The sequence below is a fragment of the Danio aesculapii genome, chromosome 5, assembly GCF_903798145.1.
Source record: "Danio aesculapii chromosome 5, fDanAes4.1, whole genome shotgun sequence".
Taxonomy (NCBI): Eukaryota; Metazoa; Chordata; class Actinopteri; order Cypriniformes; family Danionidae; genus Danio; species Danio aesculapii.
This window is the reverse complement of record NC_079439.1, coordinates 58556575-58628663: the sequence shown is the minus strand read 5'-3', so window position 1 is coordinate 58628663 and position 72089 is coordinate 58556575. Positions and strand designations below refer to the sequence as shown.

At 34.9% G+C, this 72089-nt stretch overlaps 3 protein-coding genes across 3 annotated transcripts in view; all 3 read left to right on the top strand.

Moving 5' to 3' along the window:
- vps37d (VPS37D subunit of ESCRT-I) overlaps positions 1 to 10527 on the top strand; it is a 74666-nt gene extending 64139 nt beyond the window's left edge. Inside the window, exon 4 of the mRNA XM_056458547.1 lies at positions 6602 to 10527. Coding sequence (XP_056314522.1) covers positions 6602 to 7069 — 468 coding nt within the window. The 3' untranslated portion in view covers positions 7070 to 10527. The remainder of the gene's footprint in view (positions 1 to 6601) is intronic.
- A 29378-nt stretch (positions 10528 to 39905) lies between these two features.
- Positions 39906 to 52243, top strand: prkrip1 (PRKR interacting protein 1). Its single transcript, XM_056457050.1, has 6 exons — positions 39906 to 40077; positions 40200 to 40278; positions 45877 to 45977; positions 49846 to 49931; positions 50021 to 50085; positions 51898 to 52243. Exons 1-6 carry the CDS (start codon positions 39952 to 39954, stop codon positions 51987 to 51989), a joined length of 549 nt encoding a protein of 182 aa, XP_056313025.1. The 5' UTR covers positions 39906 to 39951; the 3' UTR covers positions 51990 to 52243.
- A 4193-nt stretch (positions 52244 to 56436) lies between these two features.
- upk3b (uroplakin 3b) lies at positions 56437 to 70631 on the top strand. The gene is made up of 6 exons (XM_056458545.1): positions 56437 to 56722; positions 59908 to 60051; positions 62051 to 62285; positions 65142 to 65224; positions 65314 to 65443; positions 67596 to 70631. The coding sequence occupies exons 1-6, from the start codon at positions 56659 to 56661 to the stop codon at positions 67768 to 67770; spliced, it is 831 nt and encodes a 276-aa protein (XP_056314520.1). The 5' UTR covers positions 56437 to 56658; the 3' UTR covers positions 67771 to 70631.
- The last annotated feature ends 1458 nt before the right edge of the window (positions 70632 to 72089 follow it).

The window sequence follows — 72089 nt, the reverse complement described above, 5'->3', positions numbered from 1 at the left end:
AGCATTTACTTGAATTAGAATACTATTGAAACAATGTAAAAACTCATTTCAATCAGTTTAATGCATCTTTATCTATATCTGTATATCTAAATATAGATAAGCAACTCTGTCCAACTGCTTGTTAACGCAAATTTCTAATCAGCCAATCACATGGAAGCAACTCAATGCATTTAGGCATGTAGAAATGGTCAAGACGATCTGCTGCAGTTCAAACAGAGCATCAGAATGGGCAAGAAAGGTGATTTAACTGACTTTGAACGTGGCATGGTTGTTGGTGCCAGACAAGCTTGGCTGAGTATTTCAGAAACTGCTGATCTACTGGGATTTTCATGTATCTCAGGATTTCACCATCTCTAGGGTTTACAGAGAATGGTCAGAAAAAGAGAAAATATCCAGTGAGTGGCAGTTCTGTGAGTGCAAATGCCTTGTTGAGGTTAGAGGAGAATGGCCACACTGTTTTGAGCTGATAGAAAAGCAACAGTAACTCAAATGACCACTCGTTACAACCAAGGTATGCACAAGAGCATCTCTGAATGCACAACATGACGAACCTTGTGTCGGATGGGCTACAGCAGCAAAAGACCACATTAGGTGGCACTCTTGTCAGCTAGGAACACAAAACTGAGGCTACAATTCACACAGGCTCACCAAAATTGCACAATAGAAGATTGGAAAAACGTTGCCTGGTCTGAGTCTCGATTTCTGCTGCGACATTTCGATGGTAGGGTCAGAATTTGGCATCAACGGCATGAAAGCATGGATGCATCCTGCTTTGTATTAAAGGTTCAGGCTGGTGGTGGTGGTGTAATGGTGTGGGGATTTTTTCTTGGCACACTTTGGGCCTTTTAGTACCAATTGAGCAGTGTGTCATATGGGTGTTTATTCATATATCATGTGTTCCATAAAAAAACCCATAAAATAAAAATAAAAATTTAGTCATTTTAATGTATTTAATTAATTAAAAAAACAAAATAAATAAATAAATAAATTCCACATAAAACAATGCTAAAATGTTGAATTGTTGAGTCATTGCTCATTGTATATGACCCATTTGGCTGGATCCATTGAAAAGCTCTGACTCAGAAGAACACGGTGCACACAGACTGGACGTCACTCTTCATTACATGATCTGTTATCATCACAGACTCTCCAACAAAGGCTCCAAACAGTTAAACATCAGGGAAAGAAACACTCCTTGATGTGTTCTTCTTATTGTCTGAGCCGTTCGTCTGCGTCTGTCTGAGCTATACGTGCGGTTCTTCGTCCTCAGGCTGTAAACAAGCCCCACACAGACCCGATCAATAGACCCTCCGTGACTTTGTCGCTCTGCCCCCCTGCATGTCATCTGATGGATGATCTCAGTCCTCGTAAGTGAGTTTCAGTAGATCCAGCCTTCAGCAACACATCAGCCCCACACGTGCGTTTCTACAGCAATGGCATATTCTATTAGTCTGGAAAAGGGCTGACGGCAAGCGCTCATAGACTGCTCTATATGAAACTATAAAACTTTAATGATGCCTCGATTTGAGGAATTATAAAAAGCTAATAAACAGCGGGAGACCACATGAAGAACAGTTTGAAGACTCTGCTTTATCCATTAAGAAAAACGGGCCTTAAAATAATTTCTGGATTTATTTATCCACTTCTTGTGGATATTTGTAACTTGTGTTCATGCAATAGTAGTTTTTCTATTTGATTACACTGGGAAATGCTTTAGATTTAAACAAAACCCCAACAAACAGTGAATGTCATGGACATTTAGTGACTTTATTGTTTATTTATTTAGTCAATGACTATAAAATACACAAGATGTTTCACTCGTATAGTTTTGAATGAGAAATTTTTTTTCCTTATCAATGACCGATTAAGCATGGACATTTAAAGGAGAAGTTGTTTTTCACTTTGCGCTGTGATCTACGACTTAACACATTACATAATCAAGTGTGCAGTTTACTTTACTTCATGCAGTCGCTCTATTGACATTGCATGTTGGGCGATGCATAAAACCCTGTTATCTCGATTATATCCACAGGTGCTGCCATTAATCTGCAGGTCAGATAATCAAAAAAATAGGCTGCATGATATTTAAATGTGGATGGGTCACTCGTGGATAAGATCAATCATTGGTAACGCAAACTTTAACTACTTTCTCTAAAATATTAAAGGTGCAGTATTTAACTTTGACACCCAGTGGTTGAACTATTGCATTCCTGGATCAAAACACACGCAAGCACGAATGCAAATCATACGATGGGAACTACTTGAATGGCCATAATCATGTAAACAAAGAGGTTGCCTGTCATTTGCTGTTAGAAATACATTGGGGGAAAAACAGCGTAATTACATGCGGTACTATTTAAAGCAGTGTTTCACAACCATGTTCCTGAAGGCACACCAACAGTACACTTATTTAACCTTTTCCTATTCAAACACGCCCGAATCAACTCATCAGGACATTAGAAGAGACCCCAAACCCAAAAATTAATGGTTCAGATAAGGGAGACATCCTAAATATGTACTGTTGGTGTGCCTCCAGGAACAGGGTTGGGAAACACTGATTTAGAGGATAATAATGAGAAACACATAAGTTATTGATTTTTATGGTCATTACACAGTTTGGCTGACCAGATGACAAGTGATAGAAATAGCCAAAAAGGAGTTTGGTGTCGTGATCTCGTTCCCTTCGAGTGCGCATCCGCATTAGCTTTGGACAACCTAAAAAAATGGGTTTTGTTTGACTCAAAACACAATTTTAAGAAGCAGTTGTTGTTAAATTTCATTCCTGACTCCAAATATGAAATTTAATTGTAAACTGTTTTAATGTTTCCCCATTTAAAAGAAAAAAGAAGCTTGCACTTGCATGCCCGAAAGGCAATTCAAAGTCGGCCACCGAGTGAAATGACTAGCCTTAAGGGGACTTTGCCTGCCCTACACTGATGTGTGATGTGGTGGAAGGGTCGTGTCCTGAAAAGACTTTTATTGTTGTGTGTTGAAGGACATTTCAGGGGGTGGGTTTGTGCAGACGAGACGTATCAATTATTCAGTCCCCCCATACTGAGACAGACTGAGTGCAGACACCTGCCCCCTCACCAGAGACCCCCAAACACTTCAGCTCATCATACATTATTACTGCACGCAGCTTGTTTGTTCATTTGTTCAGCTTTACAGTGTAAAACGACCATATGACTTTTGCATTAACTGTGATTTCCCTATGAGAAAAACTTTATGAGCTTCATCTGTTAAAATCATATGGTAAACACACATGGGACGTTGCTGAAACAAGGTTTTGGATCATTCTTATGTGGGTTTTTTCAACACTTTTAAAAATGCTGGGTTACAGACAATTTCTTTATGATGTCTCAACACAAATCGATTAAGTTAACTATTGTTTTTGAAAATTTAAAGGTGCTGTATGTAGGTTTTTGACTCTTCCAAAGCATAAAAATACCATATTATGTTTACAGATATTTAAGAAACATGCCAAGTGAGCATTCTTGTTTATCTGAAAAACAATGCTCAATCAGATATTCGGCTTTGAAAATGTACATTACGTGCTGGAACGTCTGTCTTTGTTTTGGTCATTTAACCTGCCCAATGCCAGTTTAGCCATTTATATCTCAGCACCCTGGGTTGCCTTGCTGGAAAACGGCGTATTTCATTCATTCAGTCAAGAAGGCTCTAAAAGTGTGCGTCTGCGACCGAAATATGACCTCCAGTGGACAGTAGCAAAATCCAAAATGAGATGCTGATTCAGAGTTCCACATGAGGTTACTAATTAGCAAATTATATAAATATTACGAACATAAACATTAGGTGAGCAGGTTACATTGTAACCCTGTGTCCTAACAACATGAGATTTGCAGTGATAAACAATTGGGCTGTTTGCATTAGACAAAACATGACAGCAATTTAAGTACTGCCATTCAGAAGCACAGAATAGTGCACTCACTGCACTCCAACAAAATAATAAGGTTTATAATCAAATTAATACATATTAAACCTCCATGCTGAAACATGCTGAATCACTGATATGTGTTGGTTTGCAATGAGTTACAGCTCTAAAGTTCAGTTTCAAATGGTTTATTTTATTTTCAAGATCTGAGGTGAACTATCTGCTTATGCTTTCAGTGGTATGGCAATAAATATCATGTAAAACAGCATTCAAACTCACATTATTAGCATTTAACACTGTATAAAGCACATGAGGTGTACCTGAGGTGATCATTGTCAGTTTTCTGTTATTCAGCTGCAAAAAGCCGTTTCTAAAATATAAATTGAGGTGTTGGTTAAAAAAAAATCCTTTTAATATGGAAAATATTCCTTCTACAAGCTGCAGTTGCTTTTATTTAAAACACGGTTTAAATCAGCCTTTAGGTTCGACAGTCAGGCACACTGCTGTTGGTGTCGTCAATCTGGCAACCTGCTCTTGCGTGTGTTTGAACCGTGAGTGCAATACCTAGTTCAACCACTGGGTGTCAAACTTACATACCACACCTTTAAGTGGATTAAACAGAAAACAATTAAGTTGTCCCCTTGAAACCATGTTTCACGTGCGTTCCAAGTGATCATTTTTTTGCCAGAGGAAAAAAAACATTTAACCTGACCTAAAGTTAGCAGGTCAGCATTGATGTTTTTGTGCATTTTTAGTCCTTTTTAGGCATTTATGCTGACCAAACAGGGAGATCAGCTATAGTAGATCAGGGTGGATTTTCCTGAAGTAATTTATGAGCATATATAATTTGATAGATAAATAAATAGATAAAACTGGAAAATAAATTTGTCTCAAATATATTCATACCTAAAACACAAACATATTTTGAAGTCTACAAAAATAAAAGCATGAAGGTTGTAAAATTTTAATCTCAAAGTAAACATTTTTACATATAATCATTTGAAGTAGTATTGTACACTTAGTAGTGTAAAATAAACGTGTCATAATATTATAATATTTATGGTTATTTTACATATATATTTTTAATTATGTTTTTTATTTAGCGTTCAAACTCTTTGTAATTATAATAATAATAATAATAATAATAATTATTATTATTATTATTATTATTATGTGTTATTAATATCGCCACTTGTAGTTCATAAAAATCTTGCAATATTATCTAATATTAATTTTGCTTTTCACAACAATTGTAATTTGCAACTGTATTTTATACTTATTTTGTCATTTAGACTTTAAACAGCCAGTTATAATAATAATAACAATAATATTAACCATGCATTATTATTATTAAATGGCTAAATGTTAGCATTGTATATTGAAGAGTAAAATGAGATTATTATAATATTAATAAACACAACATTTTATAGTATAATCGTAAATTGCAAACAGTACATTTTCTGTTTTAGTTATTCCTCAGTTGTAATAATAATAGAGGTTTGTTGTGCAGTCTTATATGAAGAATCTAAGGATCTGAGAATCCTTGTGTGTGTTGTTTCAAGAAAGCAACCATTCATTTGTTGTTTTATTTTCATTCGTTTATATTAGATTATAATTTGTCATTTTTATGTTTTTATTTTATTATTAATTATTGCTTTATTACTATTATTATTTAATTTCCCATGTTGTTATAATCTTATGACTGTGTGGATCAAGCGACACTTGTTTTCAAGCATAAGAGATATAAGAATGTCTGGACAATGACACCTGCAGTTTCTCCACAATGGACATCCAATGTTCTACAGCCTCCAGTGCCTAGGCTACAGCTCCGCACAGGAAGTTTGGCCAGAGGAGAAATGGTCATGCCCAACAGAGCCTGGTTTCTCTCATTTTTTTTCCTTCACTTTTGTCAGTCGGTGAAGTTTATTCCTCACCACTGTCGCCACTGGCTTGTTTGGTTTGGGACTTGTGGAGCTGCACATCAATAGATTTGCTCTTCAGTGTTTTGGACTTTCAGGAGTGAGAATTAAACTACACTGAACTGAACTAAACTGAACTTCAACTCTGAAAACTGGACTAGCCCAGTTTCAGTTTACTAGAACCTTCTATGTTAAGTTATTTTGACACAACACTGTAAAAGCGCTATAGAAATAAGCATGAATTGAATTGAATTGTTGTGAAGCAGTCATTTTCCATTGCTGTTGCTTGTGGTATAATAACACTTGTTAACAAGTTTGGGTATTGGGCACCTCTGCTGGTTTGTTTTCTGGATCGTCAGAGAAACAGACATTTTCTGACAGCATCTGGCATCCAGGGCTAGATCTTATTTATCTGGTGTGGAGAGTATGTTCTAACATATATACAGTATATATATTTAAAATAAAAACAATCAAAAATTGAACAAAATTAATATAGAAATATATGAAAATACATTTTGAACCCTAAGCTAGGTTACCTTAAATCAGTATTAAAAAAACACTCAAAATAAATGACTCTGCATGAATGAGATCAAAACCCCCAAAGGGTCACAATAGGTGTAGAAATAACTGTGTTTTTGTGAATTTTTTTTAGGCATGAAGGTTTTGACATTTGTCTTGGAACGCGATGAGTCACAGCGAGGATGTTTTGCATCTGCGTCACGCCTGTTATGAATCCGCCTGGTACTTCCCCTCCTCTAATACCTGTTTATTTGTCATTTGACCTTCACAGGAGCTGCTGGAGAGATTCATGGAGGGCCACGTGCCCCTGGAGGAGTTCCTGGATTGTTTTCAAAGCCACAGGAAGACATACCACGTCCGGCGCGCTCAAGCCGAGAAGCTCCAGGAGCTCAGCAGACCCGGCAGGAAAGCCAAAAAACAGGAGGAGGAGCAGCACAAGAGGGAGGACCAGCTCAAGGAGTCCCATTCCAACGGCATCAGCGGTCCGCCTCGAGTCTTCCAGCTTCGCTACGGCCTGACCCCGGCCATCCTGCTGCCTCTGTCATCTTCCTCCGCCTCAATTCTGGACTCTCGCTCAGGCCAGCCACAAGGGTCAGGCCCCAGCGCTCCACACTCCTGCCCAGGGCAGCCTGTCGGCCTCAGAGTAATAGGACAGTTACCTGGCTGGCCTGTCAGGCCGGTGCGCCTGCAGCAGCTGTACAGGCCTAGTCCCCATCAGCCTGAACCGCCGTGTCGATAACGCTCAGCGTGAAAAACCCAAGACCGCACGAAGCCTTCATCAAGTCCATATAAAATAATGATGCTGCCATGAAATCAAATATCCATGTTAGGGATGCACGATATTATTGCCACATTCGAGGAATCGACTAATAATTGATTGAGATGTAAACATCGGTTTTAGCCCGATATCGAAAATTATACTGATTTGCCTCGCTCACAAGATGATGAGTCGCCATTTTCTGGCTAGCTGTAAGATCAAGTCAACAGTCTGCTGATTCTTTGATTGAATAGTTGATTGACAATATAAAGACATTAGGCACATTTCCATTATGAATTTGTGCAGAAGTTTGGCAGTATTTTCGACATGTCGACATTTCCACTAACCGACTAAAACTTAATAAAATCGAAAATTATAGCAACAGATAAACAGATTACAACACAGTCAACGCATTGGTCATTTCATTTTTAATAGAAGGAGATCTGTCAGCCACCAATGCGCTTTTGCCATTTCTTGTCAAAGCCCTTTTCAGGGATCCCATGGGTCATGGATTTTCGGGAATTTCTATTTTAGACACGGAATGTCAGGGAATTGATATATTTTTTGCCCCAATTAGTTGAATATCATGGATTTTTGTGGCTGTAGCCAGCCTGGTGAAAGGGGTGGTTCTTTTTTTTCTAAAAAACTGGACCTTTTTGCAATTATATCCCTTATTTTCTATTTAATGGGGTATATGCACACAGACTTTTAATTTCAGTCAGCCAGCCCCAGGGATTCCGGTGAATTGTCATCCCATACAAAATCACCCCGTTTAAGATCTGATTTCTTTAAAAAACAGCAATCTTCACTGTCTGGCTGAGATGTGATATAAAGTGGGTATCAGACCAAACAAGAAGCACTGTATTAAATTATTTTATTTAATGCAGTTATTTTTCCACACCATGTCTTTAAAATATGAATATTAATTTTCCCCCAGTATTTTCAATGGAATTTCTGCGCTAACCTGCTGCTAATGAAGGTGCCTGCGTTCAAATGGTCTTTAGTCTCTTTTTACACTTTAACAACCAAATGGATGCTTAAGTCAGTTTAACTGGTTCTCCCCGTGTTCGCGTGGGTTTCCCCCAGGTTCCCCAGTTTCCTCCCACCGTCCAAAAACATACACCATAGCCAATCGACTAAATCAAATTATCACCCAAGACAACTACACTTCTCACACGGCGACAGCAGGGGAGTTCTCGATTCGCCTGTGATTTCTGCCATTTGTCTGCGATTTCCCAAAACTTGTCGCCGAGTCAAAATCGAGGCTGAAATCATGCAGTCTGAACTCGGCATTGAGTGGCAAAAGTCAGGGAAATTGGCTTTAATGTGGGAACCCTGCCTTTTCCTTCATGTCTGCTTCCAGGTCTTTGTAAATTGTGGCATGACTCTGTTGATTGACTTTAATATATATGGGAAAGCATGGCCTCGTAAGTAGTGACCATATTATGCACGCCATGTGACCTGTAAATCTGAATTGCAGATTCCATGTTTCCATTGCATTCCAGACCTGTTTCCATTGCAGTTTTGTGAAATATTTCTTTTCCCTTTTCTGAATTAGCTCTAAAACCACCTCTTGCAAACATAAAAATGTGAGCAATGCAAGCTTTTCTCTTTTTTCTTTGCGGTATTTGATCATTTTTGTTATTTAAGGTTGCAAATTTATTATTGCGATATTGTATTTATTCAATGACTGCAGTTTTATACTAATAACAAATGAAAGTGAAATACAAAAATATTCAATTAATTCTGTTTGTTGTGACTCGCAATCTCAAAAGCAAATATAGGCCTGCGCAGGTAGGCCTATATTTTTGGTCATAGCCAAAAATACATTGTATGAGTTAAAATTGTTGATTTACCTTTTTAGCCAAAAATCATTCGAATATTAATTGGGGATCATGCTGCATAAAGATATTTTGTAAACTACTTACTGTATGTATACAAAACAAATGTATAAAAACTCAATTTTGGTGCATTTCTTTGCTGTTTGTTAAAACTACTCATTTAAAGAGTTCCTATTATACATTTAAAAAGGTTATATTTTGGTTTTGAGGGTCTCCAACAACAGTCTGATATGCATGCAAGGTCAAAAAACACTTTCATTGTCTTATAATATGCATTTATTTATACCTTATTATCCCAGCGACTTCCATATGATTTGTTCAGCGATTCATTTGTTCCCAAACCCTTCCTTTGCGCGATGCTAATCTGGCCATAGCAATGTCAAACAGCAGAGGATCGTGAGCTCACAAACGCATTTAAATCTGTAAACAAAGCATCACGTGTCATAAACAAGTAACAAAACACAATTAAATACATATTTTGCAAGCTAGAGAAAACAAGGAGGCAACCATTTTAATTGCACTCACTTACACTTGTGAACTGGAGGAAGAAACTTATCCATGAACTGTGTACTGATAAAGTTCCTGTCAAGCTCTGACAAAGTCCCATACATCAATAGTCTTTTCTGATCCTTCCTTTAACAAACGGCAGACGAATCCCACATTGCAGGGTAAATTATTGCATTAATCACCAGAACGTTCACTCATTGATTACTCATCTTCAATCATGATTAGTCCCACACACACCCACACTCTGCTAGAATTTGAAGGGAAAGGCGCGTTCACGTTTTACCGGATCCAGCACTTCATATTTGGTATTGTTTCGTGTTGATGCGATACGAACAGGCAAAAGATCAGGACAAACGGTGAATCATTCAAACGACTCGGAGTCGTCTATTTCATTAAAGAATCACTAGTATCAAGTTTTAATCATGGTGCACTTTCAGATTCAACCCTCAGCTGGATGTTTTCATTTTTCATTCACCTTGCATGCATATCAGCCTGTTGTTGGAGACCCCAAAACCAAAATATGACCTTTTATAATGCATAATAGGGGCTCTTTAATTGAATGTAAAGCATATTTGTTCAGCTTTTAGTCAATGTATAAATCTCAAATTCAAAACAATTGACACTTATGAATGGTTTTTGGAGTCCAGGGTCACAAAATTAGCATTTTACTAATAGGGAATAAAACCGCGAACAGCAGACAATAGTGGATTAACTAAAGGAATATCAGTGAAAATTCATTTTAAAAAGTATCGGCTTATTGGATCTCAGCAGAAATTGAAATATCGTGCATCTCTGATTCATGTATCCAAAAAGGGAGGAGAGTGGAAAGCCATAAAGTATTCGTTGATGTCGCTTGTCGTTGTTGCTCGTACGTTTCTCTTGGTTTGGTTTGTGTAGTTTGTGTGGGGTTTGTTCAGTCGAGCTGCTGTTTGTTTGTTTGTATGAGGGAAGTGGCCTGTTTCATGAGACGCTGCTTTTTTGACTGGAAGGTCTTTTTTGGGGGGGCCAGTGATGGATTTGTGATATGGCACCTTTTTTGTAATGTTGATGGGTGTTCAATAAAGTCTAATCATGATGTTTATTTTAAACCTATATTCGGGTGGTTTTGTATTTTATTTTTCGTTTTTCATTTCTTGCTTTCATGTTACACTTGATTTTAGTGACCATACTACATAAATATCAGCTCTTTGTTTGTGTTATTGTCAACTTTTAATGTAAAATAATGATTAAAGGATCAGGGTGGGGCCAAGGTGGAGCACTCACCATTAGTTGGAAAAATTCTAAATTAAACCAAAACAAACGATTACAGTTGGCCTCAGATTGGCAATGACAATTTGGCAAATGCAACCAGCAGAACCTGGGAATTAAACAAATAAATAATAAATAATGATTACAATGGAACATTTACAGAGGTTGGACAATGAAAAGGTTATCTACAGTTTACTCATTTTGAGTGTAACTCTATTTTAGAAATATATTGTTAAAATTAACAAAAGTTAAGCAATGATTGCATTTTAATTTGGTGGAATTAATAACAAAATCTGTCAAGATTATATTAAGCAATGTCGTTTTTTTAAGCTTCAAATTTAAAAGAATGAAATGGGAAATTAAGATGAGGGTGATTATTATTTTTTTCATTAAAGGTGCAGCATGTAAGTTGACACCCAAAGGTTGAACTAGGTATTGCACTCCTGGTTCAAAACACACGCAAGGGCAGGTTGCCAGATTGACAACACCAACAGGAGTGTGCCCGACTCTCGAACCTAAAGGCTGATTTAAGTTGTGTTTTAAGCAACGGTATGTGAGAGAAGGAATTTTTCCATATTAAAAGGAATTTTTGTTCTAACCAACACCTGAAATTTTCTGTTAGAAACAGCTTCTATTTCTTGCAGCTGAACAACAGAATATTGACAATGATCACCTCAGGGACACCTCATGTGCTTTATTCAGTGTTAAATGCTAATAATGTGAGTTTGAATGCTATTTTACATGACATTTATAGACATACTACTAAAGGCAGCAGCAAAAAGTTCACCTCAAATCTTGAAAATAAAATAAACCGTTTGAAATTGAACTTTAGAACTGTGAAATAATGCAAGTCAACACATATCAGTGATTTAGCATGTGCATTTAATAATGTTAAAGAGCTTTAATATGTATTAATTAAATTAGAAACCTTATCATTTTGTTGGAGTGCAGTAAGTGCACTATTCTGTGCTTCTGAATGGCTGTATTTAAATTTCTGTTGTGTTTCATCCGTTGCAAACATCCCAATTGCTTATCACTGCAAATCCTGTCATGTAGCATGTTGTTAGGACTCGGGCTGACAATGTAACCTGCTCACCTAATGTATACGTTCGTAATTTTTATATAATTTGCTAATTAATAACCTCATGTGGAACTCTGAATCTGCGTCTCATTTTGGAGGCTGTTACTGTCCACCTGAGATCACATTTCGGTCACGGATGCAAAATTTGAGAGCCTTCACGTCTGAATGAATGAAATATGCCGTTTTCCACCAAGGCAACCTGGGATGCTGAAATATAATTGGCTAAATTGACATTGTGCAGGTTAAAGGGACCAAAACAAAGTCAGACGTTCCTTCACGTAGCGCACATTTTCAAAGCCGAATATCTGATTGAGCATTGTTTGTCAGGTGAACAAGAACGTTCACTTAGCATGTTTCTTAAATATTTGCATATAATATATATATAAAAATATCACGATATTCATTCACCATATTGACCGTTCCACTTTTCCCCATTCAAAACTATACAAGTGACACGTCTTGTGTATTCTACAGTCTTCGATATTAGTTAGTTAGTAAATAAACCAAACTAAAACATACAAAAAAGAGAATGGATGGGATGCCAATATCAATAGAACCTCGGCGACCAGGTTAACCGAAGGCTACTTAATTTCAGTTTCAGGACACAAATGTCACAACGCAGTCTCGAGAACACAAAAGAGGGGTCCAGAGGAACAGAAAGAAAAAGGTCTCAAGCCAAAATAAGAGAGGTTGGAAATGCCACATGTTCGGTGACATCTCCAGCAAAAAAGATGAAAGATTAATTATTATTTTGTCTCGTTACATGTTTGCTAGCATTGCGGGTCACAGAAATTCAGAATTTTATATGGGTGTGATATTAGTTTATTGAAAACTATACCCATTTACCCTGAATTCATGTGGTATCCATTTTTAATATGATATTACTTTTAGTATTGAATTAAAAAGTTTAATGAAAACCATTGGGTACATTATATGTAGTACACTAATGCTGCTGAACACTCACCAGCCACTTTATTAGGTACACCTTACTAGTACCACATTGGACTCCCTTTTGCCTTCAGAACTGCCTTAATCCTTCGTGGCATAGATTCAACAAGGTACTGGAAATAATCCTCAGAGATTTTACTCCATATTGACATGATAGCATCACGCAGTTGCTGCAGATTTGTTGCCTGCACATCTATGATGCGAATCTCACGTTCCATCACATCCCAAAGCTGCTCTATTGGATTGAGTTCTGGTGACTGTGGAGGCCATTTGAGTACAGTGCACACATTGTCATATTCAAGAAACCAGTCTAAGATGAAGCACTTCATGACAGAAAGTGAGTACACTGTGGTCATAAAGGGGTAAACGTGGTCAGCAATAATACTCAGGTAGGCTGTGGTGTTGACACAATGTTCAATTGGTACTAATGAGCCCAAAGTGTGCCAAGAAAATATCCCCCACACCATTACACCACCAGCAGCAGCCATAATTGTTGATACAAGGCAGGATGGCTTCATGCTTTCATGTTATTGACACCAAATTCTGACCCTACGATCTGAAAATCGCAGCAGAAATCAAGACTCACCAGACCAGGCAACGTTTGGTTGTGCATGAAAATCCCAGTAGATCAGCAGTTTCTGAAATACTCAGACCAGCCTGTCTGGCACCTATAACCATGCCCCGTTCAAAGTCACGTGGATCGACTTTTTTCCCCATTCTGATGCCCAGTTTAAACTGCAGCAGATCGTCTTGACCATGTCTACATGCCTAAATGCATTGAGATGCTGCCCTGTTATTGGCTGATTAGAAATTTGTGTTAACAAGCATTGGACTGGTGTACCTAATAAAGTGGCCGCTGAGTGTTTATCACCTAAAAACTAACAATACTGCTATTAAACTAACATCTAAAAAACTTTATTTAATTTCATGGGACCTTTAATGGAAAACAATACATTTCGCAGAGCCCTTTGAAGTTAAATAACATGTTCTCATGTGATTCATGATGTTGTTATTGTTATTATTATTAAGCCTTGGCATATTAAGGATTTTTTCTTCCACACGATAATATACTGTACACGACAAAAGAAAAGCAATGCGAGTTAGATGAACTCGTGATGTATGTTTGTCTGTGCAAGACTCAATTTACAATGGAGCGGTTCAGATGGTTTATTTATTATTTACACAGCTGCTGCTCGAGTCTTTGAAAGCCCGAACTTCGCCAAACACTTTGTTGTTTTAAGTTTTTTTCATCCATTGCAGTCGAGTTTATAGTCAGAAAATATGGACAGGCTGATTTTCCTCCAGGGTTCCGCTTTTGTTTTTAAGCTACAGTTGTGTATTGTTACAAATAAAACCGAGATTTACACAGAATGCATTGCAGTAAGTGTGCTCATAAACCAGCGGTGAAGAAAATCATTTCTAAGAGCGAAGGATTTGCTTTATTTAGGGAAATCCTTTTTTGGAATACCCCATGTGGACTTCAAACGCTGCTTATTTGTTTGCTTTTTATTTCCAGGGCGGAAAGTTCTGCATTAGTTTTCAGTGGTTGTGTTGTGTTTTGAACAACTATGGGGGAAAAGATGTTACATTATGAACTAGATGCGACTTTACTATTTATCACCATTCAGGGATCAGAAAGAGGTACGGGGTAGAAATAACACCATGTGTTTTTTTTCTTAAAATTAAGTAACCTTCGCATGTTCCTGACATGCTGGAATTCCCCAAAAGTTGCAATTCCCAAGACTTAGACTTTCTTTATTTTTAAGTGGAAATATGTCTTTGGCTTCACCACATAATTACATTCCTGCATCACATATTGTATGTCACTTATAAAACAAGAAACACAAATACATTCAACCTTATCACATATCTCATATAAAAAGAAACATGTAACACATTTAACATCAACACATAAATCCCCTTTATAAACCAACTCAATCTTATTGCAAATATATACATTTTTGAGAACTGACAAGTATGTACCCTGGACTACGTCTTCTTGCAGCTTTTGTATTTACAAATCCACTAGACTTTTGACAATCTCAAATACGTTACTGTGGCACGCTTTTTTAAAATGTGCCATTTCTCAGATATCCACTAGGGGCTGCTGAGGACATTTCTGGAAATCTCAACATCCTTGTCGTGTGTTTCCATGTGAGAAGCTGGTCGGCTTGTTGTTGTGGATAATATATCAGCTTGATATTGACTGACCCACCCACCCCCTTCCCTAAACCCAAGTGATAGTGTTTTCAAAAGCAAACTACAATAAAAAAAGCCATTGCGGCCGCATGTTGCTACCACAATTTCGTTTTTTCCTGTTTTCTGGTAAGGTAACAATATCGGTTGCGTTCACTGGTCCACTAGTCGAGATTGATAGTTGCTCTTCTAGCCAATCAGACGAAGAGGAATTGACGAAACTCCAATGCAGCTCATGGCTGCTCCATGTGGATGTTAATATTTTTTGATTCGCAACCGTGATACATTTGGTGAGATTTTGATCCCGTATTCTGGAACTCATTGGACTTGAAACCCGGTCTACTCTGCTCCATGTCCCAAATCCGCTGTTCATGGTGAGCTACCAAGCAAACCCGTCAAGCTGGAAAAGCCGTCCATATGGAGGTTAGCAGTCAGCGGTACCACCCCATGTTGTTCATTTTACACACAAAATGCAGCCAAATGTACCAGTAAGCACATAATTGTTGGTTCTCAAAAATGTAACCCTGGGTACATTTTCCCAATTCTGTGTTGGAAAAAACAAATAACACAAGTAACCTTACTCAAATAGAAGTCCCAGGATGCATCTAAAATCGCATACTTCCATACTATATAGTACGCTAAAATCAGTATGCGACTCACACCAAAGACCTGACCATTACTGTTAGCCCTAATAATCTGAAGGTATTAATTTATTCAAACATTTATTAATAATGCAGTTTATCTCTTTCCCCATGAGCATGTTTAAATTTTTTAAATGCTATAATTTTAGTTTAGATTTTTTTTTTAAAGTCAAAAATGTGGGCCAGTGGAACTCGGTCCTGGAGGGCCAGTGTCCTGGAGAGTTTAGCTCCAACCCAAATCAAACACACCTGAACCAGCTAATCAAGCTCTTACTTTATATACTAAAAACTTCTTGGCAGGTGTGTTGAAGCAAGTTGGAGCTAAACTCAGCAGGACACCGGCCCTCCAGGACCGAGTTTGGACACCCCTAATTTAAGTAAATCCTAATGGTCCTGGGGTCACATTGGTTGAAACTGGATAGGTCTTTGGTTGAGGTCTTAGGGACCAACTTCTGAGACAACTTTTACGGCAGTGAGCCTCTGCTTTCAGAAGATACAACCGGATCCCTTACCTTTGAGTGGTCTAGTTGAGAAGTTATTAGCTTTGTCTGAAATTGCATACTTCCATACTATATAGTACGCTAAAATCAGTATGAGAGCCAAGTACTATGTCCGAATTCATAGAATTTGAAAAGCAGTATGCAAGAAATAGGCTTACTACTTCTGGCGCGATTCTGAAGTGCTATCCCATGATGCACCATGAGAGAATTCATGGATAGGTGTGAAGAAACGCAACTGATGCGGGTAGGTCATGTGATTATGACAAAATGGCGGATGTAGTACGTCTGAGTTCCATTCATACTACTGACATTCATATTGTATAGAACATAGTTTTCTAATGGCTGAGTAGTACGTTTAAATTCAAATGCAGAATCTACTGAGTAGTAGGGGATTTCGGACCCAGCCTTTGTGTTCATTATAAATATTTTCGATGGCAGCAGGGATGCTGTGTGGAAAAAAAAATGGCTGGCAATCTTGATCCCAGGGATCTTGGAGCTTTGGTCTAGATGGAAATACAGTAAAATACAACTAGAATTCGCCGTCACAAGCTGTCTTCCACTGCATACATTGCTTTCGTAGCCTCATTTTAGGCCACTTCTTGCCCCATTTTATTCATTTGTACACTGGAAAACTTTCCTCAATATATATTTAGGCCCACAAGTGATCTGTGCATGTAGAAATTTGGTAATTAAAAAAGGTGGGGTTATACAAGTATTTATTCTAAGTATTCTAAGTATTAAGTATTTATTTTAAGAAGGCAGTTATGTGAAGATAAAGAATTGTGATTAATGTTGGGTCTGGATAGGGGGGTTGATGTGGAAGCGACATCCATTTCCAGGATGTTATATCTCATTAACAGCCATCAGGGAGCTACTGTGAATATGCACACCTGAACAAGCCAATCAAGGTCTGAGTGTTACTAGAAGGCTACAACAAAGCCTATTGAAGGAAAGAATAGAACAATTACCCTGAAAAGCATAAGGGTTAATGCTAACACTTACTCAATGACAGCATGCGGGGAACGAGACCAACACAAACTATGTGACTGGCTAAGACGTGCTTCACGTGACCAAGTTAGTGTATTGGGTTTGCAAATGGTGAGTAATACGGACCCTTTCATCTCCCCCATAGTAAGAAAATCTCTGGCTATAGGCATGGGAGTTTTTTCAAGGAGGGATCAAAACTCTGCAGGACTGAACTTGGTTTCCTCTGTATCTGAGCTGGGTCAAATGTTGGTCTCCTTAACACTATTTCGACTCAACAGTTATCAATTTGTGTGTTTTACTATGTGCTACTCTCAGAGCTCAGGACAAATCAGGTTCTAATTATTTTTCTTTGGAATTGTTTTTTATGGGATCCATGATGCTGTGTGCAACTGAAGTGTCTGTCGATCTCGAGCAAAAACGTTTTGGAGCTTGAGACTGGATGGGATCATTGAGGTGGCAAGTCCCCATGTACAGGAGACTGTGAACTCTATGTCATTACCATGGCTCGAGTCTTAGATTAATCAAGGTCTGAGTGTTACTATGTGCTACTGAGTTACTATGTGCTACTCTCAGAGCTAAGGACAATTCGGGTTCTAATTTTTTTCTTTGGAATTATTTTCTATGGGCTGTAATGATTCGGTGTGCAACTAAAGTGTCTGTCGATCTCGACAAAGAAGTTTGGAGCTTGGGACTTAATGGGATCATTGAGGTGGTAAGTCCCGGTGTACAGGAGACTGGGAACTCTATGTCATTACCATGGCTTGAGAGGTTCCAAAGATCAAACAAGATTGGTAACACTTTAAAAATATATATCTAACAGATTACTCTCAGAAATGTCCTACAAGTTCAACTGGGATCCACAAATATCAAAAAGAATTGCCAACATTTTCAAAATCAGACCCCTGTTTTCTTGATGCTATGATAAATCTAGTCTCAGTTTAACTGGCTCATCTAGCATGACATCACTGTGCAAGAATTAGCAAGAAGCCTAAAGACACAGTGATTTCTAAGAACACTGTCTCTTCTTGCGTTTATACCCATTCAGACGTCCCGTCATAGCGTCAGTGTCTGTCCATGAGGTCAGACAGAGTCCACATCTGTCAGCACCTTAGCACGTCTAGAGAAAGGTGACCTTGATCATGATATGCCTGATCCCATTCCCTCTCCTCAAATCTGCTCCAATGCATCTTGGCTTTCATTTCGCAACACAAGCTCTTAACATAGTGGCGAGGGGGCGACCCGGAGGAGGGATTTGACTCCTAAAAGCCAGAGTTCATTTATCAGTCTGCAGGGGGTTTTTTTTGTGCTGTGGATTTGCTTGTTCTAGCATGTGCTATCTTGGACCAGATCAGTGTTTTTCATTATGGAGGCTGGAGGAATGCTGTCAACACGCAAAGAGCAAGGTGTTCTCTGTTCTTTGCTGATTCAGATATTTCAGATTTTTTTTTCAATTTCACACTGCAGATTTCATTCGGTTGTAATCATAACAAACGTCAATCAAGGAAATGTGCAAGTGCAACATCTGGGATGCATAATTGTTGGCATATTTTGGAAATGTGCAAGTGCAACATCTGTGATGCATAATTTTTGGCATATTTTCACCTCAGTTATATTTCATTTGAATACTTAATCGTAGTATATAGTATATAGTGTCCAAGAAACCTTTTTTTAAGTCAACAAATGAAGGCCACTTCCTTCCTATAAGCAAGCTCCACTTTTTTGGGGGAAATAGTCTCATTTTACAAGTCACCTATAGGTAAACAGTTGAGTTTTACCATTTTTAAATCCATTCAGCCGATCTCCAGGTTACTTTTAGCTTAGCATAAGTGACTTAGCTTAGTGTAAGTGACTAAATCAGATAAAACAGTTAGCATCTTGCTCAAAAAATGTAAAAAAAAAAAACAATTTTTATGCTAGTGGTCTGGGATGCGTTTCCCAAACAACAACATAACTTGTGGCTGAACTACCATAGTATGATGCACTGTGATAGCATCTGTACGTTCACAACGAATCAAAGTTAGCTCTGGCCGCCCTGGCGACATCGCTGTCTGCCTTCACAGCTCCAGCAGCGAAAGTGTCAAAATTTGCTACATTGATCTCGAACTTAAAGGGGTCATTGTAGCATATAAGCAAAATCGGTTACATTCCCACATAAAAACATGCTTTCTAGCTTAAAAAAGTCGCACCTTTTATCAAATTAATTTAACTATTAAAGATCAAGTTGTTGTGTTGCTCCACTTATCCAATATGTCCATATGTCTGAAATATTCTGAAGAAGCAATACTGTTTTGTACTGTTGTTATAGTTAGCATGAGATTCCCGTTTAAAAAAAAAAAAAAACATATATAACATTAATGCACATCAGTAACTCGCCAGAAACTTTTTTTTATTTATGTCCCTGTAAGAAAACATTGGAAATAATTGGAAATAAGGCAACCGCAATAATTAAACCCTTGGGAACAACTGTGGTTGGAACCAAAGCTCACAGGAGTGTTTTCTGCACTCCTCTCAAGCGGTGGACTTCTACATTTCGATTGCTTGCCACCGAACCGCGTCATAGCTCATTACCATAAAGTTGAATCGATTTCAACTCTCCTCGCCGCTTATCACCACCGGCTCTAATTGAAAATGTATGACTTCCGGCTACTTTGACGCTCTCGCTGCCTTCGGTGTGAACGCACAGTATGATGTAGTGATGAGTTTTTCCCAACACCGTAGTTGCTTTGTCGCAGATCTGTCATTTGAACTACATTAGTTGTAATGACCTTTTTTTAAGTGGACAAATGAAGGCCACTTCCTTTCTATATGCAAACTCCACTTTTTAGGGGGAAATAGCGGTGGACTTCTACATTTCGATTGCTTGCCGCTGAACTACGTCATAGCTCATTACTATAAAGTTGACTTGATTTGAACTCTCGTCGTCGCCCACACCAGTGAAAATGCACTGCGCCACTCCTCACCGCTGACGCTCATTGAAAATGATCGACTTCCGGCTACTTTGACGCTCTCGCCGCTTCTGTTGTGAACTCACAGTATGATGTAGTGATGAGTTTTTCCCAAAAATGTAGTTGCTTTGTCACAGATTTATCATTTGTATTATGTTAGTTACAATGTAAAAAGTCCATAATGCTGGACGTCCATAATGTAAACATCCAATATATCTAAATTCGTATTGAATTTTTTTGTTTTGTACAGAATATATTGTTTTACACGCACATGTACACTTTTTAAAAAAAAATCCAAATTAGTTTTGGCAAAACATACATTCGTTTTCCATATTAATGTAAAAAGTACATATAGGGCATTTATTTCTATTACAAACATATGGAGAGTATCCCATATTCTATACTAAAGCATAAAACCACTTACTAGCTAGCACATAGGCTAAACTCAAATAGCCTATAAACCACATATATGGTCAAATAATGATGTGAAAGCTACTTTTATTTGTTGCCATAATTACATTTAAGTTCAGAAATCCTACATTTTTTGTTTTTACAAGCTTTGCAGATGTAACAAAATGTAAATTATAGGTCACCTATAGCTTTTGGTACGAGCCATGGCTGTGTTCAAAATGGCATATATGGTTTTGGACTGCCCTACGAAGGGTGAAACTATTAATCTGAAGTTCGGTAAAACTGAACTGTAAAAACTTGAACTTTAAGCTTTTTATAAATTAATCATTGAAAGTGGATGTTGTAACGTTTGAAAAGAATAGGGGATAGGTGGGATAACTTGGAATAGAACACAGCCAGGAAGTATGCTTCTAACAACAGCTTTAGAGGAGTAGTTGAAACTGTAAGGCTTAAAGCTTACGCTGCTATTCTGAACTAATAATCGGAAACAGAAAGCAGTTGAAGGATGGCGTGTTTAAATCAATTATTTATCTGACTCCATGCATTGTCAAACATGAGTGAAAACCAACCCCCAAAATAAGCTGAACATGAGAGCAAAGTTGATGAGATAAAGTGGGGGAGAAGAACATTAACATACTCTCTCCTCAGGCCATGACTCAACAATAGTAAATATACTGTATATTGAAATACAATCAATCAATGTGTCTGTTGATTTCATCACCACAACGCTTAAGTCATAAACTAGATCACTGCGTAGGCAGTGGTGTAAAGTAACTAATTACAAATACTCAAATTACTGTAATTGAGTAGTTTTTCTCAGGAATTGTAATTTACTGAGTAGTTTTAAAAATGTGTACTTTCATTACCCATGAGTACATTTTTAGTGCTGTATTGGTACTTTTACTCCACTACATTCCTTCAACCTGCAGTCACTACTTTATTTTTTCTTGTCTATGGGGATTAGAAAAATCCGTCCTGCAAGTCCAATCAAATCACACATAGTAGGTAAATCGCAGAATAATGAACTGTTTTAAGACATGGGCGATTTATAATAGCAGCAAACTGTTTGGAAGTATTCAAAGTGTCCAAGAAGATGTCCTAAGTCTTTACATGCATTGACCCAGAGACTGTTTAGATGCATATCACTGATGACAAGATGACGGATGTTTACTGTATGATGACTGAAATGGCTTTAAACACCCAGCAGGCACAAGACGTCAACATGACGTCAGATTAACGTTGTACCCTACCATCATGGGGATTTTGCAGTTTGTTTGGAAATGACAATTGGATTGACGTCAATGTCCAACGTCCAACCTCAAACCAACCAAATATCAATGTCTAATGATGTAACAGCTTGACGTTGTGTGGACGTTACCACTATTGACATTTATCAGACGTTGGATTTTGGCTGCCATACCTGTCAGTATTTGTCAGTATTTGACATCAATATGATGTTGATTTTAGATGTTGGGTTGACGTTAGATTTTGGTTACTTTCTAACAACCTAAAATCGACTAAATATCAACGTCATTTGACGTCATTATTGGACATCAAAATAACATTGTCTTTAGATGCTGGCTAGACGTTGAATTTTGGTCACCTGACGTCACAACCTAAATTTAACCTAATTATAACGTCTTATGACGTTGTGTGCCTGCTGGGCAATAACACATCCACAAATGACAAGTAAACGCATCAGCTTTTAACAGCGTAATACTTACTACTACCTACTCTTGAGTACTTTTAAAAGGTCTACTTTTTACTCATACTTTGAGTAATATTTACAACCGATACTTTTTACTGTACTTGCACTACATTTTTAGGCAAGTAATGGTATTTTTACTTGAGTACACTCTTCCCACCACTGGGCGTAGGTGTAGGCGATCGTCTATTACGTAGTTGACCTTGTCCAGTACGTCATCCAGCTGTGGGCTGCAGTGATCTCGTTGTTTTGTGCAACAAGCACTGTATGTGCACCGATATGTTGTTAAGTGACATCTACTGGCCTGACATGCATAATACAGCTTTTAAGTGATTTTTGAGCATGGCATGAGAATTTATGTATTTATTTTTTTAGACAACATTTTTTTAGAGACTTTTCAAAAACACAAAGGAAAAATATTTCCATTTTAGTACATTTGTGCTCAAGAACAATTCCAATTATTTAAATTGAACAGTTTTTTAAAGTGGAAACTGATATATATTTGTAGTGTGTTAATTTTATAAATGACTGTGACTTCCATACGTCAATTACCATAAATTCAGCTTTGCATCATGATTCAATCTCACAGTACACTAAGGCACAGACAGATCACACAACGTGATTTGCATAAAAAGGAAGATGGAGGTTTGAACAACAGAAGTGCTTTGTTCAGCCAGATGACATCTTTGAGAATCATCAAATGATGTGCTCTCGGGCCTGTTGACATCCTGTGGAACATTATAGCTAACAACAGGATTATAATAAACTTCAACACTGCGTTATTTGATCAGTGTGAAGCGATTGTATTGTGTTGCTTTATGAATGCTGGACTCTCAGTGAAATGACTGCATGCTGCTTTTTCAGATAAACACATTAAGGCTGTGGAAAGTGGACATCAAGACCAAATGAGGCCTGGACCATCTGCTGCGCATTCAAACTGCTGTTTTGGGGGAACCGTAATGTCTTATCTAACTGTTCCGTAATCTTTCGCTTAAATATTGATGCTTTTAGTTTCTCATTGTAATCAGTTTAGACGGTTTACTGGCAGGCTGGATGTGCATTTTCCGCTTGACGCTATGCCCCCAGGAGTGAAAAGAAAAGGTTCTGACCTTCTTTCGCTCTCAGAATGCGTCCCTCCAGGCTGTTTGTGTTGGTCAAATGGTTCGCCAGGGCTCAGCTTGTTTAGATGGGCTGATCCGCTGATTTCATGCAAAGGATGAAACCATGACCATGATGAAGCCATAAGAGATAATTCTGTCTCATATTAAATCATATTATGAGATTTTATGAAAAGCAATTCAACATGCATTGTTGTTGTGCAGTAGAGGAAACTGCACTTGACAGATATGCTGGTAATAATGTCATGATGCAGTATGTATTTACTATTTTTCTACAGGAGTACTTTAGCTAATGAAGGAATTGTTTTACTAACAATTGTTTTTAATAATCCCATGGTGTCTGTTTTATTTTGCACCAGATTTACTAAGGAAATAAGGTAATGTAAATGCAATTCACAAAAAGAAGTTATTAGTAATAATATGTGGTAACACGGTCACTGTCACAATCACCAGCGATCATAACTCCCAGATCGCTGTATCTCACACACAAACACACATGGACTACAATTCCGCCATTAATAGACTACATATTAAGTCATGCCACACTCATACTCACACCTGCTACAAGTCTCTACTGATTACACTTGCACCAGCTGAGGATTGTCAAAGACTGATTACACACACTATTTAAACAGCACACACACTCACTTCCTTTGCCAAGTCTTGTTTATCTGTAAAGTGACATTAGAACGCGTTTCACTTAGTCTTGTTCCTCCGTGTTTTTGATCTTTGCCTGGATTCCCTTTCTCCTTGTCTGCCGCCTGTCTACTGACCTCTCGCTTGTGTTTGACTACGATTCTGGACTGCCTTTATACATCTGTTTGCACCAGTGTTGACCATTGCCTTTCTGACTTTGAATAAACCTGCACGTGGATCCTAAACCTCAGTTGTCTCTGTCACTCCTCGTGTTACAGTCACAATAGCCTTCAGCATTTGTTAACATATTAGGCATTTTATTTGATCATTTCAAATATTATATAGGTAATTATATAAATAATTATATAAGTCTATAATTTTAATGTAATTTTGTAATAATAACAATGTAATTTTGAGGCTTTTTTAGATGAGAATGTAGTTGTTTAGATTGTAACTATGCAGTTTATTTATAAGGATAGTGTCTATTTTAATTACTTATAATTTCGGAGATTCAGCGCCTTGGCAGCCTGTCATACTGAGCAAAGCAAGGATGATTGACATTCTGCCACAAGATGGCAACAGAAATGGCATGATCCGTCCTAGGGCATACCTGCTAACACCCCCATTTTTCCTAGGAGTCTACCGTATTTCAGACCCTATCTCTCCCGGAAAACTCCCATAATTTTACCCCTACGACCCCTAAAATCTGCATGACAGCGGACCTCCAGGAACAAGTTTGATGATCTTTGATATACAGCCATATCGCTAGACAAGTGTAGTATTGCTCATATATAAACTGACATAATAATTCTGATATGTTGATTTGGCGCTCAAGAAATATTTCTTATTATTATCAATGTTGAAAATATTTGTGGAGCTAAATTTTTTTTTGTGACCATTGTGCGGGTTTTAGGACTTTTTTATTAATAAAATTAGCAAAATGTAAATGTAAATAAAACCTGCTGTATCATTATGAATGTCTTTACTATTAATTTGATATAATTCACAATTGCTAAAAAAAAAATAGCTTCATCATTTTTACTGAACTCAAAATTGTGAATGTTAGCGAACTGTGTAGCTTCATGCTAATTTAGAAGTACTATTGTTTTCACTTCTGTTAATACATCCATTATTATAATACATTGATGCTACTTTTCAAATGTACAATTCTGAATAATGTATAACAATTGATCGAATTCAGCTTTTCATTTAGCAGCTGTATCTTTTGTCATATTTCTACAAGCCCACACCTGGTTTTAAAGTGAACCGGAAGTAGCTAAGACTTTGATTTCAGTATGTTTATGAAATTCCAACTAAAATGGAATATTGAATAGGGGTGGGGCTTTTTTTGTGAATCATTCACTCATAGCAAACTAACGGTAAGAGGGGCATAGATAAAAAGATCGAAACGTGGAAGCAAATGGTCAAACTTTGATTGAAGATTACCAAAACAGTTTGGATTAATCGTTCATCTAAAGAATACCAATGTGCCCTAGCAACATAAACATTGCAAATTTTGAATAGACGCAGACTTTAAGAAGTGTTTTGGATGATAAAATTACAAGTAAACACATTTCTGTTTACTAATGTTTTGATCTGTCTGTTTGTCCACTTACGACCATTTTTAATACAAATAATACAAAATAAATGAATGTAAGAACACAACCTGCCCCCTACTGCTGTCAGTTCAAAGGACTCTACGTCCCTTATAAGAACGTCTTATAGCTTATACACACTGTCAGACAGAAATCCTTGATGTTTAATGGAGTCTGAAATATTCAAATGAGAGCCCATCAAATCTCACTATTCACAGGACTGGGTACGCATACGGAGACAAACACACACCGTCAGATTTTTTCGTTGTTTTGACGGATGCTGGGCTAGGCAGACTGCTGAATGCAGTGTCAGCTGGAAGGTAATGAGAAAATGAGAAAGGGGATGATATATAGCCACCTTTGATCCTCTGCTGCTTTTATCAACTCAATCGACTAGCTGCAGTGCACAAGGTTGTAAATTTGACAAGATCTTCTATGAGTGTGTAAAAGAGAACAAAATATAGAGAGAAGGAACAACAACGGAGCCGTTCATCACAAGCAACTGAGCCTTATCAGTTGTGATAAGCCAGACCCGTAATAATGACTATGTTCAGATGAATGAGATGCTGCAGTTTTTAAAGAATGTTTAAATAAATAAAGGTTGGGTAATGCGGTGGCCATCTTGGTATTCAAAAGAATGCAGCCGTATAAGGTAGTCTACTCATATTTTAATGTTCAGGAGTCCCCGGTCCACAATACTCTGCCTCTCTCCTAGTTTTGAAGTTCCACTGGCTACAGTGCAGAGTATTATTAAAAAATACAAGACGTTTTGCACTGTGAAATTCTCTGCGGGCATGGTCGGAAGCCAGAATGACACCTGTGCTGGCCAGGAGGATCGTGAGAAAGGTTAAAAAGAATCCAAGGATCAGCCTGATGAATCTGGCTTCTGCTGGTGGCAGCATCTCAAGACAGACAGTCCAACAGACATTGCAAGATTCTGGGTTACATGGATGCATACCAAGGAGGACACCATTTCTCCAGAGAAGACACACAAAAGCCCGCTTGGCCTTTTCAGATGCTCATCTAGATAACTAAGACTTCTGGTCTTCTGTTTTATGGTCAGGTGAAAAAAATTTTTTATTGTTTGGGCACAATGATGTAGCCTTCATTAGGTGTAAAGAAAGAAGAAGCCTTCAACCCTAAGAACACCATCGTCACTGTCAAACGTGGTGGAAACCTGATGTTTTGGGGTTTTTTTCAACCGGTGGACCAGGTAACCTAATCACAGTAAATGGCACCATGAAAAATAAGCAATAGATCAAAATTCTCAACAACAGCATATAAGGCAGTCTGCTGAGAAACTTGGCCTTGGGCAACAGTGGACATTTCACCATGACAACAACCCAGAACACACAGCAAAAGTGAAGAAATGGTTAAAAGACAAAAAAAATTATGTTTAGCAGTGGCCCGGCCAGAGTCCTGATCGAAATCCAATTAAGAAAATGTGAAGGGAGCTAAAGATCATAGAGATGGCAAGGAGACCCTCCAACCTGAAGGAGTTGGAGCTTATTGCTAAAGATGAATGGGCAAAAATACCAGTGAAGACATGGAAAAAGCTGGTCAGCAATGATAGGAAGGTTTGATATCTGTAATAGCCAATAAAGGGTTTTCTATTGATTATTGAATAATTTTGGACATGCCACTTTTTGTTCAAATGTACATAAAATCTGAGAAATATGATGCCTCTTGTATATTGTCTTGTTATCTTTTGGGAGAAGCCTATGTCATTTAGAGGCTTGACTGTAGCTGAAAATTTGTGTAAATTTAAATTTGAGTACTGGACCTTTCCCAATCCCATTTACCTACCTACCTCTCCCTCTCCCTCTCCCTCTCCCTCTCTCTCTCTCTCTCTCTCTCTCTCTCTCTCTCTCTCATCGTTTCTATCCTATCACAAAAATGACACATTTTATTATTATCTAATTACTTATAACCTTACAATTTTTCATTGCTTAAAAAATGCAAAAGCTACATCTTTAATTTGATTGTCCATCTCTATGATTTTGACGCTGGTGAGTGTTGTTAGACTGCTGTGGCCTAAACAATCAGTTTTTTTAAACATTTTGTCATCCTAGCAACAAATAGACCAGAACATAATAGAAACAGTTTTTGAATATTACATGTCAGTGTCTATGGTGATTATGGCCCTGCATAAATATAGATTCTCTCAACTCACTCAAAAGACATAAAAACAGCTTTTTATTCTGGTCTAGCTAATGCTAAAGCACATACAAAAGCAAATAAACAGCCTTTGTCACAAACGCCACTGCCCTTTTCATCCATTCCTTTACAACTCTTGTCATTTACTGAGTTTTGTGCCAGTTTATTTGGCGTTTATTTGTGTGGTCTTTCTCCTCTGTCCTGTTTTATTATTCCCACGCTCATCTGAAAAGCCATCAGCTTGCACATGCATATGCATGATGCGTGTAATGTTACATGATTACTGTCTAATTATATTAGCATGCTTCATGCTTCTATAAGGGAACATCATCCTATGAAGTGGACACACTTGCCCTGAAGGCAGCAATGCCACACAAAGTCAGTGACAAGCTTCCCTGTAGTCACTAATAGTAGCACTATTGACTTCCGTGAGAGCAGGCATGTTTTGAGTCACATACATAGTGTGTAGGAAACATGCTTTATGGGTTTATGTTCAAGAGCATTAATGAATCAAGACTTCGGGTGCACTCAACGGGCACAGACAGAATTCAACATCTCAAATGCACATTGGCCTACAAGCATGCACATACTAGCTATATGGAAAATATGCAGCAAGTGTGTGAGTGTGTGTGCGTGTGCGTGTGTGTGTGTGTGTGTGTGTGTGTGTGTGTGTGTGTTTTAAATTATGGGGTGATTCAGTTTATGAATAAAACATGGTTTGTGGTAAATGTATCAACATACTTGGACAATTTCACACTCAAAAATGTCATTTTCAAATTATTTATTTAAAATGAGTTGAAACAACACAATTCTGTTTTTTAGGGACAACTTAATTTTTTTAAGTTCAATCCACTTTAATTTTCTAAAAACATTAATAGTTAATTTAATCGATTTGTGTTGGGACACCATAAAGTAATTGCGTGGAACGCAGCATTTTTTTAAAGTGCACATTCTGAAGGATTTTACATAGACTTTTTCTAGATTTGATTTACATAACACATCTTGGTGTTGCAAATGCTAATTACACTGTAAAAAAAATGCTGGGTTCCACAATCGATTTGTGTTGGGATGTACAGATTTAAGTGGATTGAACATAAAACAATTAAGTTGTCCCAAAAAAATTTCAAGAATTGTATTGTTTCAGCTTATTTTAAATAAATGGTTTGAACAAGCAAAATGATAATAACAACACAAAAAGTGTACTGCACTTTTAATTAGATATACACTTATTACACACTTGTAATGCAAAATATTCCAAATGATTATTTAAGTGAAAGTATGGTGATGTTTATTCCACTACGATATCATATTTTAAACTTTAGTTGATGTGTAATGTAGCTGTGTGAACATAAACAACATCTTTGAATGTAATATGGGTCAATGATCAATGCAAAGGGAGAGTTAGCTTAGCAAAGCCTACAGCGAATGAACTGGGGACTACAAAAAAAAAAAATACATCCGGGTTAGTGAGATCACAAACGCTTCAGGTTATGCGCATTCACCACGTGCATGTAGGGGCGTGGCCAGAGGTGCTGTAATGTTAAAATGATTACTATTGTTAAAATGAAATAGAATGCTAAAATGCCATCCAAACGCTGCTATTTCCACAGAGCTTCTTCTGTTTCTGCATTTGGGCTGTCATGGGACATGACACAAAAAGAGAACTGCTTACAATTTACTTTTAATTATGGTCCAGAGACTTATAAAAAATATATAGTTCTAGCATTTGACAAAGGATAGCTTCTGTTGCACCCCTGGAAAAGGGGAATTTAATGAATAATCATCAGACACAATCTCGAGCTGCTGTTTGCGTTGAGTTGTATTAACGTTGTCACACTGTAGTTTTTCTTTAACAATTGATACATAAATGACAAAAACATAAACAAATAAACACATTAATACATCAAATTACATCAATATATTTTAAATCCGGTGTTACGAATAGTACTTTTTCCTTTAAAGTAACACTCTTCCTTTGAAGTAAATTCTGTGTCCATTCACAACTATAATCAATCATTTCCTTATGAAAATGTCAGTTCAAACAATTAACATCAACAGTAACTGTTTTTCAGATTTATGAACAAAAGTGTCACTGATAATTTTCCATCATTTCAAATCACAAACTCTTTCATACAACATCCTCTTTCAAAGAATAATGAAACAAAGTATGTTTGATTCAACTTTAAACACAGAGAAAATATCAACACATCACTGTGGTTAGCATGTACTGTGGTAAGCATGTACCAACCGATTAGCATCGGTAATGCTATTATCTCTGTTTAACCTTTCACCTATATTCACAAAACAACACGATCACAAAATAATCCCTGTACCACATTTGCATATATTTAATACATTTCTGTGTATTTCATACCTGGAAAAGGGGAATGTATTGAATAATCATCAGACACAATCTCGAGCTGCTGTTTGCGTTGAGTTGTATTAACGTTGTCACACAGTGTAGTTAAACAACGCCTACTATCTGCAGCTCTAGATTTCCCCCTAGCGGACCCTCCATGAATTACATGTTTGTCATTTTCTCAGGCAGTTATTCAATACAAAGAGCAACACACCGTTGTATAAATCATATTGAGTTTTACTCTTGTTTGTATTTATTTTTTAATTAATCCACTTTATTTAGTAATATTCCTGCTAAAAATCCAGTTTAAACCAGCCTTGGCTGGTTGGCTGGTTTTAGCTGGTTGACCAGCCTGGTTTTAGAGGGGATTTGGCCATTTCCAGGCTTTAAAACCAGCTTGAGCAGCCTGGTTTAAGCTGGACATAGCTGGTTTTGGCTGGGCTCCCAGCCTGGCTAGGCTGGTCAAGCTGGTTTTAGCTGGTCATCTCCCAATCTGACCAGCTAAGACCAGGCTGGAAATGGCTGGAAACCAGCCTGGAAATGGCCTAAACACCTCTAAAACCAGGCTGGTCAACCAGCTAAAACCAGCCAACCAGCCTGGGTTGGTTTAAGCAGTTTTTTTTTCAATAGAGATATTTTAATGATCATATTGATCTTTAAACCACTACACTTCCAGAATCTCTCTCAGTTCGGTGCTGCATTCGGCTAAAAACTCCTCAAAGGAGCAGCTTCAACCATAATAGATTAAGCTGTGGATGTGAGCCACAACCTTTAAGTACTTTATTTGTAAAAATTGATCAATTACATGCACAGTTTCTATCGTTAACTGTTTGTTGCTGCAAGGACGTAATCAAGGATGTAACCGTCAACAATTTGGCTACAAATTTATATTTATCCATCAAATTGCTGTAAACACCCACAATGCTTTTCCTGGTGACATGGAGCAGATCCACGAATCTCAACACATTACATATGTTATGTGTTATGGGTATCTCGAGGACGGGCCTTTTGGAGGAATTAGGAAATAAAACAGTCGTTTTGATGTTAGCTGAGTATCTGTATATAATCAAAGTAAGATAAATGAAAATGAAGGTATTTTACAAATTAAGGATGAGCGCACATTGCTTTGCATCTTATAAACACAACCAAACCTTAAAAATACACTCTGGACCACCCCTTTAACAAACTGTTTTACCCTTCTCATCTGTGCCTTGTCTTAAAAGTGGATGCATTCTATATTACTGGGAAGCCAGACCAAAACACTGATTAAAAGAGCGTTTTTGGGAAGAGAAAAGCATAAAAAGATGGTATGGGTGATATCATATAATGATGCTGCTCGCTCCAGCATGTTTGAAGCATTACCCTATACAAACAGTTTGTGATTATAATCGGGAAATCAGCAGCAGCATTGTGTATATCTGTTCGGCTGGATCAGACCTTGCGATCGCAGCTGTGAAGTACGCTATGGTTGAATTCTGCTGAATGTTCCACTACTCACTCATAACCAGGGGCGTTGCTAGACATAAAGCTCTACTGGGGCACGTACCCCCTTCCCTCGCCAATCCCCCCCCCCCCCCCCCTAAAAAAAAATAAAATAAAATAAATAAATAAATAAATAAATTGAAAAAATTATATATATATATATATATATATATATATATATATATATATATATATATATATATACTATATATATACAAATACACTATATATATATATATATATATATATAAATACACTATATATATACAAATACACTATATATATATATATATATATATATATATATATATATATATATATATATATATATATATATATATATAAATACACTATATATATAAATACACTGTATATATATAGTGTTTATTTTAGTATATATTTTATAGTATATATTTTATTTATATAATATATATATATATATATATATATATATATATATATATATATATATATATATATATATATATATATATATATACATACATACATACATGTGTATATTATATTTACTATAAATAAAAGTATTCTTACTATTATACAATTATTCTTCAAAATAATCTTAAATGTAACTGGAAAAAAATGTTAAGACAACTGGAGTGATATGCTGAGATCATTTAAGAAATTACTTTTGCATAAATATTAATTTTATTTGAATGAAATTCTATAGACAATTCAATAAAATACAAAAACAGATGTGTTATAGAATTATCTGCCGTCTTAGACTTGACACATGGCAGAGAATTAGGTTTAAGTCTTACCTCCTTGACTAGTCATCCCTCCTTTTTGCTTCATACAAAATAAATCTATCAGGAGGCATGCTTAGTAAGATCACCATCATATTGTTTAAACTTAAGTTTTGTCCACTTGCAAAACAAAAAAGGCTTTTATGCCGGTTTTACAACGCATGAGCGGCGCGTAACAAGCAGGTAGCCTGCTTTTTTGGCGCGCATGTTTACTACCGGGACTCTCAGAAGAAGAGCTGCGCGTGCGAGGGGCGCGCGTGCGAGAGGCGCGCGCGTTCTCTGCGCACACGCGCGGAGATGCGTCAGTTTGCTTTTTGATTACATTGCTTTTACCAGCGTTGGTTCGGTTGCACATAGAGAAAAACGTTTTATTTCGGAATTACCACTCTTAATAAATACACTTGCATATGAAGTAAATCATATCTCAATGGATTTACTGGGGCACTGGAGATTTTTACTGGGGCACGTGCCCCAGTGAATTGGGTCTAGCGACGCCCCTGCTCATAACTATTAACATCAAAACAGCCCTTGTCTGCTGAGCTATTGTTTTCAAAAAGGACTGTACAGTGATTATAAAAATGGTCTGGGAACTACTACATTTAACAACATGTATAGTTTTCGCTGACACATATGTGCAAATTACACCCAATAGCCACTAGTTTGAGCTGTACAAAAAAAGTCCCTTTAAGGCATTAAATATTTTCACTCGTCAGCCATGTTTGAAACGCCTCTCGGCCAGTATGCTCTGGAATTCTGTCTGAATGGATTATATGAATCACCAAGGACCACAGATTCAGCTAACATTCTTCATTAATGTTCTACTGAAGAAAAAAACTAAAATCTCCAATATATTGGATATCCTGCTGGTGAGTAAAATTAACGAGAAATTTTGAGTTTTGAGTGAACTATCCCTTTCAATTTTACTGTGACATTTGGATGGTCAGAATCAGCGATACTTGACATGAAGATGTGAATCATCCTGCCTCGTTTTGACAGATCAGGCTGCTGTCATGGTGAGGCGAATGTATTTTCTTGCCACACTTTGACCTACATAGTAATGATCCTCATCATTTAAATGCTACAGCTGACCATGTCCATGGCTTTATGACCATTCCATATGCATCTTCATTGAATTCACATTCAAAAACTTAAAATGTCCTCCACAGTCACCAGAACTCAATCCACTTGAGCAGTGTTTCCAACCCTGTTCCAGAGGGCACACCAACAGTACCCATTTTCAACCTCTAAAACACTCCTGAATCAACTCATCAGGACATTAAAAGAGACTCCAAAACCCAACATGAATGGGTCAGATAGAGGAGACATTCAAAATATGTACTGTTGGTGTGCCTCCAGGAACAGGGTTGAGAAACACTGCGCAAATAACACTTTATTTCAGATAATGTCATCGTAATAATAATAATTCACTTATACTGCCAAGGGTAACTAATGGCATATGGCGGGCAGTTATGTCAACACATGTTAATGCTTCATGGGTTGATGGTGGTGAATCATATGTTGCGTATAGCGTATGTTGTCCAGTCCTTATGGTATATAGATGGAAAATACTGGGTTTTCAGTAGGATGTGGTGTGGACTCTTTTCACAAGACAGTGATAAAATTGACAGTGTTTAGAATTAAAGTTTTCAACCTGGCTTTATATGTGATATGAGAATATAAAGAGTTAACCAGATACAGTACAAGCCACGTGGAGCGATTACAAGTAACAAAACACAATTAAATACATATTTTGCAAGCTAGAGAGGCAACCATTTTTACTTCACTTACACTTGTGAACTGGAGGAAGAAACTGATCCATGAACTGGAGGAAGAAACTGATCCATGAACTGTGTACTGATAAAGTTCCTGTCAAGCTCTGACAAAGTCCCATACATCAATAGTCTTTTCTGATCCTTCCTTTAACAAACGGCCGGCAAATCCCCTGTTGCAGAATAGATTATTGCATTAATCACCAGAACGTTCACTCATTGTTCACTCATTTTCAGTCATTATCAGCCCCACACACACACGCTTGCTACTAGGGTTTGAAGGGAAAGGCTCGATCGCGTTTTACCGGATCCGACTCTTCATATTTAGTATTGTTTCGTTTCAACGTCGATACAAAAATGGCAAAATATCTGGAAAAACAACAAATCATTTAAATGACTCTGAATCTAATATTTTAATTAAAAATTGACATTTTTAAAACAAGTTGCACTTTCAGATTTAAACCTTTTGATGTTTTCATTCACTTAGAGCTGTGTTACATACTGCATGGAAGGTCATTTTCAACAACCTATAGTTGGGGCTCTTTAAATTTCTTTTCAAACGTATATACGTTTATACAACTGTTCTGCCTGGTTCTTGAATCTGATTGGCTGATAGTGGTGCGATATTCTGCAAATAACAGCACTGGTCCAGCCTCTTAATCCTTCACCCTTGTGTATTACGCTGCCCACATACAGCAGCAAGCAGAGGACACTCTACAGTTTGACAAATATTACTGCTGTTGGACAACATAATTTTCTTTCGAGGCTTTTTTAGTCGAGAATATAGTTGTTTAGATTGCAATTATGCAGTTTATTTATGAGGACAGTGTCTATTTTAAAATATTTATAATTTCTATATTTTAAATCATTGAACATGTTTTTCTTTAACCCCTTAACTGTCACTATTTAACTGGTGTCATGGTTTATGGGTCTGTGTGTTCTTCCTGTATGTTATGTGTTATGACGTATGTGTTGTGGTGTGCGTGCGAAGGTGAGTGTGTCTGTTTACCTTTTCATGGTAGCATGTATTCTGATCAGCTGACCTAATCAGAGAGTCCCAACTGATGCTTGTTTTGTGGGCTATGTATACTGTCTGTGTTTCACTGCTGGTTATCAGTCTGTTGTTATTTTCATGTTCCTGTCTGTGTAATGTCCAGATTTTCTCTCTAGCCTAGACCGTCGGATGACGTGTTCGTTTGGACCTGTGGTAGTTCTCTGTCCTGTACATTCTACTAGTCTCTTTGTCCTTTTGAGCACTTTAAGACGTACATTCACTGTTCCACTTCATTAAACTATCCTTCACTTGCAGTTGGATTCTCCTGGTTTCTTGTGTGACAACTGGTGGGACATTTGCATACAGTTACAACAGTACCTTAGTCCTAACCTAAAGTAATATTGACAATAATAAAATGTATTATTGATGAAAGCTTACAAACTGTGGTTTCCATATTTGATGACTGATTTTCAAAACAGTTGACACAGGAACAGTTCATTAATTTGCAGCAAGAATATTCTCGGACTCATAAGGATTTAATTTGTTACATGAATTTTGAATAGCAATGCACATGAAATATCATAAACAACTGGTCATGAAAGTTTGGTACTTCACCCAAACACAATCAGACTGTAAGCTCATTTTTTGAGATACCAACTTTAGGTAGAAAGAGACCAAACTTAAAAAGATACTTCATCCAATAAATGAACTTTTTTTTGTACAATTTTTGGGTTAACTATTCCAATAAATCTATGCTCTAAAGTATTCAACAAGTTAAGTTAAAATGTTGTATTGCGTTTTTCAAAATAACACAATGGATTTAAATTTGAAAAAGTACATACAGCATATATAATTGTAATTTACTATGGTTGTCAGGTGCTGGAAAAACATAAAAATTGCACCTTGAAAGTGCTTGAAAAGTGCTGGAAGTTGAATTTGGAAATGGTGTAAGAACCCTGGATAGCATCAAATTGTTTGCAATCTAGCAATGGGCCAGTAAATGTGACATTGTCCTTTCTTCTGGCTCCCTTTATCAGTCTCACACAACAGTGTTTTTCTTTTTTGTGACAGTCATGATTACAGTGTTGTGGAGTTATTTTGTTATTTGAGCAAATTTGAAATGCAAAAAAAAAAAAAAATGTTGTACTCCCCTATTCACTGCACTCTAAGTTTACTCAAGGACTGAGAAACCCAAAAATGGTCTATTGTGTTCAATAAAACCAGCATTTTTGTTCCGGCTGCAGGTTTTAAGATCTAAACAAAGACCCCCATCATCACAGGGTCTGGAATAACATTTCCGGTTTTCCCCTCTGAGGATGAGACTGGTTTCAGTGGGTGATTTAGACTGTATAAGGGATCTGTGTGTGCTCTAATTTTAACACAACAATCTTTAGAGATGGAGCTGACGTCTGTTTTGATGTGGTGTAGATTTCAAATAAATACTTATCTGTGGACTGTGAACAAATAGAGGTGGCAACTGGCAATCAAAGCAAAAAAAATGCTGGTAACCTTGCCCTGCCTGTATGCGGGGAAGTCTGTGTCCTGTTGAGGAAGGGTGAGGTGTTGTCTATAATAAGTAAGACAATCCTGGAGGAATTTAAATGAGTAGCACTATTTTGTGGCCCACAGTTTGGAAGATTTAAATATTTGTTATTTTGTCTCATGAATTTCAGGGTTTCAGGGAGAAAGGTGTTACTTTGTAAACAAAAGAACTAGTTAAAGAACTATTTATTTCTGATGTTCAGCTCAAAATCTAAATTAATTGGGGGAAAAAACAAGAAAATGTATTCACTTGAACAAGTTGACTTCAGTTCATTGGACATTACAATATAATTCAGTTTAGCAAAATAAGTGAATCAAACATCCAAACACAATGTAAGATATATGAAAAAGATATATGCAGAAACGGACATAAGAACGTTTAGATCAGGGGAGTCCAAACTCGGTCTTGGAGGGCCAGTGTCAGAGCCGAGTTGAGCTCCAACTCCCTTCACCACTCCTGCCTGGAAGTTTCTAGTACACCTAGAAAGAGCTTGATTAGCTAGCTCAGGTGTGTTTAATTGGGGTTGGAACTAAAATATGCAGGACACTGACCCTCCAGGTCCGGGTTTGGTCAACCCTGATTTAGAAGATGATTATAGAACCACAAATAAGCAAATATGAACATAAGATAAAATTAACATAAATAAAGCAGAATCTGCCAAGTAGCTATAGCTCAAGACAAATAGAGGCCAAAATACTCATGACAAGTTACAAATTTTATACTACATGAGGCATTTCCAATTGTAACAAACAAGTTATTAACATTTTATGTTAAAGAGAGAGCATAATCGCATATAAACCTGCATACTTCTCTAAGATGTCTCTGATATTGCTCCCTGTTCCTCTAAATAGTACCGAAATCATAGCAGATATTACCAAAATGCACCCATTTAATCCCACAATGCACTAAAATAAAAAGTGAACAAGCAGTGTAGGCCCATTCCAAATGACACCATAAACTCACCATAAAAATGCTGCTTGACTGTTGGGAAAAAGTCTGCTTGAAGCTGCAATACAGCTGAATTCTCAGCATTTGCAAGCACCCTCCTGAAAGCTAAAATGATGAATCATACCATATTGTCTCATGGACGTAATGGACATGTGAACGTGATGCCATTCTAAGCCAGCAGGACAGCAAGAGCACATGAAGTGTGCCATTTGGGATTGGTCATACACTCAGTGGCTATGAGTAGTGCTCTGTTAAGGTCACGCTAAATGAATATCTATGACTCTTCATTATAAATTCCTTAAACAAAGTTCAAGATTTCATTACTGTTGTAGCTGACAGATTGCTAAATTTCAAATGATCTTCAAATCAGCATAAGTGGAACTCTGTGTCCAACTTCACTCATTAGTTTCCAAGTGGTAGCAGTTATTGTAGGCTAAATAAATTAGTGTATAGGCTCAATTCCGAATGCAGAAAATGACACAAGTCACGTGGGAGCCAGAGTGGTTCTTCTCCAGACTTAATCTGATGGTTTTAGCCATCCAATAAGTTTTTTCTTAAGCAAATTTAATTCATATCAGTTGAATTATTCTGTTATTGAAAAGAAAACGCTGGCACTTGTCTGGGCACTTTTTTTCAGATCACAATCTTTTGACATTTCATTCATTGTTTGGCCAGTTGGCCAGAGCTGTGCTCTAGTTTGGTCTTGTTTTGCATCCATGCACTAGCACTGACAACACTTACCGCATCAATTCGCTTGCCTTTTACACTGATTGAACATACTGATACTGATGTTTTCATTATGTTATTTTCAATTGTGTTGAAATAAATATTATGTTTGACTTTATTTTGGCGTGTCGTCTCCCTTAATAATCTTTGAGCAATGTGTAACAGTATATTATAGTAAGTTACACCTCATAGCCCTTCTTGTAACAACATGGTAGCCTACACACAATTCCCTCATGCCCCTTGTCAAAAAATCCTAAAGCATTCCAATAGGAATTCTGTATAGGATTCCAACTAAATTCTAAATGGAATCCTATACAGTAATCCTATTTAAATCCTTTTGGAAAGGTTCCAAAATATGATATAAATTCCAATAGGATTTCTGTATAGGATTCCATTTAGATTTTCTATATGTTTTTGGAACATTTCCTAAAGGAACCCACTAGATTGTCTTAATAAGACTTATAGGACAGTAGGGTCAGTTTGTGTGATTTTAATGAAAGCTTTTAAGAATTTTGAAAGATAAATGTACACTTTTCTATTGTATCTGTGACTGTGTTTTTCAAAAACTCACCTTGACACCTTAATTATTGTGCAACCTATATTAGAGATCAGCATTAGTGCACAAACCTCTGATAATATTGATAGAAAAGGGCAACACATTTATGTCCTGTTGTTTTAACATGGTTAAATTTTAATTCAGTTTTGTGATAATTCAGTGTGGTAGGCTTATTAATTCAGTTTAATTCAGTGTGATGGGCTTATTAACCAGCAGAATCAAGCTTCATTGTATAAAATGTTAAATTTAAAAATGTTAACTTTATATTTGATTTAAGAGATGACCATGAACTGTATAACAAAACTAATAACTTATAATGAACCAAAACCTAAACTTGACTCCACATAACACACTGATTTAAAGATTTATAAATGTGTAAATGTCTAATTAATACTTGGATACCATTTATTTAGACTTATTTTATTTGAAATTGCTCTATTATTTTTTAATATCTGTCAAGTGACAAAAACTCTGAGAAATATTTAATTTAACTTAATGCTAAATGTCAAGCCCTGACATTTTTAAAGTAGATAGTTTTCGAAGTTCCTGAGTGGAATTATACAATTATATTTGTACATTTTTGTTTTTAATATCTTAAAATATGACAATATTTCCTATATATATATATATATATATATATATATATATATATATATATATATATATATATATATATATATATATATATATATATATATATATATATATTATAGGAAAATTACTTAGGCTACTGATGATGTCAAAGAATCAGGGTCAAGTCGAGGCTTAGATGCTTTGTTACAAATTAAGTTTTTAAAAATGTAAGCCGATTGAACATAAACAATTAAATTTTTCCCAAAAGAAGTTAAGAATTGTGTTGATTCAGCTCATTTTAAATTAGTTTGAACAAGCAGCAAAAATGATTGAGCGTAGGCTAGGCTACCCAAAGAAAAGCAAGCTAGTTTTGGGGAACCATCCAAAAAATATATGTCTGGTTAATTTCTATAATATTATATGTTTATTTGTGTGTTGAATATAATAACTGATGGTCAGACATGTATATTACCAATTAAAAGAGGTTATTAACACTTATTTTAGATCCAAACCCCAAACGCTGTCGATCGGCGTCGGTCCATTAGGTGGCGGTGCGAGCTGTCAGATGTGTAAAATACCTGAAAAAATAGCAGAAGAACCCCAAACCTACCTCGAAGAAGAAGCTGGGAGAATCATGGCTGTGGAAAACAAAGATGCTCGACCGGGGAAAGCTCCTAAAAAAGAGTCTCAGCCTTTGATTATTGCCAAAACTCCCGCAGAGGAGCAGCGCCTAAAGTTGGAGAGATTGATGCGAAACCCCGTGAGTTCCCATTTACCTAAAGCTGACGGTTTTGCCCTCATGCTAATGATGCTATTGAACTCTTGGAAAACACTGAACATCAAGCACTGCTAAGATAAATTTTTATTTTTATTATTTAAAAGGACAAAGCTGCACCCATACCAGAGAAACCGAAGGAATGGAACCCACGCGCTCCACCAGAGTTTGTGCGGGATGTGATGGGTTTGTGTTTGCTTGTTTACTGTCTCACATGTGGAGATGAGAATCAACAGTAGTGCTAAAAACACTCTCACAGCTCAGTTTGAGATCCTCATGAGCTCTCTATTACAGTACTGTTAGCAAACAAAAGTATGAGGACGTATTTTATCACCAAAACTACCGGTAATTGCTGGTAGTGAAAATGTGCTAAAATATAATGCAGTTTACAGAATGAGCCACAACAAAATGTATGCTGACATATGTAAACATCCAAATTAAAAGTAGACGCCACATAGGTTGAAAACATTTTAATTTTCACAAGAATCCTATTTTTTTGTCAAATAAGTGCTGCTGCAATGGGAAAGACACTTAAGCATTTATTTATTGTATTTTTTAAAAACAAACTCAACTCCGTCGAGTAGGTGTAAGTAACACATGTCCACATTCAAACATTTTGCAGTGGCTTAAACTGGTTATACAGTAGATTTAATTCACTGACAGCTGTGACCCAAATATGGTTTTTATTTGCAATAATGAATCATAAATGCAGCATAAATAACATATTTTTTGTCATAAGTTTCACACACATAAACAGACACACGCAAGCTCCAGCTTATTTTGAGTGTTTGGATTAGGGCTTTACGTTACTGGGAAAATATGTCATAAGTAGGGCCAGACAGAATCTGGAGTTTTTTTGTGTTTTTTTTTGCCATTTCTGCACAGAATTTTGTGATAAATATGGGAATTTCTGTGGCGTGATTTTGGGGAGTATCGTAAATTTAAAAATTTATATATTAAATTAAAAAAATAATACCTTTTCAACTTTTTATTTAATGTTTACAATGCAAATCCAATTAGATCCACTTATTTGATAAACAAAGCAGGTCTCTCATTTTAGTTTCAAATTAGTCAATAATATTACTGAATAAATATTAATTTACACACATTTACACAAGTAAATAAACAGACTCGATGGGTTAATAATCTGTAGAAATGTATGGATTTCTGCGTGTGCAGAATCCGTGTGAGCCTAGTCATGTGGTTAAAAATTACAATAAAGATATATCCTGAGATATAACTCTTATCTAATCATGGTTTTATGTAATGATCATGCTAAAATAAACCGGTAATATAATAAAAAGGGTGCAGAAACATTTAGTCTTTAAACACTATGAATCACCGAAACGTCTTGGCTGATATTTTGATCATTATTTGCTGTTAATTATTTGCATTATTTGTTATATCCCTCTCACTTTTAGAAACAGGTGATTCTGTCCCCTGACTCCCTCAGATTTACCTATAGCTCCAATATTTCCACCTGTGTTCTCTAACCCTCATACTTTTCATGCCACAACATAAATAATGTTCAAGATTTGCCCCTGGCCGGTTCTGCTGTCTTTTGTTGCCTAAGTGTACTTGCTAGCCGGCAGCTAGCTCTCTGCAACTCTCACATGATCGGCCACTGAAGCTAAGCAGGGCTGTGCCTGGTTAGTATCTGGATGGGAGACCACATGGGAAAACACATGGGTTGCTGCCGTAAGTGATGTTAGTGAGGCCAACAGGGGGTACTCAAACTGCAGTCTGTGTGGGTCCTAACGCCCCAGTATAGTGAAGGGGACTCTACACTGCTCTGTGAGTGCTGTTTTTTGGATGAGATGTCCTGACTCTCTATGGTTGTAAAAAAAATCCCAGGATGGTTTTCAAAAAAAGAGTAGTGGTTTAACTCCGGCATCCTGTCCAAATTTGCCCACTGGCCTCCTAACCATCCCCATATTGGCTTCATCACTCTGTCTCCTTTCCACCAATCAGCTAGTGTGTGGTCTGGCGCAATATGGCTGCCATCGCGTCATCCAGGTGGATGCTGCACACTGGTGGTGTGTGTGCACCCCCCCCCCCCCCCCAATATGTAAAGCGATTTTAGTGTCCAGAAAAGCACTATATAAATGTAAGGAATTATTATTATTTTTATTATTATCAAATTTTTGTCTTTAATTACTTTAATTAATCTACTACTATGTCCTAACTGGTGAAATTTGTATGAAAAGATATTTTAAAAATAGACTATTTTAAGGCAGTGTTTTGGAACTGATTGGCAATATTTTAAGGAATTATACATTAATTTATTAAAAAGCAAATTATGTTGATTATACATAAACTTTGGGTCACACATAGCTGACCCCCCCCCCCCCCCCCCCCCCCCTTTTTTTTTTTTTAAATGGCTGCTACACCCGCGGACACAGCTGCTGATATACACAACAATGTAGTATTTTTTTTGTAACACTGTATAACAATAATTAATCTGATCTAGCAACAGCCCTGTTCTGATGCCTTATGTTCACCTTTTTGCCCGGTCTAGCCAATAGCATAATAGCACCTACCGGGGAGGCGGCTATAAAGATAGTAAGGTCACATCTGCTTGGTCAAATTAGCATAAACAACCTATGCGCATACAACACACTAATACATGGCACTTTATATGAATTAGAAGTATGCCTCTTTGTTGTGGCTATTGTCTATTCTCTTATTGTGGCTAATGTTTTAATTGTTTAAAAAAGTCACAAAGGCATGTTAACATATAGGGGTGATGATAATAAATGATACAAATTACAAATCTTCATAAGTACAAATAAATGTGTAAGTTCACGCTACAACTGTAATGATAATGCCGTTTAGGAACATTTATTGACATCTAAAACATTGACATCTAATCCGAATTCATATTTCTTTAACAAGAGTCATGTGTATTAAAGTAGGGATGCACCAATTATTTGGCCACTGAAAATTATCGGCCGAAATGGCTGAAAAAGAAAAATGTCTTTAGATTAATGAACATGCTAAGATGGTTTGTTACTGCGCTGACCTAAGTGAAATATCGTAGAGCACACAGTTGACTAGTCTAACTTGAGTGCGCATTGCGGGCAAAGTTTAAAATAGCTCAATATTCCACTGTGGATTTTTCACTCATGCACATGTGTACTTGTCTATGCATGCACCGTACATGTTAACCAGAAAAGCAAAGCATACTCAAATAATGCACTGACAGAACATTTGTGTGTAGTATATTCTTTGACTGTCAATAAAAATTCCCTGTCCATAAATTGTGCTTATTTTTTTTTTATAAGTATAATTTAATTTACTGAGTTCAATTTTAAACGTCTTACAAAACTATTTTCTATTATACAGTAAAATAATAAATAATTATTAAAATGCATTTTTGTTTTTGGACAAGAATTTTCGGTTTCAGCTCAGAATTTTAATTTGGGTGCATTCCTAATTTAAAGCATTTCAAGATGATAAAACTGCAGTCAGCACTTAATAATGCACAGAATCAATAAAACTGAAAGCTTCAGTCCTTTGGTGTGGATGCACAATGCACTGATAGAAGCCAACCAACTGCCAGACTATAGTCTGGCACATCTTGGACAGCCCACCCAACAAATTGAACAAATTAAAAATGAGCTCAAACCAGTTCCAACAAGCAGTTTTAGTTCTGAGAGGCTCCCCTAATTTGCAGACACCAATTTTTAATACTAGGAGAAGACCCTCTCAATTGTTCTCTTTGTGAAAGTACATTAGCTATTAATCAAATCAAATCCCTGTTATTGTCACATCACAGGCAGCATGTGTGACGATGAGTGAAAAAGCTTAGGTGCAGGCTCCAGACACTGCAAAATATAGTGCTGTACATTTTAGGCAGTATACAAGATACAAATATACATAACACAGTGCAAAATACAATAATGGAGCCAGATCAGTTCCAAAAATAATACATTCCCAATTCACATTTACAAAATTTATTTAGTAAATTCTAAATGTTATTTGTAAAAAACGCAAATCCAATTTGTAAATTCAAGACACAATTCATAAATGCACAAATCCAATTCGCAATTCGTTAATTTAAGATGCAATTGGTAAATGGCCAAATCCAATTCGTTAATTCAAGACACAATTCGAAAATACACAAATCAAATTCAGAAGTTCAAAACAGTTTATAAATTCTCAAATCCAATTCATGAATTAAAAACACTATTTATAATTGCGGAAATCCAATTCGTAAATTCAAAACCCAATTTATAAATACACATCCAATTCGTAAATTCAAAACGTAATTCGTAAATGCACAAATCCAACTCGTAAATTCAAAACACAATTCATAAATGCACAAATCCAATTTGTAAATTAAAGACGCAATTCAAAATTGCACAAATACAATTCGTTAATTCAAGATGCAATTCGTAGTAAGCAAATCCAGTTTGTAAATTCAAGACACAAAATAAAAAAAAAAAACACGCATACGATTCAGAAATTTAAAACACGATTCATAACTGCATAAATCTAATTCAGAAGTTCAAAACACAATTTATAAATTCTCAAATCCAATTCATGAATTAAAAACACAATTTATAATTGCGAAAATCCAATTCGTAAATTCAAAACCCAATTCATAAATACACATCCAATTCGTAAATTCAAAACGTAATTCGTAAATGCACAAATCCAATTCATGAATTTAAAACACAATTCATAAATGCACAAATCCAATTCGTAAGTTAAAGACGCAATTCAAAAATGCGCAAATACAATTCATTAATTCAAGATGCAATTCGTAACTGCACAAATACAATTCGTAAATTCAAGACACAAAATAAAAAAAAAACACACATACGATTCAGAAATTCAAAACACAATTCATAACTGCACAAATCCAATTCGTAAATTCAAACCGCAATTCGTAAATACACATCCAATTCGTAAATTCAAAACACAATTTATAAATGCACAAATCATTATTATAAATTAATTTGGAGAAATAGTTATAATTTTTACTTGTGAATTCACACAGAGTGTTTAGATTTTTTTTTTAATTGAATTTGTGTATTTTTGAATGGTGTTTTTAGTTTACAAATTGGAATTTTTAAATGTGAATTGTGCTGTGCATGTATTAGTTTTATTTTTGCAAACATATTATTTTTGAGACTTATCTGGCTCCATATACAATGCTTGCATTCAATCTACATTTAAATACATTCTTTATATAAATAGACAATCAATATGTAAAAATACACACGTTACACACTCTTATAAATACAAATAGTGTGCAAGATGAACACATATACACGTAATTTGACTGGTGATGAGTGATTTATGTATTGATATGAAATGAGTTCTAGTAGATTGTGTCGGCTTTAATTCTGTGAGGAATTTCTTTTAGTTCATTCATCTGAAGAGATTTGTAACACTTAAACCAAATACATTTTACATTTAGAGTTTTTAGCAAAAATAAATTGTAAAACCTTTATATAATCTAACCTCAGTATACATTTTCTCACCATGAAAGTAGGCATTTTCAATACAGACTCCTCTGTATTGACTTTGTATCGAACACAATCCATTCGACAAACATTGCTTCTGGGGTTTATGACTTACTAATTTACTCTGTTACATTGAAATGTAGGATTTCTACAACAAGAAAAGTTAATAACGATCCAATATTTTTATTGATTTACTTTGCAATACAATTTTATGTGGAATCATATTTTATCTATCACAGATCCCAGTGTTTTCAGAATTTCTGTCATTGTGTTGTATTATAGCTTGTTTTTTTGTTCTTTATTCCCTCAGGTTCAAGTGCTGGAGCAGGCAGTGGTGAGTTTCATGTGTACAGACACCTGCGCCGCCGTGAGTATCAGAGGCAAGATTTCCTGGAGCGATTGTCTGATAAGGTATGCTTATCTGTCACTAAATCCAATTGCTTTCAACTATATAAAATCAAAAATGGATATTTGTGAGTGCAGTGAATTATATTAAATTCTAATTCCACTTAAGTGAACTAAAAATATATTTTCTGTGACTAAACTAAAATTTTGTTAAACCATTTTAATCTTACACTTACCGACCACTTTATTAGGTACTACTCATTAATGCAAATTTCTAATCGGCCAATCACATAGCAGCAACTCAATGCATTTAGGTCAAGACAATCAGTTCAAACTGAGCATCAGAATGGGGAAGAAAGGTGATTTAAGTGACTTTGAATGTGGCATGGTTGTTGGTGCCAGACGGGCTGGTCTGAGTATTTCAGAAACTGCTGATCTACGGGCATTTTCACGTACAACCATCTCTAGGGTTTACAGAGAATGGTCTGAAAAAGAGAAAATGATCGTGAGTTGCAGTCGAGGGGCAGTTCTGTGAGCGCAAATGCCTTGATGCCAGAGGTCAGAGGAGAATGGCCAGACTGGTTGGAGCTGATAGAAAGGCAACAGCAACTCAAATAACCACTTGTTACAACCGAGGTATGCAGAAGAGCATCTCTGAACGCATAACACATCCAGCCTTGAGGCAGATGGGCTACAGCAGATAAGACCACACCGGGTGCCACTCCTGTCAGCTAAGAACAGGAAACTGAGGCTACAATTCACACAGGTTCACCAAAATTGGACAATAGAGATTGAAAAAACGTTGCCTGGTCTGATGAGTCTCGATTTCTGCTGCGACATTCAGATGGTAGGGTCAGAATTAGGCATCAACAACATGACAACATGAATCCATCCTGCCTTGTATCAACAGTTCAGGCTGGTGGTGGTCGTGTAATGGTGTGGGGGATATTTTCTTGGTACACTTTGGGCCTATTAGTACCAATTGAGCATCGTGTCAACACCACAGCCTACCTGAGTTGCTGCTGACCATGTCCATGCTTAAAATAATGTTGCTTTTCAGTTTATTAAATGGCATGCTTTTGGAAATTTCTCCATTTCACACTGACGAAAATAAGTCAAAAGGTGCTCAGCATTCACTCAACAAATGACATTTGCTGTTTGTTCGAACTAATTTAAAATAAGCTGAAATAACACAATTTTTTGGGGACGAGTTTTTGGGGGACAACTTAATTGCTCAATCCACTTAAATTGTAGAAACTAATAAGTTATCTTAATTCCTTCATGTTGTCCCAGCACAAATTGATTGTGTGCAACCCTGCATTTTTTACAGTATAGTTGTAAAAACATAAAATAATGGAATACTTACTTTTTCCTTAGTGTTCTAAAGTGTGTAATAGTATCTTAAGCACTGACCTATTCATTTCAAATTGTTTTTCTGCTTGTTCAAACTCCTTATACTCAAACCTAAAAACTTTGAGTTTTTTGGGGGGACAACATAAATGAATTGTGTGGAACCCTCCATTTTTTTTACTATGTAGACATACAATAAAAATCAGTTCTCTTATAGTAAACTAAAATCCTTAAACTTGTGTTGTGGGGCTTTTTTTGGGATATACACTTTATTTTTTGGTTTACATTCTTTTCAGTTGAATTAACAGTGTTTTTTTATAGCTTGTCATGAAAATATTTATAATTTTTGTATTGAGGCATGATGGTGGTGCAGTGAGTAGCACGATTGCCTTACAGCAAGAAGGTCCCTGGTTTGAACCTCATCTGGATCAGTTGGCATTTCTGTATAGAGTTTGCATGTCTGGGTGCTCCGGTTTACCCCACAGTCCAAAGACATGCATTATAGGTGAATTGGGTAAACTAAATTGTCCGTAGTGTATGATTGTATATGTGAATGACTGTGTTTTTATGTTTCCCAGTAATGGGTTGCAGCTGGAAGGGCATCCGCTGTGTATAACATATGCTGTATAAGTTGGTGGACCCATGATCAATAAAGGCACTAAACCGAAAAGTAAATAAATAATAAATAAATGACTTTTTGTATCAAATTGATCCAAACAAACAAAAAAAGAAAAATGCATCTTTCAAAAAAATATATACAGATTTAAAATCGATATTTAATACATGATAATTTTTTTTTTTAACCATGGCATTTTTGTGGGGTAATTTTAAATAAATAGAATAATAATAATCCTAGGAGCAGGTGTGGAATGCGGTTCTTCCTGATATTTCAAGCGACTTGAATAACAGAATTTGGGTGTGGTGTGTCAGAGTAGCAGTGAATCAAGCTGGCATACATTCATTTCGATATTAACTATACTGTTACAATACTCATGCAAAGCAATTTGATTTAAATGCATGCTGTTGTTCAAAAGTTTGGGACTTAAACATTTGTTTTTTGTTTTCATGCTCAACAAAATATTTATAGTTTAACATAACTATATAATACTATAGTTATAAATTTATAAAAATATAGTTTTTAATATATTTTAGAACATTATTTATTCCTGTGATATGAAGCAGAATTTTCATCTTTGTTACTTCAACATGAGTGTCACATGATCCTTCTGAAATCATTCTAATATGTTGCTGGTCGTAAAATTATAATTTTTTTTAATTTTATTCATTTTGAAAACCTTTTTGTGCTAAATATTGGAAATGCAATGCTTGAATAATGTTTAACTAATGCAGGGTATCCGTGGGGTCTTAAAGTCTTAAAATGTCTTAAATTTCAAAAACAAAGTTTTAGGCCTTAAAGTCTTAATCTCACTCAAATGTTGTGTTGTAGGTCTTAAAGCATTTTAAACGGGTCTTAATTTCCCTATGTCCAAGTGAAACTACCCAATCGGCCTGACACCCAATCACCAATAATCCATCTCAAAACTCTTTTATTTATATATATATATATATATATATATATATATATATATATATATATATATATATATATATATATATATATATATATATATATATATATATATATATATTTATTTATTTTTCTATATATTATACGTTTTTTTTTATCGCAAAGAGATACAATTCACAACAGTTGTTAGACATGTTTACAGCATTTTTAAAATTAAATTCCTTAATAAGGGAAAGCAAACTAAAGCAACTTTACATGATCTTCTATTAATACAAATTATATTTTGCTATTTATTGAAGTAACCAGGCCATTAGAATAATCCTTAGCGTTTAGCTATAGCTTAGTGGTAGTATAAGTCTAAAATTTTGTTCATATCGGTGTTAAAAGTGTCTGAAAAAGTCTTAAATTTGATTGAAATCTGCAGAAACCCTGTAATATATTTAAAATACTAGTTAAAGATTGGTAAATATGAATTGTTTGAAAGAATTCTCTTCTGCTCACCAAGGCTGTATTTATTTAATAAATATATTTAAAAGTACAATAAAAACAGTAAAAATGTGGAATATTATATACATCTGTTATATGCATGTTATTATATTCATCTTTTATGTACATTTCTTTGACTATATACATCAGGGGTGTCCAAACTCGGTCCTGAAGGGCCGGTGTCCTGCATAGTTTAGCTCCAATTTCCCTCGACACACCTGCCTGGAAATTTCTAGTATACCTATAAAGAGTTTGATTAGCCGATTCAGGTGTGATTTAATTTGTGTTGGAACTAAAATATGCAGGACACCGGCTCTCCAGGACTGAGTTTGGACACCCCTGATATACATATTCATGTGATTTTTCAGCATCATTTCTCAAGTCATTACAAGTCATTTGTACTTGCGTGTATCTTCATTAAAAATGATATTTGCAAACACTGCTTTTCACCTTGTTTTCAGGTCTTGTTCTAAGCTATTGGAGTATGTTTTCTAAGATCAAAGTTAAATGCTGTTCTTTGAACACGTGTGCAGTCAAAATGGTCTCATTTAATTTGTTTCACTCTTGCAGCAAAAGCTTGATGAGGATTATAAAGAGAAGCTGAAGGAAAACCAAAAGGCTGCTGAGGACAGAACAGCCAAACGCAGAAAGAAGAGGTTTGATTCTTGGTTGACTTCAGATACTCTAGTCTCTCTGGAGAATCTCCTGCGTTTCTGAATCTCAGTTGTTCTTTTGTGTTATTTAGAGACAAGTTGAAACAAAAGAAGTTGATGGCCAAGAAAGCCAAGATGGAGAGCCAGAAAGAAGAAGGTCAGAGACAATTCAGCCGTCAACCCCTTGTTCATATTCAGTTTAGAGTCAAATCACTTGTTTATTTTTACCTAAAAGCAGAAAAGCATTTATTTTTAATGAGTTAATCCACTAATATAAGCAAACATCTTTTGTAATTTCAGATTAATGGTATTTATCATTCAGTATGTTTAAATTAGGGGTGCTCAAACATTTCGTATGAAGGGTCAAAAATTAAATATCATTGAGACCACTGGGCCGACAGTAAATAAACCCAACTACACTTACTGGCCACTTTATTAGGTACAGCTTACTAGTACCGGGTTGGACCTCCTTATGCCTTCAGAACTGCCTTAATCCTTCTTGGCATAGATTCAACAAGGTTCTGGAAATATTCCTCAGAGATTTTGGTCCATATTGGCTTGATGGCATCATGCATTGCTGTAGATTTGTCAGCTGCACATCCATGATGCGAATATCCTGTTCTCAAAGGTGATCTATTGGATTGAATTCTGGGGACTGTGGAGGCCATTTGAGTTCAATGAACTAAACGTAAAACAGAAACAAAAAAAATAATATTCTACAAACTCATGTAAACCCCTCAATCATAATATTGTTTAATTTGATATAAGGGAATTATTTAGATAACTGATGTATGAGCAATATCACACAAGTAGCAGTACGATATGGCTGTATTTCACCTTTAGTGTCCCAACAGTGATGATATACAGCCATATAGCACTGCTGCTCATGTGATTTTTGCATTTATACAACAGTTCGATGGCATAATCATGTGTATAAAAAAAATCAAACACTGAGAGTCTCAAAAAATCCTTATGAACAAGGAACTACTTTCTTCCGCCATTCATTCAGCTGATGTTAGAACAGCAAAAACCGTTGCTACTTCACCAACGTGACTAATTAACCCAGAAAAATCCATAGCAAACGCTACTGGATTACTATGGTATAAATACAGCACTACAACATACAAAAGATAGAGATTGACTTAGAAAATCACCTACCTGTTTTATAATGATTTGATCAGCTGTAGTTTGAAATTTACACTTGAGTTTTTCTCCTCTGAAGGCTTATTATGCAGTCTCTGTTGCCATCTTTTGGCTGAGTGTTAACTCTTTGCTCTGCTCAGTATGACAAGCTGATGGATGCCAAAGTGCTGTCTCAGAAATGACAAATATTTAAAATAAGCACTATCCTTATAAATAAGCTGCATAGTTACAATCTAAACTAGTACATTCTTGCCTAAAAAGCCTCAAAAGTTCATTATGTTGTCCAACAGTTGCAATATTTGTTAAACTGTAGTGAGTTTATTGATTTACTGTCACTATGTGAGTGGAGTAATACAGGAGGGTGATGAGGCTGTTATTGCAGAATATCACACGGCTATCAGCCAATCAGATTCCAGAACCAGACAGAACTGCTGTATAAATGTAAACAATACTGGCTGTGCTTCAGTTTTAAAAGTAAAACATACCCATGAGTCTGAATACTCTTTAGGTCACAGAACATTCTCCTCATTATAGTCACTGGATCTGTTGAGTCTTAGTAATTGCAGCATTCCACTTGTTGTGAGCAATAATGTGTTTATCACACTTAATACACTTCATTAAACATGTACACACAGACACATAGACACCTATGTGCTATAAAACTGTAGGTTAAATATGTTTATATATAATACTTTTATCTGATTTTAACTTGAACTTATTTAGATTGTAATGCAATAATGTGCACCATTGTAAAGCTGCTTTTGAAACTAATTATTGTAAGAAGCGCTATAGAAATAAAATTGAATTGAATTGAATTTATCTGCAGACTCTGAGAAGTCATCGTCATCTTCAGCTTCTGAAGGAGAGGAGAAAGAAGATGATGCAGAAGTGCCCAGCTTCATCATGGGGAAGAGATGAAAGGATGAAGGTTTCCAGCATATACAGTACCACAGCAGTGAACGTTTTACTCAGATCTCTGAAAAAAAAACAACAGTTTTTCAGAAGCTCACTGATGTATTCTATGACTAAGTCAGATGCTAAACACTTCAATTTGACATTTTACAACTTTGTTTCATTTTATTGGAGTGTTTGTGGTAAACTAATGTGACCAGGTTTGCCTTTTACTCTGTTGTAAATATTTTTTTTAATAAACAAAACAAATGCGACGACTACATTTTAGTTTTTCTTGAAACATTCAACACACTTTCTTTCAGCTTTGTTTTTCGAATCGTTTGAGTGTATAGTAAATCTGACTAGTAAGTAAGTCTCTCTCTCTCTCAATGGTTTTAATGGTGCCATTTTATGTCAAAACATTCAACCTTTTTATTCATTCATTTTCTTTTTGGCTTAGTCCCTTTATTAATCAGGGGTCGCCACAGCGGAATGAACCGCCAACTTATCCAGCATGTTTTTACGCAGCGGATGCCCTTCCAGCCCAGTACTGGGAAACACCGATACACTTGCATTCACACACATACACTACAGCCAATTTAGCTTACTAAATTCACCCATAGCGCATGTCTTTGGACTGTGGGGGAAACCGGAGCACCCGGAGGAAACCCACGCGAACACGGGGAGAACATGCAAACTCCACACAGAAATGCCAACTGATATAGAAAAAAAGTACTTTATATATACTCTCAGAAAAACGTGTGTTTTTACATTTAAATTTACTTGGTTTAAGTTTGAATAATATTTAATATTTTTTTCTTTTTTTAAGGTCTGATATCATTTCTTCCAACATTTCAAATGAAAAATATTGTCATTTTTACTTTGTTTATTGGATCAAATTAGTCATTTGTTGAGTTTTAAATGGTAATTCAATTAGGAAGTATAAAAAGAGACATCTTAAAGGGCACCTATTTACCCCTTTTTCAAGATTTAAGAGAAGTCTTTTGTGCAGGTCTCCAGAATGTGTCGAAAGTTTCAGCTCAAAACACCCATCAGATTATTCATTATACCTTTCAGAATATTGGGATTGCCACCTCTGAGCACATTGTAGCTGTTTTTATTGCCTGTGCTGTTAGAGCAAATGAGCTAGTTCTCCTCGCCCCCCATTCCCACGTGCCTGTCAGAGTGTGTCCTCATCTCCTACTGCATCTGATAAACAGCACAGTGACAGACATGAAGGACGCAGATCTCGTGTAACGTTTGTGAGAAATACTACAGTAAGAACCTTCCCGATGACTATTTGATGTATTTGTTGTGGAGTTAATTAAAGCCTTTCTGCAATGATGAATCACACACAATGTCGTTACAAAGTTCTCACACACAGCGTGCAGCTAACTACAAAATAAACCTGATTGAAGCATCTTCTTTCATAATTGTATTGACATGGAGCTGTGGTGATAAATTACGTAGCAAATTTTATTGTCTTTAACACACATGCACTGTTTATAAACGTTTTAAACTTGTAAAACTCATTCTTGGTCACAGTTTTTATTGATGATCACAGAGAGCTGAACAGATCTTTTAATCCCAGTTGCTTTGCGCACGTCCTGTCTTGTTGATATGATTATACATGTTACTACAGAGACACGTTAAAATGCGGCTGTCGGTTGTTTGATAGGTGGGTGGGGAAAACTGCACTACTACGTCACGTTGCGGTGGGCCTCAAAATGGGAGGGATTTGGATCCTATTTTAACTATGGGAAATTAAAAAAAATACTTATTGTCGTTAAATCACCCCAATATGATTGTGGACACACTATACCTACAATACACACAATTCTGTCCAAACAGCTTACAAAAGAGGATTTTCATCATAGGTGCCCTCTAATTCTTGTGTAGTAAAAACATACATTTTTTTTGTGTGGTCTTAAAAGGAATATAAACATGTCTGATAATCTAAAGTCTTATTTTACTTTAGATGAATTGTCATTCTGTGCCTAAAAATGCTGTAAATGACCATTTGTTTGCCATTTTTATTTTAAATTTGGAAGAATTATCATTAATAGTTTGCAAAATAAAAGAAAATTGATGTTTACTCAAGCACAATGTAAATTTAGAGAAACCTGAAACTTTTAAGTTGTCTAATTTTACAAACACACACACCAGCCATTTTTTTTGCATCCACCTTTTCTGAAGCTGAACTAAAAACATCTGAGCTATTTTAACCCTTATTTAAGCTTAAATGTGAAAAATATTTTGTTTTAAGTCTATAATTGTTATACACCCCATTTTTTTCTGAGCTCATATTAACGGAGACATGCAACAATAGATTTAATGCTTAACTTTAACCTTCGTGCAATCAGGATCATTTAAAATGGCAGCATTAAAAGAAAACATTCAATTCTTTTGAGGATTTTGACAAATTATCTCTAATTGGCTGTGTTTCATCTAAGCGCACAATAATCCCAGCTTTCACCAAAACACGAAATCGCTGAAAGAACCTAGCAGTGTTAATTGTTGATTAGTCACTAATGGACCACATTCCTTTAATGCATCATACATTATTAATCTCTCCACCCTGCAATACCACTCTGTAAATACTGTTAATTACAAGTTCGTAGTCTGATTCACAACAAAAAAAGGCTGCTTTCGTAGTACGTCATGCTCTCAACTTGCCCGTCCAGGTTTTGGCAAATAAAATATGTGTTTTTAGCATTAATACTATTCACAAAAGCCTCAAACAAAGAGTGAACATTAGAGAAAAAATGGCAATGACTTCAACCTAGAAGCAGCAGTGCTTCAAGTCTAAGCAGGTCTGGTTAAGCTGGTTTTTACCTCCAACAAACACAATTTAGGTTTATTAGATAGCAAACACTCTTTATTTGTCTCTAAAGTTGCAGAACACCCAAGTCCACTGTGTTTTAAAAAAGCTGTATTTTAATAAATGTCTGTTTTTTATATATTAATCAACAATATTTAATTCTCTACCCTTAAGATATCAAGAATTCGGGCAGCTTTTTTTCATTATATGTCATAACTTCAACCTACACTATAACCAATGGGGCTTCAAGTCTAAGCAGGTCTGGTTGAGCTGGTTTTACCTCGGACAAACACAATTCATGTTTATTTGATGGTAAACACTCGCTAAAGTTGCAGAACGCCCAAGTCCACGTTGTTTTAAAAAGCTGTATTTTATTAATTGTCTGATTTTTAGTATTGAGCTGCCCGGATTAATGATATGTCATGACTTTAACCTATAACCAATAGTGCTTCAAGTCTAAGAAGGTCTGGTTAGGCTGGTTTTACCTCAGACAAACACAATTTAGCTTTATTTGATAGCAAATATTCGCTAAATTTGCAGAACACCCAAGTTCACGTTGCTTTACTATGGCTGTATTTTATTTAGTGTCTGATTTTTGGTATTTATCAATGGAATTTAATGAAAAATTTTATGAAAATATGCTGCCTGAATTATTGCTATGTCATGACTTCAACCCATAAGCAACAGTGCTTCAAGTCTAAGCAGGTCTGGTTAAGCTGGTTTTTAACTCAGACAAACACAATTTATGTTTATTTGATGGCAAACACTCATTGAAGTTGCAGAACACCCAAGTCCACATTGTTTTAAAACAGCTGTATTTTATTAAATATCATATTTTGGTTTTAATCACCAGAATTTAATTCTCTACTCTTAAGATATTATGGAAAAAAGCTGTCAGAATTCTTGATATGTCATGACTTCAACCAATAACCAATGGTGCTTCAAGTCTAAGAAGGTCCGGTTAGGCTGGTTTTACCTCAGACAAACACAATTTCTGTTTATTAGATGATAAGCACTTGCTAAAGTTGCAGAACACACAAGTTCACGTTGTTTTTAAAAGCTGTCTTTTATTAAATGTCTGATTTTTGGTATTAAGCTGCCCGAATTATTGATATATCATGACTTCAACTTATAACCAACAGAGCTTCAAGTCTAAGCAGGTCTGGTTAGGCTGGTTTTACCTCAGACAAACACAATTTATGTTTATTTGATGATAAACACTCGCTAAAGTTGCAGAACACTCAAGTCCACGTTGTTTTTAAATAGCTGTATTTTATTAAATGTCTCATTTTTGGTTTTAATCAACAACATTTAATTCTATACCCTTAAGATATTATGAAAAAAGCTTCCTGAATTGTTGATGTTAATAAGTTCCACACCTTTAGTTTGGATGTCAAGTCAACTGGCGTCATGTGCACTGTTTGATGGGAATGAAGTCACCGCATTTGGAGGCTTTGTTGACTTTAACATTAGTCATTGGAGCAGCCTTTCTCTCTGGCTTTGCTTTATTTTCCATTCAAGTGTCAGAAATGTTGGTCACGTGTTGTTGATTTACCTTGGTGTTCCAATTGTGGCATTGAAAACGTGTTCTACATGAGTCGTTTTAATATGTGATTCAGGCATTTTTCGCTGCTTACAAAGTTGCTGTAGTCAGTCTTTGAAATTTCGAAGCATTTCTTTTGCCCAAAGCACCTCCTAGTTTCTATCTGGGCTTCATACACACCTTCATGAGAAGCTTTTCCCCCTCCCTTCAGCTGCTTTTTATAGGAGTTGATCAGTTTCTGCCTGGGTTATTGCTGATTGACACTGGCCCAGGGTTGATTTCTGCTGTGGATTTTATTCAGTGGAAACTCTCAGCATCATCACTGTTACACGATGAACACACACACTGCGATCCGTTTGGTGTCGTTGTTGTCTATCTGGATGTTGGCTGCACAGGGTAAGTGTGCTTTAATTTTCAATGCTCTTTTTTTGTGTTGCTTCTATTTTGTGTTATGTAGTAATGCACTTGATTTATTGTTTAGGTGTTTTGTTTGACTTTTCCTTTAGGTTTTGAGAGGGCTAATATCTGTAATAACACATTAAAGATGGTGAAGTGCGCACAAATCTTGTTTAAAGTTGGATTTTCTTAGTATTCACAAAATGTTCACAGCTCAGTTTGTTATTGACAAAAGCAAACTTTGTTTAGCAATTATTTTGAACAAACAACCATGTACAGTTTGTAAAATTCAATTGAACATGTTAATCACACTCAGTAAATGACATTTATTCAAACTACTTATTTAAAATGAGCTGAAACAATGCAATTCTTGAGGTTTTTTGAGGACAACTTAATTGTTTTATGTTCAATCCACTTACATTTGTAAAATCTATTAACTTAATTCCTTTTATAATGTCCCTGCATGTCTGGAAAAACTTATTTCTAATTCTTTAAAAAATTATATACCAAGTGTTATTAAACAGTGTGTGTTTTTTCCAACGCATTTTTTGAAAATATATTTTTTCTAACTAATTTCTTTTGTCTTTGACATGGTCACAGTCCGTAATAAAGACTTAAAAATAAGTTAATTAGGTTAATTAGGCAAGGCATTGGACAACAGTGATTGCCAACCAATAAAAATGAAAAAAAAAAAACTTTCTCATGGGGGCTAATAATATTGACCTTAAAAATTTTAAATCGGCTTTTATTCATACCAAACTAAAAGAAATAAAACTTTACCCATAAGCATAAATATTATAGGAAATACTGTGAAAATATCTTCTATTAAACATCACTTGGAAAATAAAAATGTAGCTAACAATAAAAAAAGAGATTGCTAATCATTTTTTACTTTAATTGTGTATATATTCAGCTAATGTTATTTATTAATATAATTCTTAAGATTTTTAAGTTTTACAAATCAATTGTCATATTATTTACATTTTAAATACTTATATATATTTTTTGTTTATATTTTTCATTTTATGGGGCGGTTGAATACTTGATTCCTATTGGCTAATGAACATATGCATAATTATTTTCAGTAAAATAACATTTAAAGTAGTTGCAGCCAGATCCTGACTGCATTACAATTCTACACTGAAGACAAATATTCAAAGATTATTCTTTGGATTTACAATTTTTTTTTAAGTTACGTGGTTGTGAACGATTTATTTGGGCTGAATTTAAACAAACAAATTAAGTTGAACATTTCTGCTATTTAATCAGTTTGTTTAAATTCAACCCATGTAAATTGTTAGCAACAGTTTTGCAGACATCATTTTTTGAGTTCATATCACTACACTGTAATACCCAATAAGTTAAGGTAACTCAAACCATTTGAGCCAACTGATTGCAACAAACTATTAAAGTTCAAAAACTAATCCTAATGAGTACTGTGAATTTAATCTATTTGAGTAAAAGAAGCAATTTGAGCACAGTAAAACTCAAATGTAGAGAACTCAAACCAACTGAGTACTGTAAAACTTAATAATTTAAGACAACTCAAAGCGTTTGATGAAAACCGATTTCTACAAACCGTTTGAGTTTAAAAAAAACCTAATCTGTATGAATACTGTGAACTTGCTCCATTCAAGTTGAAGTAATGAGGTATTTAATTAACTCAATACTTTCAACACTGAGTTCAAAACTCTTTTCAAATGAGTAGAATTACCTTTCAGTCAATTTTGAGTTCACTACACTCATTTCCTTTAATAAAGTTGACTGTTGGGTTTCACAGTGTACACTGAATTAATTATTTCAGTTATTTCACAACCTACAACGTTCAAAATCACATCAAAACCAAACAAAAGACTTTGAAAACGATGCGTGAAAAACAACTAATCCAACACACAAGAGTAGTTTGAGCACAAAAGCCATACATCTCTTGAAATACAACATTTGAACAATAACTTTAGGTGTGGTAACGGTAATATAAGCACTGCAAAAATGCTGGATCTACACAGTCGATTATTTGTGTTGGAACAACATGAAGGAATTAGGTTAACAGGTTTTTACAAATTTAAGTGGATTGAAAATGAAACAATTAAGTTGTCCCACCAAAAAACTCAAGGATTATGTGGTTTCAGCTTATTTTAAATAAGGTGAAACAGCAAACCTCATTTCTTGAGTGAGCGGAATGATTGACTTTGTTTTTTTTAATTATTAGGAATGAACACTTTAGGTATTAATGCCACTCTGTATGTAATTTTAAGGAATAACTGACGACGGTCTGTTGAATTGTCAGGGATAATGCACATCCAGCCGGTTGTTATTGTAGAGTAAATGCAGACAGTTTTTTTAGCAGCCAAAAACAAAGTGGAGCACTGACTTGATAGATTTATACAACACAATCTCACGGCAATTCGTAACTTTTTGATTTAGTGGCTAATTCGTATGAATTCGTACGATCTAATTCGTACAGTTTAGTACGATTTGCTCATCCGCCAATGACGGTTGGGTTTAGGGGTGGGGTTAGGTGTCACGCCTCCTTTTTAAAATCGTACAATTTCGTACGACTGAACTTGTACGAATTCGTACGAATTAGCCACTAAATTAGAGAGATTTTGAGAATTAGAGAGAATTAGAGAGAATTTGATCTCTTGTGAGATCAGGCTGATTTATACTAAGAAAATGGATGTACATTATCTCGCTTTATTACATGACTGATTGCCACAAAATTAAACAATTAGACACATTATTGATCCAAATTGTAATATTGTACTAGCTCTTTAAATAAACTTAATGATTGCAGCATGAAAACAAACAGCTGGATACAGCTTTACTATTATCATTTTTATATATTTATTTCAGTCGCAAGATGGCATCAGACAGTTAAGCATCACTGACTTTAAAAGACTTACACGTCATGTTGAAACAAGTTTTAAAATCTGATTTATCAAGTTTTTAATCTGTTATATAGAAACTCTTGAGAATTACACTAGAGAAGGCAAGACTAAGCCTGTATGTTGGATTTTTGGCCAGTTTCCCACCAATACTACACCTGTACCACTGTAATTACAGTGTTTGGGGTTGCATAATCCTTTCTTCCTATGACAGGTGCAAGTAAATCTCTGACAGACTTCAATGAGGATCACGGTTGGATCAATGATGTCACTTGACAAATTTTGTTTGTATGTTTTCAGGTCAGATATTCCAGCCTCTGCTCGCACCTGCTAATTTCCTAGGCCAAATCACTAGCAATACAGTGATCCTGCAGCAGCCGTACTGTGTTTTTACTCAGACGTGTCCTGGCTGTGAGATATGGCTGGTGGCTGCACTTAGCTCAGGTAAAACGTTTCAGAAATAAAAAGAAGCTAACTGTTTGGGATAGCTGTCTATTTGGGATAGAGGTGTCAGGGCTCAATTTAAATATTTTATATGTTTTATTTATTTGTATTTTATTGTATATGTATTTTATTTATCTTTCATATTTTTTTTTGTTATTTTAACAATATGCTAACCATGTTAGAAACCAACCACTAAATATGTTAGAGACATGCTATATCATGCTAACAATTTTAGCAAGAAACAAGCCAACAACAAATAATTCATTCTAAAATTACAGCAAACATTCTAGAAACATGCTAGCAAAGTGCCAATTCATCCAAATGATGTTAACTATGCTAGATATTGCTAAGAGCGTAATTTATGCTAACAACACTGTAATCATGTTAGAAGCATGTTTAATTTAAAACATGCTAGAAATTTGCTAGTAACATGTTAAACATTCTAGAAAGTAGAAGGTAGTTTTTGTTAGCCAATTGGTTAAAGTTAAAAACATTGACAAAATGCCATGTGGTAAAATATGCTAAATGGTATACATGATAAATCATGCTATCAATATGCCAACTGTGTTAAAAACATACCATCAAATAAATATGCTAATTAATGCTAACAGTTTTAGCAAGAAACATACCAACAACAAATATTTCATGCTAACATTGTCAACATTCTAGAAACACGCTAGTAATGTGCCAATTCAACAAAATGATGTTAGCTGTGCTAATATTGCTAAAAGTGTAATTAATGCTAACAACACTGTTATGATGTTTGAAGCATGTTTAATGTGGTAAAACATGCTAGAAATTTGCTAACAAGTTAAACTTTCCAAAAAGTAGACTGTAGTTCTTAGCCAATTGGTAAACATTAAAAACTTTGACAACATGCCATGTGACAAAATATGCTAAAAACATGCTAATTCGTGCTAACAATTTTAGGAATAAACATACCAACAGCAAATAATTTGTTAACATTATGGCAAACATTCTGCAAATATGCTAGCAATGTGCCAATTCATCCAAACAATGATAACCATGTTAGACATTGCTAACAGCATAATTTATGCTAACAGCACAGTAATCATGTTAAAAACATGTATAATGTGGTAAAGCATGCTAGAATTTTGCTAGGAAACTGTTGAACATTCTTGAAAGGTAGTTCATATTAGCCAATGTTAGTAAGAAATTAACTTTGACAAATCATGTGGTCAAATTTGTTAAATCTTAAACATGCTTTGATTTAAAACATGCTAGAAATTTGCTATTAACATGTTAAACATTCTAGAAAGTAGAAGGTAGTTTTTGTTAGCCAATTGGTAAATGTTAAAAACATGCCATGTGATAAAATTTGTTAAATGTTAAACATGCTAAATCATGATATCCATATGCTTACCATGTTGGAAACATGCCACCAAATATGCTTATTAACTTATTATTAATGCTTATTATAAACATATTAACTCATGCTAACAATTTTAGCAAGAAACATAAATAACTCATGCTAACATTGTCAAACTTTCTAGAAACATGTTAGCAACATGCCAATTCTTCCAATGTTAACTATGCTAGACACTGCTAACAGCATAATTAATGCTAACAACACTGTAATCATGATAGAAACATGTTTAATGTGGTAAAACATGCTAGAAATTGGCTAGCAACGTTAAACATTCTAAAAAGTAGAAGGTAGTTCTTGTTAGCCAATTGGTAAACGTTTAACTTTGATAACATGCCATGTGGTAAAATCTGCTAAATGCTAAATCATGCTATCAAAATGTTAAACCATACGAGAACAATGTTGGCAACATGCTAATTGACTTTCTCTTACATATGACGGTAATCTCCAACTCCTGCAGCTTTTCAAAAAAGGTTATCTAGATTTACGTTTTATTTGCAGCCGAGATTTCACTGCCAGCATTTTCATGCGAATTGTATAATTTTATCAGACATAAACGCTTATATATAAATGTTTACATCTGTTTACATTGATCACCTCTTTCATCTTTAGGAACAGGCAACTTCAATGCTCTAGTGAACATCTCATCTCCCATCAGCCTCAGTCTGTCACCATACCCAACAGCTTTTCTCCCATCATCAGCACAGTTCTTTCTGACCAGAGTTGGTCCTCTGGCAAACTTCCCCTGTAATACAGCCCCTACTTTTCCCTACTTCACAGTCGGAGCTGATGGCATTTGTACAGGCATCAACTGTAATGGAGTATTACCTGTTGGATCCATTGTTAGGTAAAGCGCTACGATGTCAAACTTTGTTTTAGATTGATTTCTGGCATTCTAAAAAAACCCAAAAGTTGATCTAACACATTAATTTATTCAATTATGAGTTAATATAAATCACACTGCATACATTTAATTGGTCACAAATATAATACTCACTGAATGATATGGCAGTTATATGCACCTGAAATTGAAGATATATGAGATTTTTAGATAAGTTGCAAGCAATATTTCATGAGCAACAAATACATTATTCCATGAGAACCACAATAGAATCGTTATGCGTCTCCAATCAGCACACAGCAGTGCTTCCTTTCTGAATAAATCTATTATGTACATTTGGTAAATGTATTACATTTATTATATACATTTGAACTAATCAGATAAACCAATGATTTAATTCTAATGATTTAATTCCCTTCTTAAATTCCTTATTCCTTAAAAAGGGAATTTAATTCCCTTCTTTGGGAGCCATTTAGTTCATTCCTGAATGAATCCATAGTTTGAATGAATAAATAAGTGCATAGTGCGAAGCAAAGCCACTCTCCTGCTACATCATGACCAAGAGAGACAGATTTTACAAATATGTGCTTATCTTTAATATGGCAATGCATCCATATCCAAAAAGTAAAAACTTTTATGTGGGAACTTTTGTAAAAAAAGATGGTCTGATATCAGTTTGCTAATGCAGCTAAGACACCTAATTACAGACACCTACTGGCAGTTTTAGGTATATTAATACATTTAAAAAAACACATGTACATATTATTCAATTAAAACAATATAGGGATTTTTCACACAAAAAATGTAAAATCGGGCATTCCCTACTTCATAAAAATATCTATTAATTAATTTTCCTTTTATTTACGGTTGTGATTTGCATTATTGGATGTTGATTTCTGCTCTGTCGACTTTTGATGTTGAAAATTCAACTTTACAGTTTAACAAAGTGACTTTTATTGACATTTTAGTTTAAAAAAATATGTATGAATGTATGAGTAATATATAAATATTATATAGAGAAATAAGTTTGTAAAATAAGTCTTTTTTTTTTTTTACTATAATTTACATTAGCAACCCAGACAATATATCTCTTGAATGAATGAATGAATGAATGAATGAATGAATGATTGAAGAATGCTGAGTTGCCCTGCGGCAAAGTATGTAACTGGCCTTTTCCCGCCACTGATGTTGGCGATGGCACTTGGGTCGTTGTTTGATGATGGCGATCGAAGCTTGTGAGTGTTGAACGCTATTTTAAGGCAGCGTATTGCCTGTAGGAGGTTCCACTACACACCATACAATATATCCAAATTCTTCTCAGGAAGTCAGTGTATATTATCCGGCTGAGGTTCTTCGCTGATTCGTGAAATATGAATGTGCAAGACCAAAGTGCCAAAATATGAAGTGTTTTTGTATGAAAGAAGAAAATTAAGTACAATGTGCCATTCCAGTCTTACCTACTGTAACTAATACTTCAATCACAGTTGAATCAAGCTGTCGTTGTTTTCCGGTAAGAACAGCATTTGCTTTATTTCGTAGTATTCCTTCCACTTTAAAATATGTAATAAAGGCTTTTGTTGTGCTCTTTGCCTAAATGATACTTGTCGTTCTATAAAATGCCTATAATGCATCTTTATACCAACACCACCACCATTTTACAAAAAAACTGATATTTCATACCTAAAACCATCAGGCATTCTATACATTTCCTTGGCATTCTATACAATACCGGGATTTCACACATTGCCGGTAACATATATAATTTGTCTCATATATATATATATATATATATATATATATATATATATATATATATATATATATATATATATATATATATATATATATATATATAAAAATATCTAAATTTAAATAAACATTTTCTCAAATATATACATGCTTGTACGTATTTATATACAGTTGAAGTCATAATTAATAGTCCTCCTTTGAATTTTTCTTTTTTTTTAATATTTCCCAAATAATGTTTAACAGAGCAAGGAAATTTTCACAGTATGTCTGATATATTTTTTCTCCTGGAGAAAGTCTTCTTTGTTTTATATCAGCTAGAATAAAAGCAGTTTTTAATTTTTTAAACATCATTTTAAGAACAAAATTATTAGCCCCTTTAAGCTATATATATTTTTTCAGTAGTCTACAGAAAAAACCATCATTATAAAATAACTTGCCTAGTTACTCTAACCTGACTAGTTAACCTAATTAACCTAGTTAAGCTTTTAAATGTCACTTTAAGCTGTATAGAAATGTCTTGAAAAATATCTAGTCAAATATTATTTACTGTCATCATGGCAAAGATCAAATAAATCAGTTATTAGAAATGAGTTATTAAAACTATTATGGTTAGAAGTGTGTTGAGAATTTTTTTTTTCTCTCCATTAAACAGAAATTGGGGGAAAAAATAATAAACGGGCTAATAATTCAGGGGGGCTAATAATTCTGACTTCAACTGTATACATAATAAATATACACAATAAACACACACACACACACACACACACACACACACACACACACACACATTGTCAAAACAAATTTTGGATGCGATTAATCACAATTAATCTTTGCCCAGAACTGGATTTAATTATTCGTTGAACGGCTACATTAGCTCAGCTGTTAAAAATAAATTGTTTTTTTTATTATGTGTAGTCAAGATTAAACTATATTAACACATCCACCCTTAAGGTACTGTCAGGGTAGTGACATTTCTGCAAAAATTAAAAGCTATATACTTTGAAGTTTTTCTCTCTTTTTTTTATACAGTACTTTGTTGATAAAGCGAGTGAAGTCTTCAACATTTACTTTTAGCATCTCGCTATATTTAATGTAACCATTTTCCCCTTACAGTTTCAGGTATCTTCTTATCGATCCCAACAACAATACTCTTGTTAATATGACCAACTGGGGTGGCCCCTTTAATCTAACCACACGTAAGAATATATAATATCAAATCAGTTGAATTAGTGTTCATACTCCTGTACACATTTGACTTATTCTCTCTAATAATTTGTTCTAACAGTACTAAGCTATCAAACCATTAATGACGGTCTCAGTGCCAGATCTGGAGCCATGGTGGTCATCACTACACTCTTGTGTGTGGCGGTGGCTCTGCTCTTGCTGGTTTTCTTCATCATGCTGTGTGTATCCTGGTGAGTAAAACAACGTCTGCTTCACTTCAATCACACTTTAAAAGGATATACCATCATATATAATTTCTGACATGTCTAAATAGTTTTCGATGCCATTGTATTGTTGTTGTTTTCAGGCAATTTGCATATAAAATATATTTCTTTACAGTTAGGGGTGTAGTGACACAATTCATGGTTGGTTTTGATGATGATCTTTACAATTATGATACTTTTTACACTACCATTGGCAGCCATATCAGTATCAGGGTATAAATTCTCATTTTTAATGCTATTTTTTATTAAATATAAATTATCGGGCAATAATATAAGGATTATTTCTGCTGGTTTGTGTCAGAAATGTAGGAGTTTTACTGCGAAAAAAAAAAAAGAGGATTTCAGAATTGTGAAGCGGTTTTGTTGTTTTCTGCAGTCGAGGTTTTAAAATAAAAGCTGTCTAATGTTTTTCTTTGCATTTTGCTTTTGAGATGGGCCTTAGAATAATTCCTTTCCAATTTTTCTATTTATTGGCCTAAGTATCTGTTATCAGCATCCCAATATATATTTATTGAATTTCGGCCAGAATTTCGATATTGGTACACTGTAAAAAAAATCTTGCTGTCTTAAATTTTTTAGTTGAATCAAATGAACTTTTCTAGTCTTCTCAACTTGGATCAATCTAACTGACTAAAACCATGAAGGTAAACGTTGAATAACTTTAACTAAGAATAGTTGAAACCTGACTAACTTATTAAAATAGCTTAAAGAGACATAGTAATATTTGTTGTCTTGACGTTTTGTCATTACATTTTTTATAGTGTATATCTCTAATTGTTATTGTTTTTTATTATTATTATTATTATTTATTATTATTAGTTTTAGTAGTAGTATTGTCTGACAAACTTTATTTCATCCAGATTTAATCAAGCATTAATTACTTTACTCCAAATAAAATGTTGGATTATGCAGTAGACATTATCAACTCAGACTTTTCTATGGTAAGTATCCAGCATGTCTATAGTTTTAAGAATTATTTCTAATATTTCAGATATATTTTTTTATATTTGTGGCTCACACATAGATGAATCTCTACTTTAATAAAGCCAGAATAAATGTGAAATATTAAGATTTTAATCTGAAAAATTGTTTTAACTCATGATTTATAATTTAAAAAGTTCTAAAATTAAATTAATTAGATTAAAATGTTTAATCTGGCCAATGTGGTGTCACCAAAATAGAAAAAATATTATACACTTAAGTCAAAATACAAAATTATGTATTTAAAATGGCAATAAAAATGTATGACCATATTGGTTTATGATATTCTAATTTCAAACTTTTCTATGGTATATAGCCAATATGTCTGTACTTTTAAAAATTATTTAAAAGATTTCAGATATATTATAAATATTAGTGGCCGTAAATAAATTAATCTCTAATAAAGCCACAATAAAATTAAAATACTAAGATTTTATTTATTATTATTATTATTATTATTATTATTATTATTATTATTATTATTATTATTATTAGTATTATTATTATTATTAGTATTATTATTATTATTAGTAGTATTATTATTAATATTATACATTATTAAAAAAAAGTTCTGTTCATTGAAAATGTTTCATTTGGGCATTTTGGTGACACCAGAATTGAAAAAAATAAATTTCTTAAGTAAAAATACAGAATTATGTATTTAAAATGGAAATAAAAATGTATGACCATATTGGTTGTATGTCATTACTATAAAATATGCTAAATAATCTAGTCTAAACTTTCATTTTGAACATCTTGTTACTATATATATTGTAGAATATTTGTAATGTGATTAATTGTGATGATATTTTGCTACACCCTTATTCCTGATGTTTAGTAAACGTCTTAAAACATTTAATTATCCTGTTTGTAATAAATAATTGCCTCCAATGTTCACCCAAAAATGAAAAATGTCATCTTTTACTCCACTTTGGGCTTCATTCTTCTGTTGAGCACAAAAGAAGATATTTCGAAGAATGTTGGCTGTTTGTTTTGTTGAACAGAATAAAGGAGTTTATTCATGAATATTTACTACCACTCGATTGCAAGTAAATGAGGAAAGTTTCATTTTTGGGTGAACTATCTTTCATAAATCCAATTGATTTTCCTAACACACTATTGAATGTCGTCCATCCAGCTGTGGCAAGAAAGACGGTAAGACTGTGACAGTCATGAGCTCCATCCGCATGCCCCGTTACGACACCCACAACCTGAAGGAGCGTGTGCACCCCTACGACAATCAGGCCTACGAGTCAGACGCCAAAAACTACTCCACATCCCAAACTCTGCCCAAGTCTCCAGTACGAAAGTAGTGAGTTCCACAAAAATACCATCAAACTAGTGGAAGCTGAATTACTGTGCAGTATTTTCTCTTTTAAGGCAAAAAGGAGAAAAACATTTAAGATTATTTGCTTTGCTAGCCTATATGTTACATTTGCTTTGTGTGTCTCAAACCAGAATAGTTGCTAAATGTGTGATTTTTAGCTATTTTCTTTGAGGTTTGTGATCTTAACAGATAAACGCACTCATGCAAATTCACTAGATGGCGCTGTTTAGTAAGTAATGAATACGGGTCAGGCTTTACAATAAGGTTTCATTAGTTAACTAACATGAATTAATAATGAACAGCATATATTAATCATAGTTTAACATTAAGTTATGCTTTATTAAAAACTAAATTCTTGATTGTTAACATTAGTTTATCCACTATGAATACCGACAATACACTTTAGTTTAGGTCACAATTCATTCCATTAACCACTGGCTTATTTCCTGCCTATTATTAAGATATTTACATGTTCATAAGTGGTTTGAAAGTATGATCTTATTTTGCATCCCTAATCCTACCCACAACCTAAACCCAACTTCTAACTTACTAACCATTAACAAACAGCTAAGTTTATTAAGCTAGTAGTGTTAGTTAATGGTTTGTTAACACCGTGAATTGTGACCTAAATTGAAGTGTTAAGCAAACAACAAAACAGAAATGTGCGCACATCTAAAAATCTCGAAGGCAGGTGTTAGATAAAAAATAAACACAGTAGCAAAAGAAAATCAGCACACTGCCACTTTAGCTCTCAAAAGTCCTTTAATATCACTCACAACGTTTCGACCTAAATGGTCTTCATCTGGTAAAAAAAAAACTGATGTCGAAATGTTGTGAGTGATATTAAAGGACTTTTGGGAGCTAAAGTGGCAGTGTGCCGATTTTCTTTTGATCTTTTACTAAATTAAAATGTTACAAACAATTAGTATTGCTTTATTTTCATTAGCCAATTTTAATAAAGATGAATAAATACTATAATAAATGTATTGTTCATTGTTTTTTGTTCATCTTCGTAAATACATTAACTAATACTACCTTATTGTAAAGTGTTATCGAAATATGTGCACTGTAAAACCCAATAAGTTAAGGTAACTCAAACCATTTGAGGAAACCCATTGCAACAAACCATTTAAGTTCAAAAACGAATCCTAATGAGTACTGTGAACTTACTCCATTTGAGTAAACGAAGCAATTAGAGCACAGTAAAACCCGATAAATGAAGAGAACTCAAACCAACTGAGTACTGTAAAACCCAATGAGTTAAGGCAACTTAAACCGTTTAAGGAAACCGATTGTTAAATGACTAATCTATATGAGTACTGTGAACTTACTCCATTTAAGTTAAAGTAATGCGTTCAAAACTCTTTTCAAATGAGTAGAATTAACTTTCAGTACATTTTGAGTTAACTACAGTCATTTCATTTGATAACGTTGACTGTTGGGTTTTACAGTGTGCTGTGTGACAATCAGACTTATTTACTAATGCAGTTTTTTCTAAAAATACTTATGTAAATCAACACCAAATAAAGAGTTTTGTCCTCTAAAAGTCATTTTATATCTTTTACTATCTAAATTATGGCTGCACAATATTGGAAAAATATTAAGATATTAAAATTTTCTGCAATAAATTATCACAAGATAAAACTGTTTCACAATATAGTTTTAATAGTGCTATTTGACGGTTTTCTGGGGAGCCTAACAGTTTTCAGGTACCGACATTGAATAATCACAATGGAATAAATGCTTTTCTTAGTTTGCTTTGTTTCTAGTCTAAATATCTAAACATTCTTAGATCAAGTAAAAATATTGTTTTGTTTTCAACTTGAGAAGAAAGAAGTCAAAATAAAAATTCTTTCCTTAATACAAGCGAAATTATCTCTCAAGTGGGGTAAGTAAAATAATCTTGTTTTCACATTGAAATGTAGATATTTCGACTAGAAAAGTAAGAAAAACATTTGGACTAGATAAGTAAGAAAAAAACAATACTTTTGTTGCATAAATCTCTTATATTCCGTATAAATACAGTAATAAAATACAACTCTGTGGCTCCTGTTCAACTATAAATCAGACAGAACGTTGCATGTCCTGTGATGTGATGTATTGCGGGTGTGCACATTACGATATTGATGCTAAAACGATATATTGTGCAGCCCTAATCTAAATAATCAAATTGTATTACAAAAGAACTAAAATGATCAATACAGTACATAAAAAAACACTAAATTATGTATATTCACACAAATGTATGACAACGATTAGTTGACATACTGATCTACGCTGTAAAAAGCAACGTAGTTACTTAATCGGAGTAAACCTGTTGTAGCTTGGACTGTTAAGTTGACTTAATTTTTCTAATTATGCAGTTTATTTACTTTATCATTATTTAAAGTCACTTAATCACTTTAAAAGCAATGAGTTTACTCACTTTTTTAAAGTACAGCCAAATAATATTTTTATAGTATACTAGTAGTATTAAAAATACATTTTTGACAGCACCAATATGTTTTGTTGTATACTGTATGTGTTGTTTACAAAGTTTAACCAGCTTAATGTATGTCTATTGCAGATGATGTTTAGAATGATGACATAACTGCATGTTTAATTATAAAAACAAGGAAACTGTAGTTGCTGTCCAAAATATTTATAAAATATTTTCAAATGACCTTTAAAGTCACTCTCTAACTGATATAATTATACAAAATGCTAAAATAAAAGCTAACAGGATGATGCTCTTATAATGAAAATAATAAATACACAGCAAACACAAGTAGAGTCATTTGTCTGAATTACTATTTGTATCGATTGTACTCAGTATTGAATGTAATAAAACTGAATTTGTAATCAACATATCTTTTTTTCTGTCATTTTTGTATTATAGTTTTTTATTTTATTAATATTTTTCTTTTACATTATTGTAACTCTTTTTGGGATTTTCTTTTAAGACACATGTGGTGCTGTATATTTATTTATTTTTTGGTTTTAAGAACAGCTCTCATGCTGGAACCGATGGGTTTTAATGTTTCCTTTGCAGAGGAATAAAGAAATAGCATATTTTAGCGAATGGAATGTGACTATTATTTCATTTTAATTAACATAATCTAAATGTGCTATTCTGGTGATTTTACTTTTCTTACACTATACCTAAAATGTTGTATATACCGTATACCATATATTGTTGACAAATGATTTCATTTGAACGACTGTTACACACTGTGGTGTTACCTTTTCAAATGGCACACATTTGTACCTAAAGAGTCCATATTAACACCTTGAGGGTACATAGCACTTCTAGGTTCACTTTTGTACTTTTGGGGTATTAATATGTACCTTTAAGGTAACAATATGGACCCTTTTGGTACAAATGCATACCCTTTGAAAAGATAACACCTCAGTGACAGATCTTACCCTTATTTTTGAGAATGTACAATCTATTTAGGCAGCTATTAGGTTTTGTGCTGAAGCTTCATGCTTGTGTTATTTTCTAAAAATAAGTATATTTCAATAGAAATCACATTATATGAATAAATAGAAAATCACCACCTTGCAAAACTTCTATTTGGTCATTAAATCAGGCTGGAATATGAGCAAATATAGTTTAATTTTACAATAAGGATCCGTTCGTTAACATTTGATTAGTTAACATAAACTGACAATAATTAGTTTAATTTAATTAAAGGATAAATTTACTTAAAATAAAATAGTCATCGTTTCAAGCATCAGAATACTGGGTGAACAGACTTTTAATGCAGAGAAATGTCTCAATATATCATCAAAATTTCATTATTTTTATTTAAAGAATTTTACGTTTTGACCCTATATTGTTAACATTAAAGTATGTAGCTCTTAAAGGGATAGCTCACCTAAAACCTAAAAATTCTGCCATCATTTACCTGCCGTACTATTTGAACTATTTGGGGTTTTTTTTCTGTTGAACATGAGATGTTTAGAAAAATGCTGGTAGCTGGCACCCATTGACTTTTGTGTTTTTTCCATACTACAATCAGAAAAAATAACATTGCTGCTTGTTACTATTATTTAAAAGGAGCTGAAATAACCCAATTCTTGAGATTTTTTTTGGGGACAACCTAATCGTTTTATGTTCAGTCCACCTAAATCTGTCTACTATTGTGTTCAACCGAAGAAAGAAACTCATAAAGGTTTAAAGGGAGAATAAATGATGATGTTTTCATTTTTGAGTGAACTTTCCCTTTAATATTATTTAATGAACTGTTGTTTTCAATCTTCATTAAACATTAAAAACATTACTGAATTTAAAAATAGCTTTTAAACGCATGGGATATTCCT

What these genes read in the sequence shown, in the direction of transcription:
- prkrip1 (XM_056457050.1), top strand. Translation starts at nt 39,952, where the DNA reads ATGGCTGTGGAAAACAAAGATGCTCGACCGGGGAAAGCTCCTAAAAAA. An exon ending in GTTTGTGCGGGATGTGATGG is followed by an intron (nt 40,279 to 45,876) that starts GTTTGTGTTTGC and finishes TTATTCCCTCAG; the next exon opens with GTTCAAGTGCTGGAGCAGGC. An exon ending in GGAGAGCCAGAAAGAAGAAG is followed by an intron (nt 50,086 to 51,897) that starts GTCAGAGACAAT and finishes ATTTATCTGCAG; the next exon opens with ACTCTGAGAAGTCATCGTCA.
- upk3b (XM_056458545.1), top strand. Translation starts at nt 56,659, where the DNA reads ATGAACACACACACTGCGATCCGTTTGGTGTCGTTGTTGTCTATCTGG. An exon ending in CCTGTTGGATCCATTGTTAG is followed by an intron (nt 62,286 to 65,141) that starts GTAAAGCGCTAC and finishes TTCCCCTTACAG; the next exon opens with TTTCAGGTATCTTCTTATCG. An exon ending in ATCATGCTGTGTGTATCCTG is followed by an intron (nt 65,444 to 67,595) that starts GTGAGTAAAACA and finishes TCGTCCATCCAG; the next exon opens with CTGTGGCAAGAAAGACGGTA.